The 72,089-nt window shown below is 36.7% G+C and overlaps 1 protein-coding gene and 1 pseudogene across 2 annotated transcripts; both read left to right on the top strand.

Annotated features, from left to right (window-relative positions):
* The first annotated feature begins 31,923 nt into the window (after nt 1-31,923).
* LOC118356788 (endogenous retrovirus group K member 7 Env polyprotein-like) lies at nt 31,924-36,799 on the top strand. 2 transcript variants are annotated; one of them, XM_035726474.1, is made up of 2 exons: nt 31,924-32,393; nt 35,058-36,799. In XM_035726474.1, exon 2 carries the CDS (start codon nt 35,645-35,647, stop codon nt 36,428-36,430), a length of 786 nt encoding a protein of 261 aa, XP_035582367.1. In that variant the 5' UTR covers nt 31,924-32,393; nt 35,058-35,644; the 3' UTR covers nt 36,431-36,799. Both variants share the same exon structure in this region, with proteins under 2 accessions (XP_035582367.1, XP_035582368.1).
* Nucleotides 36,800-50,647: 13,848 nt separating this feature from the next.
* On the top strand, nt 50,648-52,687 carry LOC113920545 (annotated as a pseudogene).
* Nucleotides 52,688-72,089: the final 19,402 nt, after the last annotated feature.

Raw genomic sequence — 72,089 nt, 5'->3', positions numbered from 1 at the left:
TAAACTTCTATTTGTTGTTTCACCAACTTTAAATACTGTACCACAGCTTCCCACAATGTTAGATGAGGATATTCATATCTACTTACTTCCTCCTTTCTTTTACTCTTTATGATAATGGCATTTATATTGTTTCATACCTACATTGAAGACTTGGAGATTATTTTTCAATCAATTATCTCTTAAAGTTGAAAAAATAATAGTATTTTCAAAAGTAGAACCATATGCAAAATAGAGTGCTAGGATTATATTTCATTCTCCATGGGTACAATATTCTGACTGCCATGTCACTTGAAAGAGACAATTCAAAGAATCCAAACTAAGTGGAATTTCTTTCCTTCACTTCTATTGTTCAAAATCATGCCATAGTTTACTTTGAAATGTATTTTGACACATATTTCTTACATATTTTATAGCTTTCTTAGCTGTTTTAATCATTTTACTTCCTTCTTGTTGAGAATAGAAACATATTTTCATCTGTTTTTATTTTCATCATTTTTTCCCTAGTGGCTCTGCAGTCATTGTATATTGCTTGGAATCCACCCTATTGCCTTTTCTTCTTTGAGTCTAGTGGCTTCCTACTTTTATTTGAATCAGTTGCTTATTAGATATTCTATATAACTGTCATATGCTGGGAAACATGTTCACTGAGTTGCTCAGTGATGTTCATTATTTCTTGTATCCTATGATTTCCTTCCTCTTCCCCCTTGTTCTTTTCAGAAAGGATATATGGGAGGTAATGTACTGAGCCCTTTGATAGCTAAAAAGGCTTCTGTGTGTCCTTTCACTGAAAATTTGGGTATAATGGTCTAGGTTTGAAGTAATTTTCTCTTAGAACTTAAATGTCATTATTTCATTGTCTTACGGCATTTAGTGTTGATGAGACAACCAATGCCCATCTGTTTCTCATTTTCTATGTTTTGCATTGTGGAAATTTTAATACCCTTTCCTTAATATTATGAAATTTCATGGCAATTTGTCTAGGGAGAGTTGTTTGTTTTTTCATTCCTTCTTCTTGGGTCTCTGTAGACTTAAAATGTGAAGGACTCTTGCTTCTTTTCAGCCCTGGAAAATTTGCTCTTATTTATTCTTCAATTTCCCCTATTTTTTTCCCTCTGTATCTGGAACACATACTGGTCAGAAGTTGTAATTCCTGGATTAGGTTCTTTTATCTTTTATGTCTCAGCCTTTCAGTTCCATATTTTGGGAGATTACTGGACTTTAATTTCAAATTTCTATTACATTTAAAAATTATTTTCAAAATCATGTTTACTTAGGTGTTCTTTCTTATTGTTTCTATTTCACAGCACCCTGTTGCTATTTAATGAATGGGATATGTTTTTTCTCTAAGTAACTTTGTCAAGGTATAATTTACATACTGTAAAATTCACCTAATTTAAGTGTATAATTCAATGATTTTTAGCAAATTTATAGAGTTGTACAATCACCACCACAATCCAGCTTTAGAACATTACCATCACCCCAAAAGGATCCCTTCTGCCCATTTATAGGCAATCTCTGTTCTTATCCTCATTGCCAGTTAATCTGCTTTCTGTCTCTAAAGATTTGCGTTTTTATAGACATTTCATATAATGGAATCATACAATATGTAGTCTTTTGCATTAGGTTTCTTTCACTAGCATGTTTTTGAGGTTAATTCATTTTGTGGCAAGTATTCTTTTCCCCCTTTTATAACATTAATTTTGGGGGCAGCTGGGTGGCTCAGTCAGTTAAGCATCTGCCTTCGGCTCAGGTCATGATCCCAGCATTCTGGGATCGAGCCCCACATGGGGCTCCCTGCTCAGCGGGGAGACTTCTTCTCCCTCTCCCTCTGTTCTTTTAAGAAAATTTTTTTATTAACATATAATGTATTACTTGTTTCAGGGGTACAGGTCTGTGATTCATCAGTCTTAGACAATTCACAGCACTCACCATAGTACATACCCTCCCCAATGTCCATCACCAAGCCACCCCATCCTTCCCACACCCCTCCACTCCAGCATAGATGTCTATCAACAAATGAATGGATAAAGAAGAGGTGGTATGTATACACACACACACACACACACACACACAGAATATTATGCAGCCATCAAAAAAATGAAATCTTGCCATTTGCAACGACGTGGATGGAACTAGAGGGTATTATGCTAAGTGAAATAAGTCAACCAGAGAAAGATAAGTATCATATGATCTCACTGATATGAGGAATTTGAGAAACAAGACAGAGGATCATAAGGGAAGGGAGGGGAAAAATGAAACGAGACGAAACCAGAGAGGGAGACAAACCATAAGAGACTCTTAATCTGTGGCAAGTATTAGTAGTTGATTCCTTTTCATTCCTGAATAGTACTCTACTGGATGGATATATACTATATTTTGTTTAATCATTCATCAGTTGATGGACATTTGGTTTGCTCTCAGTTTTTGGCTCTTATGAATAATAATACTGTATGAACATTTTCATTTGAGGCTTTGAGTGGATGTAGGTTTTCATTTGTCTTAACTAGATATTTAGGAGTGAAATTGCTGAGTCCCACGAAAAGTTTAACATTTTAAGAAAATGTTAAACTGTTTACCAAATGACTTCCTACTCCTTGTTTATGGGCAGGGACATTGAGAGGGGTGAGCTGAAAGTTTCCCTTAGGGGACCATTCAAGTATCTGAAGTGTCAGTTATTAGTAGGTCTATTTTCTTGGTCAATTTCCCCTGAAAGTAGACCTTTAATTTCCTGCCTGAAAGTGGGCCTGGGTTAGGGAACTGAGGGCTCTCCTGTTTAATATATAAACTTTGCTTTTCCTCTTACTGTCACATAGTATATCTGCACTCACTGGGTCTAATGTCCCCAAGGTTATTGTACCTCTGGTTCAGTATCTTCAGAGAGTAAATCTCTAGTTTTCTGCCAGACTTAGGAAAGGTAGTTACGTACCTATGGGGGAGAAAGAAGAGGAAATGGGGTCTAACTGCTTCTGATGCAGATTTATGATCAAGTCTCCACTTTTAGCTCCTTCTGAACCCCCATTTCCAGAGATGATTGGTGCTTCTATTTCCTCTGTACCTGGGATTCTATGAAATAATCAAGACTTCCATCTTTCTCCCAAACACTGCAAGACTCTTGACTGTTTTAGCTCAGATACTGTCTCATATTACTGATGTTCTGATTTTAATTCTATCTTGTTTGTAATGTCCATTCATCAGTATTATGATTATTTTTAGAGGCAATATTTATTTAGAATTATCTGTAAACTGACTATGTTGACCACTGCTTCTTGCATTCTAGTCTTTCTGTTTTCTTTTCTTTCTTTTTCTATTTCTTATTTAAAAATTTCCCCTTTTTGAAAAGTGTTTAAGCTGACAGGGCCCACTCGACCTTATAGTGCAACTATTTTTAAAATCACTTTTGGAAAATATTTTCCCCTTCAGGAACATTCCAGACACAATAAATTTCACTTTCTTTTTTTACATCTTATATTACTGTGTTGGATTTCTCCCTCCATCACCAAAGATGAATGTGTAACTGCCATACTTCATTTGGTAGTTGATTAAAAAATAAGTGTAAATTTTAGGAAGTAAAAAAGGGGGAGAGAGGAAGAGAGGAGGAGGAGGAGAAAAGGAGGGAGGACGAAAGTGAGGGAGGGATAGAAGAAAGGAAGAAAGGAAGGAAGGGGGAAAATATCATTTTAGGATGTAATTAAGTTTCTTTATAAATCTCATTCTCGTACTGTATTCAAGAAATCTTAGGGGGATGTCTGGGTGGCTCAGTCAATTGAGCATCTGATTCTTGATTCCCAATCTTAGGGTAGTGGGATTGAGCCCTGTACTGGGCTCTGCACTCAGAGCAAAGTCTGCTTGATTCTCTCTCTGCCTCTGCTCCTCCCCACCATAAATAAATAAGTAAATAAGTAAATAAGTAAGTAAGTAAGTAAGTAAATAAATAAATAAATAAATTCTTTAAAAAAAGGAGAGATCCTAGGAAAATTTCCAGTTCCCTAAGGTAAATAGAGGGACACAAGAGATTTTCTTGAAAGATCTGAAGGACAGAAAGGAAAGGGACATCTCTAGAGTACTATTCCTATGGTTATTTCATAAATAACTATTTAAATTTCTTTTTTTTAAATTTTTTATTGTTATGTTAATAACTATTTAAATTTCTTATCCTCTCTTTTGTTTCACTCCAGCTATTCTTGAATAATGGAAGAATAGGTACATAGAATAACTGTTTAACAACTTCTTAGACCTAACACAAAAGAAGTTCTTTATTAATGCATTCAACTGAATTCTAACTGAATAATTCAAATTCATTTATCTCAACAAACGTTTACTGACTGGTGATATAGTTGCTCCTCAAGGAGAAACACCTTGACCAAAAAAATAGGTTCTGTAGTTTTTAAAAATAGGAGATAGATACTCTAAGAATTTTTGTGTGTGTGTGTGCTATAGTCAAAAGAGATGTGCCCTTGAATGGGCTCTGTGCGTGCTTCAATACAGTAGGCATAAAGAAAAATACCTCAAAAAAACCTCTGAAATTTGGGAAAGACTGTAAGATCCAAGAGTCATGGCCAAGCTGCTGGCAGCCAAAAGTGAATTAAGATGAACAGATTAACAGTAACAGATGAACTTCTGCTTTAGAGGTTATTTTCAGCAGTACTCTCTTTTATCTTAAGTGACCGAGGCATGGAAAAAATGTAGAATAAATATTTCAACCCCAAAGGGTGCCTGTGTTCTAGCTTCACAACATCTAGGATGAATAACACTGGTCAGGATACATGCATCTCTGAGCCTCAGTTTCCGTATTTGTTAACAAAACAAAGTATGACTTTGCTATGAACATGAGCTTTGAGGTCAGACATAGTTAAAGTCGGCTCTGCCATATACTAGTGCTTTAAATATGGACACATTACTTAACCTAAGCATTTTTAAATGTTTGTTTTTATTTTTGTTCTCAAGCTGTAAAATGAGAATTACAAAAATATATACCTCATAGAGTTGTGAGATTGGAATAATTTACTTCACTTAAAGCACTTAGTTTTAATGCCTGGACAGAGTAAGTGCCCATAAATGTTATTGTTAGTATTATTACTTCAATTTTTAGTGTGTTGGCATAATGTCTAAAGATTGGCTGTGATGATGACGATGATGGTGATAAACAATCATCAGAAGTAACTGATTAAAAAAGCCTGCGTAATTATTGAGGCTATTTTCCCTTACCCATTTATAAAATGTTGGAATCAAATGGTCCTAACCAAGTATCCTCAAGGCTGTATACCTCATGCACTTAAAGAAAAGAGGGAATTTGTAATGGGCCTTCCTAGAGCTAGTCCTATAAAACCTAGTTTTTACTTCTTGAACATATAGAAGACTTGATTTTCTAACTACCTTGCAGTTAGGTGGGGCTATGTGACTTGTTTTACCCAATGACAGGTGAATAGAAATGAGATGTTACTATGGTTAGAGGTGGTAAAAAGCCTCTGGAGATTCTCTTCCTCATGTTGAAAGGGTAGAACCAGAGGATTGGATTACTGAATCACTACATATATAACACCTGATCTGGAGAGTCATCCAGAGCCATAGTGGCTTTTGCATGAGAGAAAAACTTGTTTGTGTAAGGCACTGAGATAATGGGGTTGTTATAACTGCCCAGTCTAAGTGATCCTCATTGCTATACTGTTAAGGCCTTCATTCTGCAGACCTTAAATTCAGAGTTAAGTAGTTATATAAGATGGAGATCAACCAATTACTGGTACAGCTTGGACTAAAATCCTGTTTTCATAAAATTCATAAATTCATTTTACATAGAAGGAAATTCTATGATATTGTTCTAGTGATATTCTAGACTCCACACCTAATTTTCAGGACTAGTGTAAAGAACAGAGACAAGGTAAGTAAGATGCCTAAGACAAGCTCTGTCCCATAATGGGTAATTAAAAAAATAACTAATGTTTAGGTTCTCTATTTTTTGAAACCAATTACTATTGCTCTATACCCCTGCTTGTGCCAAACATGCTGATTAATGACCTTCAATTCTGAATCACTATTAAACGAGGGATTGATAATGTATCTCAATTTGGGAGCAATTACATTTTTATAGCTTAGGCTGCTGGTACAGAATCTATACGTCACTCCATTTTCATCCATTTAATTAAAACGCCTACCCATTTTTCAAACAATGACAGGAAATTCATTCATATTTTCTGCATCTAGAAACTTTGAGAATTTAAAAAAGCTGAAGTCAAACCCCTGGGAACTACTTTGTCATCATCCTTTCTTGGTCCTAATTCCTGTATCCGTACATCTCCTCTAATCTTCCCTATCCTTACCTGTGTCCTTTATGTTGTTCCCCTTGTCTTTTGAAAGAAGTATTATCACATCATTGTAAATTCTTTTTTGTCATACCTAAGACAACATCTGGCTCCAGCATAATTCAAGGACATCAGGAGGCATTAAAACTATTAGTACAAATACAGTACCTTCAGTTTAGAACGGGCCTTAGAAGTCATCCAACTCAGAGTCCTAAATTGTCATCCAAACAAATGCCTCAAAATTGCTTAAGGTGCTTCTTAAAAATGCTGATTCTTAACTGCATCCTTAACTTACTGAATTGTAATTCCCACGATTACAATGGAGTATAGTAAGTTTTAATTTTTTAAAACATCGTTTTCTTACATCTCTCTACCTCTCTCATGTTATTTATCCAACCAGGTTATTTCAATCCCTGCAGTCCAGTTTGTGAACTACTGATCAAACTTCAGTTCCGATCTCCTTCTGAAATCACCTCCACAAACCCCTCTGGCAGATTTACATATTGTCTATTATACATATTGTCCCCAATTTGATGGTATCACCCACTATGTTAACTATCTGCTCCCCTATCCACAGCTCTGTATCATCTATAGAGATAATAAAGGAGTGTTTTGTTTTGTTTCTAAAATGTTGAACACAATCTCTGACAGGATAAAGAATGAATGAATGAATACACACACACACACACACACACCATGGATATCTCCTCAGGTTGTCATTATTAATGCCTACTGAGTAAATAATACTTTTTCTACAAACATATTTTCCACTTTTGATAGGCATTAAATTCTACTTTTAAAATTGATAGTAGCAATGTTTTAAAATTAATGGTCAGTGCTAAGGCATTTTGAAAATTTTTATTCCATTTTTTTAAGAATGGAAGATTTTCTAGGGCAGTTGTTCCATAGAAATTCAACAGAAGCAAGTTGACTAACGTGGAAGTATGTATTGGAGGCTTATTCATACTAGCACCAAACTGGAAACAAATCAAATGTTATCAAAAGGAGAATGAATAAAAAAATTGTGGTATATTTGAATACCAGAAAAGTACTTAGCCATAAAAATGAACAAACTAATGATACATGCAATGACATGAATGAATCTCAAATGCATTATGTTGAGGGACAGAGCCTGATTCCATTTGTATAACTTGAAAGAAGTAGCAAAATAATTTCTGGTGATAGAAGTCAAAAGGTTTTTAGCATAAGGAAGATTGATTGCATGGAAGGAGGTACAAAGGAATTTCCTTATATAATGGAAACGTTCTGTATGTTGATTTTGGGTGATAGTTACATGAATATGAATACTTCTTAAAACTCATTGAAAGGAACACTAAAGATCTATGGATTGTTTGTAAACTACACCTCAACAACAGCCACAACTACAGTGGAACATGCAAATTTGGAAAAACCTGCATCAGAGATAGAAATGAAAAATAACGACACTGACATATCTCACAACCTTTATGGAATTTTTGTCCCAATATATAATTTGAATGAGACAACATATAGTTCATAAAGCCCTTATACACCATTCTCTTCTCTAGAAAGAAATTTTGCATAGGGTGGGGTGGGGGTACTGGTAGGCCTCTACTGTTACTTGGTTACTACTAGAAATATTGGTGAGAACAGACTGTAAAGCCTTCATAGATTTAACATTTGCCTTGCTAAGTCAAGCAACTCTAGCGGTAGAGGAGTTCAGTTCATGTATGGATACCATATTGTGCAGACATTCAGAAAGACTGAGTCATGGGGAGGCAAGGTAGAAGCAAGAGAAAATATCTTGACTATAGCTATCTGTACCTCTTTACCCCCAGAAAGTGATTAGGCCTCAAGTTTCTTCTATGAAGACCTGCATGGGTCTCAATTAACCTTTTACTGGCTTTAGCTCAATAATTTCATACATATGGGTCAATAGTACACTGATTACACTGATGGTCTCAAATAATATTTCTCTCTATATATACATTCTTGTCCTGTAACTCTGTCATCCTTTTCCACTCTGACATTGAGCTTAGCCATCTGATTTGCTCTGATTAATGAGGGGGTAGAAAATTTGATGCAAGTAGAGATTTGATAAGGTGTTTTCTTGTTTCTACTTGCCATCTTGGACCCCTTATCCTGACATGAGAACAGTCTCAGGCTACCTTGCTGGAAAATGAGAGGTTATTTGATGATGGATGAGGTACCCTAGCTAATAGCCAGTCAACTTCCAGGATCAGAGCCATGAAGCTGCCCTGAAGTTGCCTGCAGAAGCATGAGGGACACCAATAAAAACCAGAGAAAACTGTCCAGTAGAGTCCAACCTAAATTGTTGTTCCATAGAATGATGAACTTAATATGGTTATTGTTTTAAGTCAATATATTTGGAGTGGCCTGTTATACAGCGATTGCTAGCTGATACCCAATACCGAGTAAGCCTTCACTTCTGTAAGGAAGAGAAAAATCATGGTGTCACTGAAGAGATGCTGTGGTTCAAAGGAATCACAAGGTCTACCTCCCTTTGAAATATATTTAACAAAAGATAGAAATCTTAGAAAACATTTGAGTTACATTTTTCAACATGATTTGAGAGAATTTTTCATCAATAAAGTTGAAACAAACAGTCATAATTAAAGGATAATCCACAATTTGGAAGGATAAAGCAAATACAATTAACAAATTAAAAACTGATTTAAGACATGAATAAGAGATTTGATATTGAAACTATTAAGCTTTTTTTTTTTAAGATTTGATTGGTTGATTGATCAGAGAGAGCACTAGCAGGGGGAGCAACAGGCAGAGGGAGAAGCAGGCTCGCCCACTGAGCAAGTAGCCCATTGCAGGACTTGATCAGTGGCTCAGTCAGTTAAGCTTCTGCCTTTGGCTCAGGTGATGATCTCAGGATGGAGCCTGGCATTGGGCTCCCTGCTCAGCAGAGAATTCGCTTCTCCTTCTCCCTCTGCCCCAAAGAATTCCAAAAGATGAAATACAAGACAGAAACAATACTCAAATAAATAGAAGCATGCTTTACGGATCTAAATAAATAAAATCATAATCTAAATTTTGAGACTATACTTCTTGTTATGAGAAAAAAATAATGATAAAAAGACATTCTGGTGGAATTTTCAAGGATTAAAGATCCTAAAAGCAATTAGGAGAACACGTGCAGGTTACCTACAAAGAGAAGCAAGTCAAGTTGGCCTCAGAGTGCTCTTCAAAAACAATAAATGCTAGAAATAATGGCACAACACCCAAAGTTTCCAGTAGAAAAAGACTGCGACCAAAGTTTACATGTGAGAACCACAGAACACTGTCCTTGAATGTTCTATGGCAGAAACTACAATTTTAAACAATGATTTAAAGAGCATGAAAATGAAAAACAAAAGTGGCTGGAAAGGATTAGCAGGAAAATTTGAACTCAGTTGAAGATATAGAGGTAGATATGGCAATTGTTTTCTTTTATCTCTTCCCCTCCAGTTTTGTTTAGATATAATTTACATATATCATTGTGTAACTTTCTGACATACAAAGTGATAACTCAATATACATATATATATATCACAAAATGATTACCACAATCAGGTTAGTTAAAACATTGGTCACCTCATATAGTTACGTTTTGTGCGTGTGCATAGTAAGAACTTCTAAGATTTACTCTCAGCAACTTTCAAGTATGCAATACTGTATAGCTAGCTTTATTCATCATGCTGCAGATGAAATTCCCAGAACTCATTTATCTTACAACTGGACTTTTGTCATTCTTGACCACTTTTACCCATTTCTTCTCTCTCCACGTATCTCCCCTGGCAACCACCAACCTCCTCTCTGTTTCTATGAATTCAGGCTTTTTAGGAACATGTTTAAGTGAAGTCATGAAGTATCTGTCTCTCCCTGTCTAGCTTATTTCACTCAGCATAATGCCCTTAAAGTTCATCCATGTTATAGCAAATAGTAGGATTTCCTTGTTTTTCATGACTGGATATTTAGTTATGAACGTTATATGATATATAATATATATCTCACATTGTCTTCATTCAACTGTCCATCTTAGGTCGTTTTCACATCTTGGCTAATATAAATATGCTATAATAAACATGGGGGTGCAGATAAATATCTAGAAGTGGAATTGCTGGTTCAATTTTTAATTTTTTGAGGAAACTCCATATTGTTTTCCAGAGTGGCTGCACCAATTTACATTCCTACCAACAGTGTACAGGGTTCCCTTTTTTCCACATTCGTGCCAGTGCTTATCTCTTTTCTTTTTGAAAATAGCCATTCTTTTTTTATTATTATTATGTTTGTTAGCCAACATATAGTACATCATTAGTTTTTGATGTAATGTTCAATGATTCATTAGTTGTGTATAACACCCAGTGCTCATCACAACACGTGCCCTCCTTAATACCCATCACCCGGTTATCACATCCTCCCCTGCCCTCCATTCTGTAACCCTCAGTTTGTTTCCTGGAGTCCAGAGTCTCTCATGGTTTGTCTCTCTCTCTGATTTCTTCCCAGTTTTCCTTCCCTTCCCCTGTGGTCCTCCGTGCTATTCCTCATGTTCCACATATGAGTGAAACCATATGATAATTGTCTTTCTCTGCTTGACTTATTTCACTTAGCATAATCCCCTCCAGTTCCATCCATGTTGATGTAAATGGTAGGTATTCATCCTTTCTGATGGCTGAGTAATATTCCATTGTATATATGAACCACATCATCTTTATCCATTCATCTGTTGAAGGACATCTTGGCTCCTTCCGCAGTTTGGCTATTGTGGACACTGCTGCTATGAACATTGGGGTAAACGTGCCCCTTCTTTTCACCACATCTGTATCTTTGGGGTAAATACCCAATAGTGCAGTTGCTGGGTTATAGGGTAGCTCTATTTTTAACATCTTGAGGAACCTCCATAATATATTTTCCAGAGTGGCTGCACCAGCTTGCATTCCCATCAACAGTGTAAGAGGGGTCCCCTTTCTCCACATCTTTACCAACATTTGTTGCTTCTTGTTTTGTTAATTTTTGTGATTCTAACTGGTATAAGGTGGTATCTCACTGTGGTTTTGATTTGTATTTCCCTGATGGCTAGTGATATGGAACATTTTTTCATGTGTCTATTAGTCACTAGGATGTCTTCTTTGGAGAAATGTCTGTTCATGTCTTCTGCCCATTTCTTGACTGGATTATTTGTTTTTTGGGTGTTGAGTTTGATAAGTTCTTTATAGATCTTGGATACCAGCCCTTTATCTGTACCGTCATTTGCAAATATCTTCTCCCATTCCATGGGTTGCCTCTTAGTTTTGTGGACTGTTTCCTTTGCTGTGCAGAAGCTTTTTATCTTGATGAAGTCCCAAAAGTTCATTTTTGCTTTTGTTTCCCTTGCCTTTAGAGATGTGTCTTGGAAGAAGTTGCTATGCCTGATGTTGAAGAGGCTACTGCTTATGTTTTTCTCTAGAATTTTAATGGATTCCTGTCTCACATTTAGGTCTTTCATCCATTTTGAGTATCTTTGTGTGTGGTGTAAGAAAACGGTCCAGTTTCATTCTTCTGCACGTGGCTGTCCAATTTTCCCAGCACCATTTATTGAAGAGACTGTCTTTTTTTCCATTGGATATTCTTTTCTGATTTGTTGAGGATTAGTTGACCATAGAGTTGAGGGTCCACTTCTGGGGTCTCTAGTCTGTTCCACTGATCTATGTGTCTGTTTTTGTGCCAATACCCTGCAGTCTTGATGATCACAGCTTTGTAATATGGCTTGAAGTCAGACATCATGATGCCCCCAGGTTTGGTTTTCTTTTTTCAACATTCCCCTGGCAATTTGGGGTCTTTTCTGGTTTCATACAGATATTAGGATTGTTTGTTCCAGCTCTGTGAAAAATGTCAATGGTATTTTGATAGGGATTGCATTGAAAGTGTAGATTGCTCTGGGCAGCACAGACATTTCAACAATGTTTATTCTTCCAATCCATGAGCATGGAATGTTTTTCCATCTCTTTGTGTCTTCCTCAATTTCTTTCATAAGTGTTCTGTAGTTTCTAGAGTATAGATCCTTTACCTCTTTGGTTAGGTTTATTACTAGAGAATCTTATGGTTTTTGGTGCTACTGTAAATGGAATTGATTCCTTAATTTCTCTTTCTTCAGTTACACTGTTAGTGTATAGAAATGCAACTGATTTCTGTGCATTGATTTTGTATCCTGCCACATTGCTGAATTGCTGTATAAGTTATAGTAATTTTGGGGTAGAGTCTTTTGGGTTTTCCACGTAAAAGCATTAGTGACAATATAGAATCTCTAAGAGCAGAAATGAGATCTAATCAGGCCAGACTAAAAAATGCTATGAATGAGATGCAATCTAAACTGGATACTCTAACAGCCAGGGTAAATGAGGCAGAAGAGAGAATTAGTGATCTAGAAGATAAGCTGATGGAAAGGAAGGAAATTGAGGAAAACAGAGACAGGCTGCTAGTTACACATGAAAAAAGGACTGGAGAGATTAATGATGCCATGAAACATTCCAGTTTCAGAATTATTAGGATCCCTGAGGGGATGGAGAGAGGGAGAGAGAGAGAGGGAGAGGGAGAGGGAGAGGGAGAGAGAGAGAGAGAGAGAGAAAGGGCTAAGAGGTATATGTGAGCAAATCATACCTGAGAACTTCCCTAATCTGGGGAAGGAAACAAACATTCAAGTCCAAGAGGAAGAAAGGACCCCTCCCATAATCAATAAAAATAGATCAACACCCCGACCCATATACTAGTGAAGCTTGCAAATTTTATAGCCAAAGAAACTATCCTGAGAATAGCCAGGGAGAGGAGGTTCCTTACATATGGAGGGAGGAACATCAGAATAACATCAGACCTGTCCACAGAAACCTGGAAGACAAAAAGGGCTGGCAAGACATATTCAGGGTACTAAATGAAAAAAAACATGCAGCCAAGAATACTTTATCCAGCAAGGCTGTCATTCAGAATGGATGGAGAGATAGAGAGCTTTCAGAACAGGTGGAAACTGAAAAAGGAGTGACCACCAAGACAGCCCTGAAAGAAATATTAAGGGGGATTCTGTAAGCAAAGAGAGACCCCAAGAGTAATATAGACCAGAAAGTAACAGAGACAACCTATAGAAACAGGGACTTTACAGGCAATACAATGGCACCAAATTCATATCTTTCAATAGCTTTTCTAAATGTAAATGGGCGGAATGCTCCCATCAAAAGACACGGGGTTTCAGATTGGATTAAAAAAGCAGGACCCCTCCATATGCTATCTACAAGAGACCCATTTTGAACCTAAAGACATCTCCAGATTGAAAGTGAGGGAATGGAGAACAATTTACCATGCTAATGGACCTCAAAAGAAAGCTGGGTTAGCAATCCTCATATCAGACAAATTAGATTTTAAACCAAAGACTGTAGTAAGAGATGTAGAGGGACACTATATCATACTTAAAGGGTCCATCCAACAAGAAGATCTATCAACTGTCAATATCTATGCCCCCAACATGGGAGCAGCCAATTGTATGAACCAATTAATAAGCAAAATAAAGAAACATATTGATAATAATATATTGATACTAGAAGACCTCAACACTCACTCACAGCAATGGATAGATTATCTAAGCAGAATATCAACAAAGAAACAAGAGCTTTGAATGACACATTGGACCAGGTGGGCTTTGTAGATATATACAGAACATTCCATCCTAATGCAATAGAATACTCATTCTTCTCGAGTACACATGGAACTTTCTCCAGAATAGACCACATAGTGGGTCACAAATCAGGTCTCAGCCAATACCAAAAGATAATAGCCATTCTAACGAGTGTGAGGTGGTATCTCACTGTGATTTTGACTTGCATTTCTCTGATGATTAATCATGTTAAATGCCTTTTCATGTACTTGTTGGCTATCTGTATGTCTTCTTTGGGAAAATATCTATTCAGTTCCTCTTTTCATTTTTAATTACATTATTTCCTTTTTTTGCTCTTGAGTTGTATGAGTTATTTACATATTTTGGGTATTAACCCCTTATCAGATATATGGTTTGTGAATATTTTCTACCATTCTGTAGGTTGCCCTTTCAATTTATCGATCATTTCTTTTTCTCTGCAAAAGCTCTTTAGTTTAACACAGTTCCACTTGCTTATTTTACCTTTTGTTGACTGTGCTCTTGGTGTTTTATCCAAGAAATCACTGCCAAGACCAGTAGTGAGGATTTTTTTTTCCCTCTTTTCTTCTGGTTTAATACTTTCAGGTCTATATTTAAGTGTTTAGTCCATTTTGATTTAATTTTTGTGAGTGGTGTAAGATAGGGGCCCAGTTTCATTCTTTTGCATGTGGATATCCACTTTACCAACACCGTTTACTGAAAAGACTATCCTTTCTCCATTTTGTGGCACCTCTGTCAAAAATGAGTTGACTCTATATATTTGGGTCTATGTTTGGGCTTTCTATTCTGTTCCACAGTCTATGCGCCTGTTTTATGTCAGTATTATACTGTTTTATTACTATAGCTTTGTAATATAGTTTGAATAAGGAGTGTGATGCCTTCAGCATTATTCCTCCTTCTCAGGATTGCTTTAGCTATTCAGGATCTTTTGCAGTTCCATACAAATTTTAGGATACTTTTTTCTATTTCTGTGAAAAATGCCAGTGGAATTTTGATACGGATTGCATTGTATCTGTAGGTCATTTTGGGTAGTATAAACATTTTCACAATATTAATTCTCCCAATCCAAGAACACAGGATATCTTTCATTTATTTGTGTCTTTCATGAAGGTCTCATAGTTTTCAGTATACAGGTCTTTCACCACCTTGGTCAAATTTATTCCCAAGTATTTTATTTTTTGGAAGAAACTGCAAATGGGATTGCTTTCCTAATTTCTCTTTCAGATAGTTCATTGTAGTTTATAGAAACACATTAGCAATCGACTCATAAGATTATGGAAGCTGAGTAGTCCCAAAACCTGCAATTAGCAAACTGGACACCCAGCAGAGTTGATGGTATAATTCCAGTCCAGATCTGCAGGCCTGAGAATCAGGAGAGCCAACAGAGTAAGTTCTAGTCAGAGTCTAAAGGCAAGAGAAAACCTATGTCCCAGCATGAAAACAGTAAGGCAGAGTAAGAAATTCTCTTACTCAGCCTGTTGTTCTATCCAGGCTTTTAGTGGATTGGATGAGGCCCACCTACATTGGGCAAAGTGATTTGCTTTGCTCAGTCTACCAATTCAAATGTTAATTTCATCCAGAAACACCCCCACAGATACAACCAGAATAACAGTAAACCAAATATCTGGGTACCTCACGGCCCAGTCAAACTGACATAAAAAATTAACCATCACATAATTTTTCTCTTCAAGCTTGAAATCTAGTTCAGTACACAAATAGCTTTCTTGATAAAATTCATACTTAAAGATAAACTAAAAGATGCCCATGTTCCAAATGCATGCCAAAAATAATGTTAAGCAAAACATTCTATACAGCATATCTGGAAAAGAAAAGCAGTATCAAATCAAGGAAAAAGAATTCTAGCTAATAAGGATACAGTTGTATATCTACATACAAGATAAATGATCTCAAATCAATAGCTGTTCAACTAGTAACTAATTAAAAGCTATATTTAAAAAGGGGTAATTTTCACAAAACACCACCAAACACTAAATTTCTAAGAATAACTTAACAAGAACTCAACAGACCTTAATGTTACTGAAAGATGCTTAAGAACATATAAATAAAGACATACCATATTCTTGAGTGAGGAATTCTAATCACAAACCTAATAAAATCAGACATCTTAATTCCACAGTCCACAAAGAAGGGTAAACAAAGAAAAGCTATGAAATTTTGAAGGAGTAAAAGGACATTTTTCCTAAAAGATATCAACCAGAGTATAAAGCTACACGCAATATATGCTGCATGTTGGCTAATTCAATTGTTTTTGTCATGTCTTCTTTTACTTATAGAGGCTATAAAAGCAAAACAAGAAAACAAAAACAAATCTTATAATTTTCTAGACTCTCTTGCAGCTAAAGATGACCCCAAAGCACAGTCATTGCCTCTTTTTTTTTCTTTCTTCATGCAATTGAGTAGGGACTGTGGTTAGAGTAGCTAGCCATTGTTAAGCTTGTTGAAGCAAGAAGAGAGAATAATTCTGAGCTCCTGATGGTATCTTGAGCAGCTGAATCATTCGTAGGCTATCAATCCCTTGATTTCTTGTTGAGTGAGTAAAATAATGTCTTTTTTATAGTAGAGATTTTTATTACAGTTGATAATGTTCAAAACTGATATGCTATAATAATTAAAATCATCTACCACTGACATCAGAAAGGACATATAGACCTATAGGGCAGAACTAAAATCTAGAAACATATCTTGTTGTATATAAGTATGTATTATAACCTAAAATAATAATAAGTGAAATATCACAAATTACTAAGGGGGATGAATTACATGAATAATTTCCTTTCAGTAAAAATAGATCTTTGTATAACATACATCAAGTTCCAGTTAGATCAAGAGACACATATAAACTATAACACTATCACAAAAGTACATTTTTAAAACAAATACATTTTAAAAACAAAATACATTTAAAACTTTTTTATCTGCTCTCAAAATGGAGAAAGAACTTCCCAAATAAAAAATTAGTGAAAGGAATCCTAGTGAAAAAAAATGGATCTATTTGACTTCTTGAAATTATACATTTCGTATGCACATACAAACATAAGTTTAAAAGTCAAACAAGATATTAAGAAAACATTTGCTTGAAATGTGATAAGAAAATGCTACTCTTCTTAATATATAAGAGTGTTTACACATTAAAAAACAAAAACAGTAAGAAAAAATGAACAGGGGTTATTCCCAGGACAATTCACAGAAGGAGAAATGCAAATAACCAATAAGCCTAAAGCTTGCTCAGTTCCACTAATCACCAAAGACATCTGAGATAAAACAAAATAATGAGGTGCTTTGGGTTTAGGTTATCAAAAAATGTGCCATAAAAATAATCAAAAATCAGAATCAAAATATATGCACAGATATGTTCAACTGATTGCCACCTAAGTTATTTTTATTGGAGTAATACAAGTAGTATATTTAACATAAATATGAATTACAAATTATTGCTTTTAATGCCTTAAAATTATTCTAGGTGAATATTTCAAACCAAAATTATTTTACATGCAGAATATTGTCTGTCATACACTTGGTTGGTCACACACTAGCAATGGTATGACAGTCTATAGACATTGATCTTGGTCTTAAAATTTTCAAAGCTAGGGGCACCTGGGTGGCTCAGTCGTTAAGTGTCTGCCTTCAGCTCAGGTCATGATCCCAGGGTCCTGGGATCGAGCCCTGCATCGGGCTCCCTGCTCAGCAGGAAGCCTGCCTCTCCCTCTCCCACTCCCCCTGCTTGTGTTCCCTCTCTCACTGTGTCTCTCTCTGTCAAATAAATAAAATTTAAAAAAATTTTTTTTTTCAAAGCTAGGAGAGGTGGCATGACTAATTCAAGCATGGTGAAGGATTTTTACTCAGGCCTGAATATCTGTGTGTCAAAAGCCCTGCTGACGACCAAGAGGGACTATGTATTCTAGTTAAAGAAAGAAAAACATGGACAATCTTTAACCAAATGGGAAATGTAGAAAGATCCTCATATTTTTCAACATATCTCAAAATTATATTTTTATTTCTATAAGGGATAAAGAAGTAATAATCACAGGCATGGATTGTGTATGAAAAGCAGCATGTCACTATATTGTCAGTGATAGCTATTGATGGCTCAAAGCAATTTATAACCATATTTAGACTAAATAATATAGAAGGCTTAGAAGAATGCATCATGTATTACAGAAAAAACAACCAGGTTCAAATTTTGTACTCTTTTAAATGTGTACATTATTCTTCTTCCAGTAAAAATGTTATTAAATCAAGAATATGTCTTAAGATAAAAGTGTCCAAAACAAGGAAATATGATACACACAGAGATAGGTTCCTAGAAGGACATACAATAAAATGTTAAATATAATTCTCTAAATTATGGAATAATTCTCTAAATTATGGAATAATTTTCTACTACTTTGTGCTGCTTTTTTTCTACTTTGTTCTCCATCCCAATGTTTCATAATGAATTTTTTTCTTTTATAAAACCAGGGCAAAGAAAAATATTTTTTAATTGATTAAAGTCATCTACAAACCATTCAACTTAGTCTAAGTATAGGAAAATTCCCAACTGACCTATAATGTAGTTATTACTGGGCCTTATTTATTTTTTAAAAAGCTATTTATTTATTGGAGAGAGAATGGGCAAGTGCATGCGTGCATGAGTGGTGGTGGGGGGGTGGGGAAGGGGTGGGAGAGAAATCCTCAAGCAGACTCCCTGCTGAGTGCAGAGTCCAGTGCAGGGCAGGATCCCAGGACATCCGAAATCAAGAGCTGGACACTCAATCAACTGAGCCACCCAGGGCCCCTTGGCTTTATTTATTTTTTTAATACTGAGTCTTTATCTTTGGTTTCTGTTTGTTGTTTTATAAATAGTAACTACCCAACTCAGATCAATTGCTTTACCTTTTTTGCAATTTCTATTCTTTACTGTAATCTTGTTATGTTGCCATTGATCCAACCTGCTCCAAAATATTATTTCTGCTTTAACCAAACTATCTTTTATCCTCTTTAAATCACAGCCCACGCTATTAGTTTTTCCAGAAGGGTTTCCCTCATTAGGGTCATCCCTCCTTTAATTTATTTCTCCCTTCTTCATTTATACCAATGGGGATGATATAGAGATAAATACATAATAGGTTATATATATACAATGTCACCATGCATCATTGGTGTAGTAGTACAGTCCCCATGCAATGTGGGGGCTCAATTCTCATTACCTAACTTGCTGGGTCTGAGTTTAACTGGTATGAGGTGGAACCTGGGCATCAGTATTCTGTAAAGCATTTTAGGGATTCTGTTGTATCCAGAGATGAGAACCACTGAACTGATTAATCTCTATCAAAGTAGCCTCCATAGTTTACAGCAACCCTTATCACATTTTAGTGTATGTAGAAATCACTGGAGATATTAATATGCAGATTCTGACTCAGTCAAGCTAGAATGAGGCATGAGATTCTGCATTGCTAATAATATTCCCGGTGATGCTGACGATACTGATACACAGACATTTTGCAAGGATGTAGACCATACTACAGAGATGTAAAAAAATTATATGAGACAAAGTGAAAATGGCCTGTAAAAGTTCTGGACAATGTCTAGAATATGGAACCATTATTATTCATGGCAAATATTGTTGGATAATAGCTTATTTAGTCACTGGCTGGGTCATTCAAAAATATTGATTGAGAATCTACCTGTGCTAGACACTATGCCAACTCATATCTAATATAATTATTTGGAAGATCTAAGTATTTATAATTGAGAGTGTATCAATAATGTGCTCTCAAATTCAAATTATCAATTGTGACATGCATAGATTTGTCTATTATTTGTCTTTACTTATGTTTACCAAAGGTTCTTCACACTGGTTTCCAAGGGAGTTTAATGTAAGAGTGATATGGAATATTTCATGTTAATCCAGTATCAGAAGTTAGTAAGTTTATAGAGCACAGTGTGGTCATTGATGTACTTCAGCTCCATGACATACCTCAGCTTAAACTTTCCAATTAGAAATTTATGTCCTTGTGTCTTAGTTAAGTTCTCTCAGAGAAAAATGTGGCTGATCCCACTATTTTTTTGAGCCAGGCTGCACATGTCATAGGTGTTGGCTCACCCCATGGAGAGGCTCACTTTGGGTCAGATGTCTATCTCTTCCAATAGTCAATCAGCTATGATCATGGAGAGTGGGGCCAACCTGCTCACTCAATGGGCCCATGGGTGGAGGAGAGATGGCAAGATTGCTAAAAACTGTACTTTCATAAGAAAGAGTTGCTTCAATTCTTTCAGTTAGACACAAAGGAAAAAAACGAGAATTACTGAAATTTTATTTATAGTTATACTTTGTACCAAAAAAAGTGGTGACTCAAAAGCATTCAGTTTCCTAAGAGATTTATCAAAAACTTTAGAACTAAGTAAGTGATTGCCCAAAGCCTTCAGGAGTTCCAAAGTTCCTGCTATTAGTAGCATTTTAATTAATTCCAAAGCTTTGAATAAAAATTAAATAGGATAAATATACCCAATCAGAAAGTCTCCAACATATGAATCTGCTTAAATATAAAAAAAGAGAAGTCTTATTCTTATTTGATAAATTCTCTGAACTCAGTTTTAATATATGACACAACTGAGAAAAGACCAACTTAAATATTTTCTTCTTAGTAAGAAGATTTTAATAAAGATGCATGCAATAAGCATTTTAAAAAGAAATCGATGCAATTTTAAAGTCAATTAAGAAGCCCTTATAACTTGGGAAGATCTACTTCTTAGCCAAAAGTACCATATAATATATCTTAAAGACCTTGGAAAAAGTCAGGAAAAAGCAAATTAAAGGGAGATATATGGAAATGTAAAAAGATGTGTTAGAATCATAGGGTAATAGAATCTCAGTTTTGGGAGAGATCTATTGTTTTCATTTTCTCTACATCTTAACTAAATGGTCACACAGCTCCTTCCTTCCTCCCTCCCTCCCTTCCTTTCTTTTACTTTCCCTCCTTCTTCCCCCCGCCTCCTTCCTTCCCCCCTTCCTCTTTTTCTTTCTTTTTAAAACTATCAAAGAGCACTTATTATACTCTATGGAATAACAAAGTTGTATTATACATGTACAACAACCATAACATTTTGGGGTATTTTTCTTCCAAAATGGTTTTAAGAAATCAAAACTCAAACACAAAATAGGTTTTCACCTTGGCCATACATTTATTCATTGTGCCCTTTATTTTGCTTATTTATTTTTAAAATGCAGTATTTAAGAGTTGAATCACTAAATTCTACACCTGAAACCAGTATTATGCTGTATGTTAACTGGAATTTAAATAAAAACTTGAAAAAATGCAGTAACAATTAGATATGAACAAGGAATACCTTGATAAACATTTGGAATTAGCATTTCCTTTCCTCTCACAGAATACAAATGCAATGATTAAAAATAAACATTCTTGTGTCTATTTTTTTATTGCTTTATTATCAATATGTGATACCCACAGCTTAGGTAGTGGTGGTCATACATATCTTCCAAGCTGCACATAGCTATTTTATTTGGCTTCTGAAAGAAAATTAAGTCTTACTTTCTGCATAATCATAGTCACAAAGTTAATTTCTAGAAGTTCCTGAGATAGTGGTGTTTACAAAATCCACCCCCACAGTATTGCTAAAGCTTATAAAAACTAAAGAATCAAAGTCATGTGTTGGAATACATTTATCTGAACCCTGATCTTTGGAATGTACCTTAGTCTAACTGTGAACCCTGAAGTCTCAGGTACAAAGTATGGACTTCTTAGAAACAGTAACTGTGAATCGTTGGGAACCGTGAAGCTCCAACCCATGTAAGTTTCTGTTTACTCTGCCTGATAATTGGTGGATGCAGAGAGGTGGCCTATTTGGTAGAGTCTTTGGTTCCCACATTGCATTGAGGCTAGTTCTACAGAAAAAGGTACATCTGATATAAGGTCACCCTACCCACTCCCTCTATTGAGTCTGAAGGCAGTGCTTTCTCTCCCCTCTCTTTCTGAAGAGAACTTCTGAGGATGGAGATTATTAAAGAAAATTTGACACAGCTTTTTCTTAAGGACCCAGGAATACAGGAAAACCACTTTGGCAGTAGAGGATGAATTGCATTAGAAGATGCAAAGTGCAGAGACAAGCTAGGAGTTGAAGGAATTCACTGTAGCAGTCAGGCATCAGGCTAGGGCAGGAGTTGGGCAATGGGATGAAAGGAAGAAAGGAGAAGTACATATGGCAGACATGAAAAAGTGAAAAATAATTGAGTTTGGCAACTGCCTGCAGCTAGAGTTTCTGGAGAAGGACTGATTCTGAATTTACCATATGAATGATTGGGAGACAAAAATAGCTTTATCTTGGCTCTTTCTGGTTGGAGGAATAACGAGTTATTTTCACAATATGCTGGGTCTGAGCTGGTGAGACATCCATGTGATAATGCCCACTGGTTATCTTTCTATTTTCAATTTCAGGACCATTGGTTTACTTCTGCGATTTTAAGTATGACTCACAGAAGTCCTTATTTTTAGAAAGGGAGAACGTTTAAGTGGTCATTTATAGGATTTAACAATCTAACATTATATGCTTAGAAGTGATAGAAAAATCACCAAAAATATCATTGACAAGAAAAATAAATCAGAGCCAATAACTTCACTTTAACATCCTTTATGTCTCTAGTCAAGTGTTTAATCAGAATTGATTTGCTGTGCTTCAGTGGCTCAAAGCAACTATTCACCTACTACTAGTAAATACACAGAAACACAAATCTTACTGATGGTGAGTTAACAGAGTCATGTCTACAGGTAAGAAAGAGAATACTAATACAGGTCAATACAGTTTTCTTAAGGCCAAAGAGCCTGCAAAAGTAAATTATTTACATAAAATTAAGGTAAAGTTTTAAAAGAAAATAATCTTTAAAATTTAAGCTGAGTAGCCTTAATTCTTAGAGGTATAATTATTAACAAATAATGAATAATTTTTATTTCAAAATGAATTATAGTTTATAAAGCAATTTAGTATCTATTTAGTATCTATGTGAACTGCATCTCAAGTCCGTGAAGGAGGCAGGGATTATTATATCCTCATGAGGGCTTAAAAATGGGATCTTCTATTTAGAGTTTCTGATTTCTGACTTCAATATTCTTTTCATTAAAACTTTCTGCATGGCAAAAAAATTTTAAATATATATTTGTGGGAGATAATACATCTTTCCTAACTTCTTTTAATCATTAAGAAAAAGCCTGTCTTTTGAATGACTTAAACTTTTTCATTCACAATTTTAATGCTTTACCAATTAAAGTCCACTTAGGAAAACAGAAACTGTACAAGTTATTTTAACAAAGATAATTTAATATAGGGGATTAGAGATCAAAAGTAATACAGAAATAACTGCAGGAAGCAACAACTATCCTGGGACTAGGAGAATAAAGGGAAGTTGGAAGTTGGACTGGCATGCATGAAAATACTAAACGGCTGCTATGAACTGAATTGTGTCTCCCCCCCCCCCAAATTTATATGTTGAAGGCCTAACCCCCAATGAGATGGTATTTGGAGGTGGAGCCTTTGGAGATAATTAGGGTTAGATGGTCATGAGGGTAGGGTCCTTAAAATGAGATTAGCATCCTTATAAGAAAGGCATCAGATAGCTGTCTTTCTTTCTTTTTTTCTTAAAGTATAATTAACATGTAGTATTATATTAGTTTCAAGTGTACATTACAGTGATTCAACAATTCTATACATTACTCAGTGCTCATCATGATAAGTGTGCTCTTAATCCCTTTTAACTATTTCACCCAGCCCCCACCCACAAAAAACTCTTTTTCTCTGCCATGTGAGGATATGGCAAGAAGGTAGCTATCTATAAGCCGGGAAGAGAGCTCTGACCAGCACCTGGACCATGTTGGCACACTGATCTTGGGCTTCCAGCTTCCAGAATTGTGAGAATAAATTTCTGTTGTTTAAGCAACCCAGTCTAAGCTACTTTGGTATGGCAACCTGAACGTTCTAAGACAATGGCTAAGGGGATATTGGCATGACATTGGCAATGTCTGTGAGGTATTTGGAGAGAACAATTTATTAGTTTGTTTTAGTTTGTTTTATCAAATGCCACTAAAAGTTAACTTCATCTTTCCGGGGGTTTGAGCTATTCTGAAAAACAGTCGTGCAGAATCCAGTGATATTCAGATAAGTCAGTGGCATGCAAAGGCTGGGCTACTGGGATCAGGGCTCCCTGGTACAGGCAGTAGGGAGACAATTGATTGTATATAACTAAAAATCAATAATAAAAATGATTAAAAGTCTGTCTGCTTTTATTATCATAATGCACTGGCAATTCTAAACAATGTCACTGACAAAATATTCTTCCTTCATGAGCCAACTCCTCTTCCCCCCACTGCCATTGACTGTGTATGCTGCTGAAATAAACTGTTACAGCTTCCAGGAAAATATATTTAGAGGTAATATCATTTTAAAAGACATTTTTCCCCACTGCTCTGGATTCTGCAAATGAATGAATGAAGAACAGCTGCACCTTAACATATTAAATCATTTACATGAGTAGCCCTGATATCAAATGTAGCCATACTGAAGAAAACTACTACGATTGTGTTCAGGTGACCATTCAGCATGAGCAGAGTTGTAGCTGACCAAACAAGAGAACACTTTCTACATCTTCTGTGATAGTCACTAGTCCTTGTGCCAGATGAAGCCCTTATCTACTCTATTGCTGGAGAGAAATGGATACACACAAATGCCCATTAATTGTAATTAATTAATTGTAATTATCCACTAATGTCCCTCAAAGATCCTTGCTATTGGAGTGACTGTTCCACATAGTTGTTCAGAAACCCAGGTTATTATTCAGAGCTTCCATTTTATTGTTTCACAAAATCCAAGGATACTGATCTCATCAGTCTCAGGGAATTAGGGTACTTCTCTGTTCCTGGGATGTGAAGGGCAAGTGATTTTTTCTTTTTAAAGCAAGTAACATGGAAGTAGCATATATCACTTTCTTTCATATGCTAAAACTTAAAATGTTCTCTAGGGGAACTGAATATAGTATAGTATCACAACACTGGCTTAAAAGAGATTACACACATCTTCTGGGATCTAGCAAGTAAAAGGACACAAATATCATTTCTATGAAGACTTATCTACTCTTTATATCCTAAGTGCCAAGGATGAAAAAACTACCTGCTTAAACAATTCATCAGTGAGAAACCAGCCCTACAGAACTTACTCACTTGCTACATTTAACAGCAAGTGAAGCTGGGAAATATGGTCTACAGGTAGATGACCATGGGCCCAGTTTAAATTGAATTACTATGGGGAAAAAGATCAAATTTTGGGGAACAGGTAGCAGTATGCCACAAACAATATGCATTATCTCTCAGCTAAAATGATTTAAAAAAAGACTCAGTCCATAGTAAAAATAGCAGGTTTTAGTCCCAGCTTCTAGAGATTGCAAAATTGACAGATTAGTAAATATATATTCATGCAGACAAAATGAGGTCAAAATGTTCTGATAAAATCAGAACTCTGTATGTGCATTTTATTTCAGCACAACCTTTTTCTTGCCAAATAGAGAAAACCTCATTTGTTCTTCCAGGTGTAAGAATAATGCAAACAATTAAAATATAGCAACTTGCTTAACACTTAGAAAACCTTTATCTAAACAACATAAACATAATTCATTTAAACATTTACATTTCCTTGGAGGCTTTTTTTAAACCTATTTTATGTATGTATGTATGTATGTATTTGTTTATTTAGAGCATGAGCAGGGGGAGGGCCAGAGGGAGAAGGAGAGAGAGAATCCCAAGCAGACTTTGTGCAGAGCACGGAGCCCAACGCAGGGCTTGATCTCACAACACTGAGATCATGACCCTAGCTGAAATCAAGAGTTGGATGCCTAACTGACTGAGCCACCCAGGTGCTCCTCCTTGGAGGCTTTTAACCCAAGGTCTACACAGATAAAAAAAAATTTTTTTAGATGGGACAACACTATATAAACAACCAAGAACAAGTCTTCCTGTCTTAATGCTACTCAGTCAAATGTACAATGATTCACAGAATTACTGAGAAGCCACTATCTACAGTGATAGCCAGTATTTCCCTCATTAAGGTCAAATCAGTAATCAATAACTCAACCTCACTTGTCTACTTTATCTTCTATTTAGGAACACAGTTCACTATTAGCCATGATACTGAATATATTGTAAGATACAAGTTGTCAGAATTTTCTGTGGGGTAATTCCTATTATTTTGGCATCACTCTGTTTTCACTATATTACTGCCCAGAAGTGAAGCTGGTATTACAATTGTCTGCATATGCTAGTTCATGGAAGAATAAAGAACTTATTTTTTCTTAATAAGAGATTATTTAAAGATAGGATTACAATATTTACTTCTATTTGAAAATGTTGATACAATATTTACATTAATGCAACAAGAGCATGAACTATGAACCTTATTACTTAATAGAAGTTTTCTTACTACATTGCAGGGGTCCAGTTGACTACTATATAATAAGGGATCAGTATGTTAAAGCATGGGTAGAAGAAGCAAAATCTGTGTATTACATAACATTGGAAATAAAATGATTTATTTTGTATAAATGTCAAAAAAAAGACTGATTTTTTCTCATTAAAATATTTGGCTGCTTCTAGGGTAAAAATTAACTTCTAAGTCTTAGACTTACAGAGTCATAACTGTTGGAGGAAATTTTAGAGGGCATCTAGTTAAATATTTCCCTAAGGCACATGATACTTCTTTATCATCCCTGACCAATTACCCTTCATTTATCTCTATTTGAATGCTTCTGGTGAGGCATATCCAATTGCATTTCATCATTCCATTGACAGACAGCTCTAAACTGTCTCTTGAAATGTCTTTCTTATTCTCAATGGCCTTCTATGAAACAGCAGAGCATAAATCTCTCCCCACTTTTATGTGATTACATATTAAATATTTAGGAGTATTATGCTCATTCTGAGGCTTTTCCAGGCTAAATATTCCCAAATGTTTCAGTATTCCTTGATTGAAATGGTTTCCTGTCCCATTACTATCCTGATGACTTTCCTCTGGACTCACTTCTGTTTTTCAACGTCCTTCAGAAAATTGATACAAATGTGTTATGGCTATTCCAGAGAACAGAGTACAGTAAATAACCTTTAATGAACTAGGTATTAAGCATTTGTTGGTGAAAGGAATATGACATTAACTTTTTCATTAGCTGTGTCACATTATATAGTCTTATTTGATGGCATAGGGAAGGTTTCTCATTCCCAAACATGGCTTTTCAAGGGGTCTGTACTTCAGTCATTAGAAATATTGTTTATTCTTTCAGTCAATGAGATTTCAATTTATTTGTGTTAAGGGTTTTAATTTTTTTCCTTCAAAATGTTTCTAGAGTCCTCTAGTGAAGTATAAGTCAGTTGGTGTAGGTAATATCTTAAACTTTTGAGATACCAACAATACCATTCCCATGAAGACACTAAGAAAGAACTGTGAAGATACCAAAGAATAAATTTTGCCTACCACACAACTTTCCTGGCTCTTAAGGTATTATATTGTACTTACTGATCTTTATGTAATGTTTGCACTTGTGTAAGTTACTTTGTATCTCAAACACCTAAAACTACAAAGGGTCTAAAGCTAACTGGAAAGAGCAGGGCATAGTAAAAACTATATAATCTTTGATTTCACATCTGAAATACAGACCTGCCTCTACTAATATGAATTTCCCTCTTTTTTAAAATTTAAGGTTGGGTTCTTACACACAGCATGTAGTTGGGTTTTACTTTTTGTCCCATTTGACAATCCTTGCCTTTTAATTGAAATGTTTATACCAAAGCTGTCAGAAAGAAATGTTCGCTACATATGTATTTTTAAATGTTCTAATATCCACATTAAAAAAGTAAAAAGAGGGGATATTCATTTAAGTGTTTTGTTTATTTAACCCAATACATACAAAATGTTATTTCAATACATGCAAAATATTAATTCAATAAGTAATAAGTACTTATTTCAATAAGTAATAAATACAATTTATTAACTACATATTTAATATTTTTTGTTTGTACTAAGTCCTCAAAGTCCAGCAATTCATTCCAGCTACATAGCAAATGCTCAATAACCACACGTAGATAGTAGCTACCATATTGGATAATACAGTCTTAAGCAATTTACATTTAATTATCATTATGTTAGATTTATCATTTTGTTAGTTGTTTTATTTAATTTAAACTTCTTTTTGTTCCTCTTCTTCCCTTTTGCTGACTTACTTTTTCTTAGTTGAGTGTTTGCTGTTGTTGTTGTTTGTGAATCCATTTATCTCCACCATTGGCTTATTAGTTATACCTCTTTGTTTTATTTTAAAATTATTGTTCAAGTGTTAATAATATACAGCCTTCACTTAACCACTATCTTCAAATAACATTATAAATTTTTTTCTGTACAGTTTAAGATGACTTTTCCCCTGCCTTGGCACTATTGTTTTTGTACATTTTAATCTATCTCTCTATATATTATAGGCTTATTATAATACATTGCTATTAGTTTTCTTTAATGGTACATTACCTTTGAAAAAATAATAACAAATGAGAAAGATATTTACTCATGATATGTATCAGCTCTAATCATCCTTACTCTTCTGTGTAGTCCAAATTTCCATATAGTTATTGTCTTTTGTCTTAAAAATTGTTTTTAAAAACATTTCTTGTAGTTCATTCTTCTGATCATAAATCCTCTCACTTTTGCTTGTCAAACAAGTCTTTGTTTCCTCCTTTTTGCTAGCTGTAGAGTTACAGCTTGATATTTTTTCTTTATATTTCAACATTTTGAACATGTTGTTCCATTGTCTTCTGGCTTGCCTATCCTCTGAAGAAAAGTCTTCTGTCATTCTTTTTTTCTTTTTTTTATTCTTATCTTTATGTATGTAATGTTTTCTTTGGCTGCCTTTAAGGTTTTCTTTTTATCATGGATTTTTAGCGACTGGATTATAATGAGCCCTGCTGTGCTTTTCTTTGTGTTTCTTTTGCTTGGGATCCACTGAGTTTATTGTATTTATAGGTGTAGAATATTCATCAATTTTGGAAAATGTTCAGATATTATTTCTTTAATTTTCTATCTCCCCCAAATAGATTACTTTTATTTCTGTTAGTAACTACTCATGCTAAAGTAGCTGAATGGACCCCTAAAAGTATGCAGGAGACTGACTTAAACTGCTACTTAACACTGTGTAAAAGAAGTAATTTAGGAAGAAAGAAATAAGGTCTTTTAGTTGCTTTTTTTTATATTGAAGAATTTGGGCTATGCCTTTAACTTATATAGAGAATAGGAACATGATTTTTTGGACTTTATTCCTCCATAGAAATAAAATAATAAAAGGGAATCAATATTATGCAATTTTCAGACTTTTTATATTATTGACCTTGTATTATCATGGTATCTTTATGGTATCATTTGAGCTTATTATGTGACTGGGAAAAAATTGAGTTGAAAAGTAAAAGTGAATGCATTTCAGTCTAGATTATGGAATAAACTTGGAGTTACTCCAATTGAGGACAAAAGTTGAACTGCCTGCCAGTGTTAAGGGAGATATATAAAACTAAAGTGGTTGGTATTGGGGAAACCATACTAACAAAGGTGTTAGCATAACTGTACCAATAAATGACTGATCTTGCTCTTGCAAGGATAGTCAGAATCCCTATTAACTTTATTTTTGTTCAAATTTTTATTTAAATTCTAGTTAGTTAACATATAGTGTAATATTGGTTTCAAGAGTAGAATTTAGAAATTCACCATTTACATATAACATCCAGTGCTTAAGCTCAATGACTCCATAAAGCATAATAACATTTGTATCATAGGAGTCCCAGAAGAAAAAGGGGGGGGGGGGGAAGGGGCAGAAGGCTTATCTGAGGAAAATGTAGCTGAAAACTTCCCTAATCTGGGGAAAGAGACAGACATCCAAATTCCAGGAGGTACAGAGAACTCCCATGAAAATCAACAAAAGCTAGTCAATACCAAGACATATTGTAGTAAAATTTGCAAAATACAGATAAGGAAAGAATCCTGAAAGCAGTGAAGGAAAAGAAATCCCTAACATACAAGGGAAGACAAATCTGGTTAGCAGATCTTTCCACAGAAACCTAACAGGCCAGAGGAGAGTGGCATGATATATTCAATGTGCTGAATGGGAAAAAATACACAGCCAAGAATACTTTTTATCCAGCAAGGGTGTCATTTAGAATAGAAGGAGAGATAAAGAGTTTCCAAGACAAATAAAAACTAAAGGAGTTCATGACCACTAAACCAGCCCTACAGGAAATATTAAAGGGGACTCTTTGAGTGGGAAAGGAAGACCAAAAGCAACAAATACTAGAAAGGAACAGAGAAAATCTCCAGAAACGACTTTATGGGTAATACAAAGGCACTAAATTCATATCTACCCTATTAACTTTACTTGATTGGTAAACAAAAAGGTTTATTTTTATTTATTTTTTAAGTTTATTTTTTTAGTAATCTCTACACCCAATATGAGGCCTGAACTCATGACCCCAAGATCAAGAGTCACATGTTCTTCTGACTGAGCTAAGTAGGCACCTCAAACAAACAGGTTTAAAAGACAAAAACGCTGGATCCATATGTTCAAAGCAAAGTTAATAGCTATTCTTCTCAAACTCTTCCAAAAAAAAAAAATGGAAGAGAAAGGAGAACTTGCAAATTCATTTTATGTGTCCAGCATTATGCTGATACAAAACCAGGCAAAGACTCTGCAAAAAAAAGAAAGAAAAAAAAGAAAATTATAAGCCTGAGGAACTATATTCCTGAGGAACATAAATGTAAAACTCCTCCACAAAATATTAGCAAACCTAATTCAACAATGAAAATAAAAGGATCAATCACTACAATTAAGTGGGTTTTTTCCCAGGGATGCAAGGGTGGTCCAATATCCATAAATCAATGAATGTCACATATCGCATTTACAAAATGAAGGTTAAAAGCCATACCATCATCTCAATAAATGCAGAAAAAACATCTGACAAGTTCAATGTTGATAAAAACTCTCAACAAAATGGGTTTAGGAAGAGCAAAGTTCAACATAATAAAGGCTATATACAGCAAACCCACAACTAAGATGATCCTCACTGGTAAAAACTGAAAGCTTTTCCTCTAATATCAGGAACAAGACAAGAAACATAATACTAGAAGTCCTAGCTTCATCAGTCAGATAAGAAAAACAAGTAACAGGCATCCAAATTGGAAAGAAACTGTAAAACTCTCTATTTGCAAATGACATGATACTATATATAGAAAACCCACCAAAAAACTGATAGAACTAATAAATGAATTCAGTAAAGTTTCAGGATAAAAATTAATACACAGAAATGTGTTGTATTTCTATACAGTAATAATTAAGTAGCAAAAAATATAAATTAAGAAAATGATGCTATTTACAATTGCATCAAAAAGAATAAAATACCTAGGAATATATTTAATCAAGGAGGTGAGAGACCTATACTCTGAAAACTATAAGACATTGATAAAAGAAATTGAAGATGACACAAACAAATAGAAAAAAATACTTCATGCTCATGGACTGGAAGAACTAATGTTGTTAAAATATTCATACTAACTAAAGCAATCTACAGATTCAATGTAATCCCTACAAAAATTATCAATAGTATTTTCACAGAACTAGAATATATAGTACTAAAATTTGTATGGGACCACAAAAAAAAAAAAAAAAAAAACTGAATAGCCAAAGCAACCTTAGGAAAGGAGAAAAAAACTGGAAGTATCACAATCCCACATTTCAGATATACTACAAAGCCATAGTAATCAGAAGTGGCCTGATATATTCAAAGTGCTGAATTGGAAAAACCTGCAGCCAAGAATACTCTATCCAGCAAGGCTATTATTCAGAATAGAAGGAGAGAGAAGAGTTTCCCAGACAAACAAAAACTAAAGGAGTTCATTGAGATGGTATAGGCTTGTAGGCCCCTTGCAGGCCAGGGTCATTGAGGACTGCAGTGAGGTTAAGGACCGCCAGGCAGGCCTGGGCCAGGAAGAGAAAATGTTCTCTTCCCCTTATCTCATGTTGCAAGTTCTGAATGCCTGGATCAGCAGGAAGTGGCTCTTGCCTAGATTAGAGGTGTTCCTTCGTAAGACAAGAACATGCTGTCTCCAGAGGAAGGGTGGCTAAGAGAATTCTTTAATGTATCTTTCTTCAAGGATGTTAGTTTAATCCCATTATGTACTGAAAGTACACATTGTTATGTTTATCTGATTGCTGCAAGTATATAGCCGTGTGGGAAATAAACGACAGCATGCAGTTGCAAGTGCTGCCTTTGCTCTGCATCCCCTGTGTCCTGGTTCTTTCTCAACCCTTACCCAGGGACCCCAACGCACTAGACGTTGACAATTGGCGCCCGAACAGGGACCCTGAAGGACGTTCAGGAAGGGTGAGTAACTTGAGTAAGTACAGGGTTATGGGACAAGGAACTTCTACTCCTTATGTTCGAATGCTGAAGCATTCACTTGCTGTCTATGGCATCACTGTTAAGGTTTTTCAGCGGGTTATGGCTATGGCGGAGGGATCTAAGAAGTCCTCTAAAAAGCCCTCCGCTCCGCCTCTGCCATCCGCACCAGTTTTCTCTCCCAAAAATCCTTTCCTTTCTGCTGCTTTAGCTGAGCTTGATGCGCTAGGAGATAGCGATGATGAAAGTGAGGCTGGTAATTCTGTCTTTGCTTTTCCTGTCATTAGGCCTCCCCCGGTCCAGGGAGTAGCACAAGCACCATATTATGAAGGTATCGGAATAGAGGACATTGGTCGCTTGAAAAAGGCAGTGTCTCTATATGGACCACAGTCGCATTATGTTAAGGAGCTAGTTAATGGATTAGCTCGACATTATAATAACTTCTCTCCTGAAGATTGGAGGGTCCTTTGTAGAGCCCTTCTGAAAGAGCCTGAGTATCTGCAGTGGCAGATGTGGTTTTCTGAGCTTTGTATGGATCGTGCTCGTCAGAACGCTCTAAATCCCAATCCTCGGATACAGGCCATAACTTACCAAATGTTGGCAGGTATAGGTCAATATTCTGATATTGCTGCTCAGGTTAATACCCCTGAAGAAATTCATGAGCAATTGCGGGAGATAGGTTTAGAGGCTTGGGAACGTATCCGGCCAACAGGGGAGCACTATGGATCATGGACTAAAGTTATTCAAAAGACTAATGAGCCTTATGTTGAGTTCTTGTCACGATTAAAACTAACTTTGGAAAGAACTGTTATTGCAGAAGAGGCTAGACAACAACTGTTGAAGTTGCTAGCATATGAGAATGCTAACGAGGATTGTAAGAGAGTTATATTACCCATTAAGGATACAGGAGACATTAATACCTTCATGAAGGCCTGTAAGGATGTAACATCAGAAAGTCGAAAGATGCAGTTGTTTGCTGAAACCATGGCCACTACTTGGCATTCCCTACAATCTAAGCAGCTAGATAACATGAAGTGTTTTGGTTGTGGTCAATTAGGACACCTAAAAAGAAATTGTAGAGGAAAAAAATCAAATCTGCTTTCTTGACCCGGATTGATCCCTCATTACCTTTAAAATTATACATCCTTAATACATGGCAATATCCCACGGCTATACTAGGTCAAAATGAGTTGCCCATTGAATGGATCTATACTAAACATCATTTTTCAAAAAATATTATGCCATATGGTATTCAAATAGCATATTTGATAGAACAAGCTCGAGATAGGGCTATAACCATAACTGGTTGTGATATTATGGACATTATTATCCCCTTGTCCAAGGATCAATTTTCATTTTTGTTACAAAATATGGAAGAACTACAAATTGCTCTTGCGGGGTATGTTGGTCAAATTGATTATCATTTTCCCAAAGGAAAGTTATGGGACTGTCTTCGTAAACAAGAGTTTGTTATTCAAGATATCATCAGTAATCAACCCCTAATTGATGCACCCACAGTCTTTACTGACGGTTCAAAAACTAAAAGTGCTTACTGGACCCCTACTAAATATTGGGTTCAGTATACAGACTTTGATTCAGTTCAGCAAAATGAATTGTTCACCATTACTCAGGTGTTAAAGGATTTTCCCTCTGCTGTAAATATCATCGCTGATTCTGCTTACGCTGTAGGAGTCCTTAAAAATATATACACTGCTGTTGTGCATTCACATAAGTCCAACTTACTTGGCCTATTTTTACTCTTACAACCCTTATTAAGGAATCGGAATGCTCGTATTTATGTGACTCATATTCATTCCCATACTAATCTTCCTGGTTCATTGACACATGGTAATGCTCAGGTGGATGCCTTGGTGTCCTTTGCATCTGCGGAGGAGGAACATAATTTACTACACACCAATGCCGGAAGGTTACATGTTCAATATAAAATTCCATACTGTCAGGCAAAACATATCGTGAAGCAATGTCCAATCTGTAGACCTTTACATCTGCGCACTATAAAAGCTGGGGTAAATCCCCGAGGAACATATGCCAATGAACTTTGGCAAATGGATGTTACTCATGTGGCACAGTTTGGTCGATTATCTTATGTACATGTGGTAATAGATACATATTCTCAATTTATGTGGGCTACAGCACAAGTTGGTGAAACTGCACAACATGTAATTACGCATCTGTTAGAAACTTTTGCTGTGATGGGTTTGCCATCCATTATTAAGACGGACAATGGACCTGTGTATGGAAGTAAGAAATTCCAAGCCTTTTGTAAACAATATAGTATAATGCATAAAACAGGCATTGAGTACAACCCTCAAGGACAGGCTATTGTGGAACGTGCGCATAGTACCTTAAAGTTGCAAATTAAAAAATTAAAAAGGAGGAAAAAGGATCATATATTATCATTTACTCAATCTAATGCGCGTTCTATTTTGATACAGGCACTATTTACACTAAATTTCTTGAATCTTCCGCAGGGAGATATCCTTTCCCGAGCAGAAAAGCATTTCATAGAGGGAGAGGCTGCTCCTCCTCCGTTAAATGAATATATATGGTTTAAACCGGCTGCAGATGCAGAGTGGCAACCAGGGCTATTACTTTATAGAGGGAAGGGTTATGCTTATGTCTCCACAGAGGATGGACGGACCTGTTCCTGGCTCCCCGCGAGATGGATCCGGTCGAGGACCAATTCGAACGGCACCGTATCCCGCCAGACGACGGATGGGGAATCCGGACCAGGATGAGCTTCCGTTACAAGCCATGGCACACCTGAAAATTTATTTTTGGCTTGCACACCTGAAAATTTATTTTTGGCTATGTGTGCCTTACTTACTGTATCATCTTCAGCCGAGGCGACAAATGATACTGCCGCGGAGCCAATGGAATGAGTCAATGGTGAATTATCAATTGATGGCCTGGGGAGATGGCGGCATCGCAGACCCTCGTATATCACATCAGAAATTTCCTGATCATATTCAAACGCACTTATGGAAAATTGCAGCTGCGCTTAAGACTGTTCAAATGTACAATGGAGCTTTTTCTGGCACAGCAAATTCTGCATCAACTTATAACTTCACCATGTTTAAAGAAATGAATGTGACTGCATGTGTGCCTTTACCATATTTGTTTCTGATAGGGAATTTTAGCTTTGATAATGGAATTAACTGTATCAAATGCCGATTATACTCTTGTGTTAATAGTTCTATAGAATTTAATCTCTTATGATTTTGCAACAATGTTCTCATATTTGGGTTCCGGTAAATTTAGAACGACCGTGGGCGCAAAATCCCGTAGACGCCTTGGTTTTAGAATTTTTCAAGAAGGTGTTAAAACGCACGAAACGTCTTGTTGGCATTGTTGTGGCCATTATTTTAAGTCTAATCACAGTTACCACGTTAGCCGCGGTGTCAGGTATAGCATTACATACATCTTTACAAACTAAACATTTTGTGGAAAATTGGCACCGTGACTCTCGGGATCTTTGGCTTTCACAAACTATGATTGATACTCGCTTACAAACACAAATAGATGTCCTTAGACAGACTGTGAGTTGGTTAGGAAAGAAGGTCTTGACGCTAGAGAGGCAAATTTGGCTGCGTTGCGATTGGAATTCCACAACCTTTTGTGTTACCAATTTAAGATACAATGAGTCACAGCATGATTGGAGCATCATCCAAAGATACTTAGAAGGTAACTCGTCAGCGACTGACATGATTAATAATTTACATACAAATATTCAGGAAGTGTTTGGTAGACCCTTTGAGACTGAAGATGCTGCCACGTTGGCCGATTTATTCCTTAAACAACTTGAGGGACTGGATCCTAAAGGTATTATTCAGAGTTTGGGGCACACTGCAGGAGGAATGGGGTTCGTACTACTGGTTATTATCTTATGCTTCATGCTGTTACATCTCTGCTATTTAAAGCCATCACAGAATTCTGTGGCCACCCTCTGGAAGGCAGTTTTATTAAAACAAAAGAAAAAGGAGGGAATTGAGATGGCATAGGCTTGTAGGCCCCTTGCAGGCCAGGGTCATTGAGGACTGCAGTGAGGTTAAGGACCGCCAGGCAGGCCTGGGCCAGGAAGAGAAAATGTTCTCTTCCCCTTATCTCATGTTGCAAGTTCTGAATGCCTGGATCAGCAGGAAGTGGCTCTTGCCTAGATTAGAGGTGTTCCTTCGTAAGACAAGAACATGCTGTCTCCAGAGGAAGGGTGGCTGAGAGAATTCTTTAATGTATCTTTCTTCAAGGATGTTAGTTTAATCCCATTATGTACTGAAAGTACACATTGTTATGTTTATCTGATTGCTGCAAGTATATAGCCGTGTGGGAAATAAACGACAGCATGCAGTTGCAAGTGCTGCCTTTGCTCTGCATCCCCTGTGTCCTGGTTCTTTCGCAACCCTTACCCAGGGACCCCAACGCACTAGACGTTGACAGTTCATGACCACTAAACCACCCCTGCAAGAAATATTAAAGTGCACTCTGAAAGGAAAGGCCAAAAAGGACAGTATGAAGGAAGGAAACACAAAATCAGTAAAAATGAATATTTTGGAATAAAACAGTCAAGGAACTCACAAAGTAAAAGAATGTAAAATATGACACCATATACCTAAAATGTGGGGAGGAGAGGAGTAAAAAATGGTTTCCAAGTTAAATGAACATCAATTTAATATAGACTGCTATATGCAGAAGATGTTACATACAAACTTAATGGTAACTACAAATCAAAAACCACTGATAGATACGCAAATAAAGAGAAATATATCCAAATATATCACTAAAGGAAACCAGCAAACCATGAAAGACAGCAAGACAAGACAAGATCAGAGAAAATATTCAAAAACAACCACAAAACTAGTAATAAAATGGCAATAAATACACATCTATCAATAACTACTTTCAATGTAAATGGACTAAACAAACCAATCAAAAGACACAGGGTGACAGAATGGATAAAAAAAAAAAACAAGACTCATCTATACGCTGCTTACAAGAGACTCATTTTAGACCTAAAGACAACCTGCAGATTGAAAGGGAGGGGATGGAGAAACAGTCATCACACAAACGGATGTCAAAAGAAAGTTAGAGTAGCAATACTTAGACAAAACAGACTTTAAAACAAAGACTTTAAAACAAAGACTGTAAGATAAAGGGACAATGAAGGACCCTATATAATAATAAAGGGGACAATCCAACAAGAAGAAATAACAACTGTAAATATTTATGGACCCAACATGGGAGCACCCAAACACATAAAACAGTTAATAACAAACATAAAGGAACTAATCAATAATAATACAATAATAGTAGGGGATTTTAATACCCCACTTACATCATCTAAACAGAGTATCAATAAGGAAACAATGGCTTTGAATGACACACAGGACCAGATGGATTTAACAGACACATTCAGAACATTCCAACCTAAAATAGCAGACTACATATTCTTTTCAAGTGCATATGGAACATTCTCCAGAAGAGATCATATATTGGCCCACAAAACAATCCTTGACAAATTCAAGATCAAAGTGCTGCCATGCATCTTTTCTGACCACAATGTTATGAAACTAGAAGTCATCCACAAGGAAAAATCTGGAAAGACCACAAATATATGGAAGTTAAATAACATGCTGCTGAACGATGAGTGAGTCAACCAGGAAATAAAATAAGAAATAAAAAAGTACATGGAAACAAATAAAAATGAAAACACAACAGCCCAAAACCTTTGGGATTCAGCAAAAGTGGTTCTAAGAGGAAAGTTTATAGCAATATAGGCCAACCTCAAGAAGCAAGAAAAATCTCAAATAAACAACCTAAACTTATCCTAAAGGAATTAGAAAAAGAACAATAAACAAAACTTAAAACCAGCAGAAAGAAGGAAATAATAAAGATTAGAGCAGAAACAAATGATATAGAAACCAGAAGAATAATAGAACAGATCAATGAAACCAGAAACTATTTCTTTGAAAAAAAGCAATAAAGTTGATAAACCTCTAGCCAGACTTACCAAGAACAAAAGAGAATGGACCCGAATGAATAAAATCACAAATGAGAGAGGAGAAATAAAAAATACCACATAAATATAAACAATTTTAAGAGAATATTATAAAAAACTATATGGCTAACAAATTGGACAACTTAGAAGAAATGGATAAATTCCTAGAAACATATAACCTACTAAAATTGAAACAGGAAGAAACAAAATTTGAACAGACCAATAACCAGCAAAGAAATTGAATCAGTAATCAAAATCTCCCAATAAACAAAAGTCTAGGACCAGATGGCTTCACAGGCAAATTCTACCAAACATTTAAAAGTTAATAGTTCTTCTTGAACTCAAACTACTCCAAAAAATAGAAAAGGAAGGAAAACTTCCAATTTCATTCTATGATACCAGCATTCCCTTGACACCAAAACCAGATAAAGATACTATAAGAAAAAGAGAACTACGTCCAATATCTCTGATGAACACAGATGCAAAAATCCTCAACAAAATGAATTTGCAAAAAACTAGCAAAATGAATCCAATAGTACATTTAAAAAATCATTCACCATGACCAAGTGGGATTTATTCCTGGGTTGCAATATCCACAAATCAACCAATGTGATATATCACATAAATAAGAAAAAGGAGAACCATATGATCTTTTCAATAGACTCAGAAAAAGCATTTGACAAAGTACAACATCCATTCATGATAAAAGCCATCAACAAAGTAGGTAGAGGGAACATACCTCAACATAATAAAGTCCATATATGAAAATCCCACAGCTAACATCATCCTTAATGGGGAAAAACCTAGAGCCTTTCCCCTAAGGTTAAGAACAATACAAGGATGTCTACTATCACTTTTATTCAACATAGTACTAGAAGTCTGAGCCATGGCAAACAAATAAGAAGAAATAAAAGGCATCCAAATCAGTATGGAAGAAGTAAAACTTCCACTATTTACAAATGACATATAGAAAACCTGAAAGATTCCACCAAAAAAGCTGCTAGAACTGATAAATTCATTAAAGTTGCAGGCAATAAAATCAGTGACAGAAATTTGTTGTATTTCTATACACCAGTAATTAAACAGCAGAAAGAGAAATTAAGAAAACAACCCCATTTATAATTGCACCAGAAATAATGAGATGCCTGGAAATAAACCTAGCCAAAGAGGTGAATGACCTGTACTCTGAAAACTATAGAACACTGATGAAGGGGAATTGAAGAAGACACAAAGAAATGTAAAGACATTCCATGCTCATGGATTGCAAGAACAAATATAGTTAAAATTTCTATACTACCCAAAAATTCTACATATTTAATACAATCCTTATCAAAATACCAACAGCATTTCTCACAGAACTAGAGCAGATAGTCCTAAGATTTGAAATGAACCACAAAAGACCCCGAATAGCCAAAGCATTCTGGAAAAAGAAAACAAAGCTGGAAACATCACAATTCTGGACTTCAAGTTATATTACAAAGCTGTCATAATCAAAACAGTATGGTACTGGCACAAAAAATAGACCAATGGAACAGAACAGAAAACCCAGAAATAAACCCACAATTATATGGTCAAGTAATCTTTGACAAAGCAGGAAAGAATATCCAATGGGAAAAATACAGTCTCTTCAACAAATGGTGCTGGGAAAACTGGACAGCCATATGCAAAAGAATGAAACTGGACCCCTTTTTTATACCATCCACAAAAATAAATTTAAAATGGATGAAAGACCTCAATGTGAGTCAGGAAACCATCCAAATCCTAGAGGAGAACACAGACAGTAACTTCTCTGACATCAGCCATAGTAACTTCTTTTCTAGATAGGTCTCCCAAGACAAGGGAAACAAAAGCAAAAATGAACGATAGGGACTACATCAAAATAAAAAGCTTCTTCACAGTGAAGGAAATAATTAACAAAACCAAAAAGTAACCTAGGGAATGGGAGAAGATATTTGCAAATGACATATCTGATAAAGGGTTAGTATCCAAAATCTATAAAGAACATATAAAACTGAACACCCCAAAAGCAAATAATCCAATTTAAAAATGGGCAGAAAACACGAACAGACATGTCTCCAAAGAAGACATACAGATGACCAACAGACACATGAGAAGATGCTCATTATCACTTATCATCAGGGAAATGCAAATCAAAGCTACATGAGGTATCATCTCACACCTGTCAGAACGGCAGAGACCCACTCTCATCCTTGCCCACAAAGGCAGAGTAAGGAACCCAGACTTCCATCCTTGCCATGCTGTAATGAGATGCCCCAAAACACCCTCACTGTGGGGTGCCATCAGAGAAAGCTAAGTATGAAGCTGGGATTTTCATCTCCAGTATATGGTATGAAGGCCCCCCTCAGCCCCAGAGTGTGTGGAAAACACTGTGGGGAGGCTGGAATTCCATTTTCACACAGAAGTAAAGAAGCTCCTCCTCTCCTACACACAGGGATAATGTTAGGGGAGGCCTAGTAGAGAGTGAGGATTTTCACCAAAACCCATTCCTCTGTGATGTAAGTGGAGGCCAAGTGGGGAGCAGAAATGAGACTCTTAACCTCATTGAGAGTGACATCAGTGAAGACTCTTCAGGGAGTACAAGTTCCCACCCTTTGTCAGCAGTAATTAGAAGATTCTCACCTCTTTGTGTCAACAGAAGTCAAGTAGGGAACCTAGACTTCTACCCCACCTGGCAGTAATGCAGCAGGATCGCCTTTCCCCTCTTTTCTTGCCAGAATTTTACAGAGAGAGCCAGCTAAAATGGAAGGTTTAAAAATACCTAAAATATCATAATATTAAAATATCCAGATTTCAGTGGAAACATCACTAGTCTGTCATACAAAGAATCAGGAAATCTAAACTTGAATTAGGAAAACAAAAAACAAAAACACCCAACTAATACATGCAAACAAGATGACAGGAATTTTAGAATTATCTTCCAAAGATTTCTAAAGCTGTTATTATAGAAATGTTTCCATGAGCAATTGTGAATATTCTTGAAACAAATGAAAAAAAAATAGTCTTATGAAAGAAATAAAAGATACTAAATATAACCAAATAAAAATTTTAAAACTGAAAAATATAAGTAAAGCAAAAAACGCAGTGGATGGGCTCAAAAGCAGAATAAAGGGAAAGAAAGAATCAGTGAACATAAAGGTAGAACAATATTAGAAATATCAGAAATTACCCAATGTTAACAACAGAAATAAAATACATTAAAAAGAAAAAAAAAAGAAAAGATGAATTGAGCTTCACCTGTTGGATTATAGCACAAGATCAAACATTTTTTTTTTTTTTTTTTTTTTTTTGTGAGAGGAGTCCCAGAAGAAGCAAAAAAAGAGGGAGAAATTAAAAAAAAGTATTCAAAGAAACACCGGATGAAAATTTCCCAAATTGGCAGAACACATAAAACTACAGATTCAAGAAACTGAGCAAATCCAAAACAGGACATACCCAAAGAATCATAGGTCAAAATACATCACAGTTAATCTTGAAGAAATGACTTCTACTTTTATAGAAGAACTATTTGAATGACTGCAAGTTCTTGTTAACCATCATGGGGAACAGAAGGAAGTGATACAACATTTCTCAAATGCTGAGAGAAGAGTGGCTAAAGGAAGTTCTCTAAACAGAAAGGAAATGATGATAGAAGGACTCTTACCATACCAGAAAGGATGAAAGAATAATAGAAAGAGTAAATATATGGGTAATTTTCCTACTGAGTTTTCTAAATGATATTTGATGGTTAAAACCAAAATTACAGTAATGTCTGGGTGGTTTTAAATGTATGTAGAGGAAATACTTGAGACACATTATATAAATGGGAACAGTTAAAGGGATGTAAAAACAGATAGGGATCTAACTGCATTCTAACTGGTAAATGTCAACACTAGCAGACCATTGTTTTAAAGGTACCCAGGATTTGTTTTAATCAGGTATGGTAAGACACATACATAGGCATGGACATGAATGTCATGAAAGAAGTTTTTATACTTACAGATCCCTAGAAACAGGAGGCTTGGCACATCATGCAGGGCCACATGGGAAATACCCATCATTGGTCAAGAGGCAGAGAAAATGAGGGGAAAATGTGAGCAAGAGCCTTTATCATGGCTTCTGTGGGAAAAGCAAGGTGAAGAAGAATAAGTTTGGAGTGTAGAAGTATAAGAGTTAGATAAAAGAGGTGATGGGAGGTTTGGCTCTGGATTGATTCATTTGCATATGAAAGGCACATGTGCAGGTGAATCATTTGCTTTCTTTAGGAATTAGCAAGCCCTGGAGAGGGCAGTCCATCCAGGAACAGCAAGGCCCCAAGATGTCAAAGCATCAAACACAGAAACTAGGAAACTAGAAAATATGGGTATTATGCAATACATATGTTAGTATATATAACTGAATAACATGAGCAAGAAATAAAAAAAAGGTACAAATAGATTTACTCAAAATCATTATAAGATATCAAAATATCAAAATATTTTCAAGTTACCGAAAGGAAGACAGAGAGTAGAAAACAGAGAAATAAAAAATGGAGGGACTAAAAAGAAACAAAATAGAATGGGAAGAAACTTCTAGTTTTGGCTCCAACATGCAAATTGCTTAGAAGTCATCATATCCAGGCTTACAAACAAACAAACAAAAGTCAGCAAACTGAAAATCAACAAGTTTGCAAAGAACTGACACCTTGAAATCTGGAGAGACAGGTCAATCTAGAGTCACAGATAGGATTTGCTCAATAGGAGATAGGTCCCTATGGAAGCAGAGACAGTACTCTTGATAGACAAAGACTTTGAGGCAACTGTTTTAAATGTATTCAAATAACTAAAGGAAGCCACAAAGAGCTAATGGAATCCGGGGGAGCAATGTACAAATAAATAGAAATTATCAATGAAGAGACAGAAATTATAAATAGGAACCAACCAAAAATTCTTGAGCTGAAAAGTATAATTACTGATATGAAAAACTCACTAGAGGGTTTCAACAACAGATATGAGCAGGCAGAAAAAAGAATCAGCAGACTTGAAGATAAGTCAGTTTAAATCTCCCAGTCTAGGAGAATTCTGGTCCAAGATGGCTACTTACCTGAACTCATCTCCTCCACGGATACACCAAATCTACACCTATTTACAGAGAAATTCCTCCTGAAGAACTGAGGGCTGACTGAACAGATTCTGCACAAAATATAAAGGCAAGAAAAATGGACACTACAACAAAGAGAATGCCAGCCCCCGCCCAGTGCAGTGAACTGCAGTGAGGAGGGACAGTACTGAGGAACCCTAAGCAGATTTGTCTGCCCTGGAGCATAGAAAAATAAAAGCCTCAGTTCAAAAGAGCAACTAGAATACAAAGGAACTAGCCCTAGAACCTTGCCAAACGGTGGAGGAGCTCCTGGAACTCTCTCTGGGTCAGAAGGGCTGGCAAGTACCATGATTTTTGTTCACTCTCCATCTTGATGGCTTGGACTTGAGCAGAATCTGAGCACCCTAACTGGCATACCACATCAGTGAGTCCTAGGACTCTAGAACACACCAGCCCCAGACATCCCACCAAGGCAGTCCCAGGGTGGTATACACTAAGAAACCCATGGTCAGCACTCACTATAGCTCCAGCTACCATGCTACACTGAGACAAACACAAAGCGCCCTGGAACATACTAGTTCCTGTACCACTTTGGCTTCCAAATGGCTTGCTGGAGCACCCCTAGGTGAAGAGTGCCTCAGGACTTCCCAGCTGATTCCTGCTTCGGCTGTTAGCCACATCCCACCAGGGCGTCCCCTGCACAGAGCACCATGGGAACCTCTGGCCCATGCCTTCCTTGGCTCTAGACACCCCACCAGGAGACTCCCTGTACCGAGCATCTTGGGACATTCCAGCTTGCTCCTTCCTCGGCTTCAGCTGTCCTGTCGTTCTCCCCTCTGTGTGGAGAGCCCCAGGACATTCCAACCTGCAAGAACTTCAGCTTTAGCTGTCCTTCCAGGGCATCCTCTGTGCAAAGAGCCCTGGAATTACCCCAGGTTATGCCCACTTCAGCTACAACTGTCCTGCCAGGGTGATCCCTGCTCAGAACACCCCAGGATCCCCCAGCCTGTGCCCTGCCTTGCCTCCAGCCACCTGCAAGGACACCATCTGTGTAGAGAGTCCGAGAATATCCCAGATTATACCCACTTCAGCTTTAGCACTTTAGCTTCAGTGGTCCTTCAGGGTACCCTCTGCACATACAGCCCTGAAAACCCCTAGCTTATACTTACTTTGGCTAGCCTGCCAGGACATCCTCTGCATGAAGAACCACAGGATTGCCCTGGCCAATGCACACTTCAGCTCCAGCCATCCCACCAGGGCAGCTCCAGGTCAGAGTGCCCCATAACCCATGCCACCCACAATTCCAGCTAGCCAGAGAAAGTAACCAGGCACACACAGCCTACACAAGAAATGACCATACACAAGACCATTGTTTCAAGTCTAGAAGTGGACTATTACTCAGCCATCAAAAAGAATGAAATCTTTCCATTTGCAATGATGTGGATGGAATTAGAGTGTATTATGCTAAGTGAAATAAGTCTGTCAGAGAAAGTCAAATACCATATGATTTCACTCATATGTGGAATTTAAGGACAAAACAGATGACATAGGAGAAGCAAAGGAAAAATAAAATAAAATAAAGACAGAGAGGGAGGCAAACCACTTTTCTATAGTTAAGAAACTCTTAACTATAGAAAACAAACTGAGGGTTTCTGGAGGGGAGGTGGGTGGGATGATGGGCTAAATGGGTGATGGGCATTAAGGAAGGAGGGCACGTCTTGTGATGAGCACTGGGTGTTATATGTAAGTGATGAATCACTAAATTCTACCCCTGAACCCAACTCTACACTATATGTTAACTAACTTGAATTTAAATAAAATCCTGGAAGAAAAAAAAAAGAAAAACAAAAAAAGAAAAAAACCTACAACCATGATTACTTTACCAGGCAAGGTTATCATTCAGAATTGAAGAAGAGATAAAAAGTTTATCAAACAAACAAAAGTTAAAGGAATCACGGACCTGTACCTCAGAAACAAATAATACATTATATGTTAAAAAAAAAAAAAGAAGATAGCAGGAAGGGAAAAATGAAGGGGGGGAATCAGAGGGGGACACGAACCATGAGAGACTATGGACTCTGAGAAACAAACTGAGGGTTCTAGAGGGGAGGGGAGTGAAGGGATGGGTTAGCCTGGTGATGGGTATTAAAGAGAGCACATACTGAATGGAGCACTGGGTGTTATACGCAAACAATGAATCATGGAACACTACATCAAAAACTAATGATGTAGACCAACCATGAGAGACGATGGACTCTGAAAAACAAACTGAGGGTTTAGAGGGGAGGGGGGTGGAGGATGGGTTAGCCTGGTGATGGGTATTAAGGAGGGCACGTTCTGCGTGAAGCACTGGGTATTATGCACAAACAATGAATCATGGAATACTACATCAGAAACTAATGATGTAATGTATGGTGATTAACATAACAATAAAAAAATTAAAAAAATTAAAAAACAAACAAACAAAAACTAATGATGTAATGTATGGTAATTAACATAACATAATAAAAAAAAGTTAAAAGAATCCATTACTACTAAGCCAGCCTTACAAGAAATATTAAACAGACTTCTTTAGGTGGAAAGGAAAAGGCCATTATTAGACATAAAAAATTATTAACAAAAAGATGTAAACTATGATCATAATACATAAAATATGGAAGGGGAAGTACTGAGGGTTCTAGAGGGGAGGGGGTCGGGGGATGGGTTAGCCTGGTGATAGGTATTAAAGAGGACACATTCTGCACGGAGCACTGGGCGTTATACGCAAACAATGAATCATGGAACACTACATCAAAAACTAATGATGTAATGTATGGTGATTAACATAACATAATAATAAAAAAAACAGAAGTTCTTTTAGAATGTGTTCAAACTAAAATGATCATCAACTTAATATAGACTGCTATACTTAGGATGCTATATATGAGCCTCATGATAACCCCAAACCTAAAACCCATAACAGATACACAAAAAATAAAGAGAAAGCCAAACATAACACTACAGAAAATTACCAATTACAATGAAAAAGAGCAAGAGAAGAATAAACAGAGATGAACTACAAAAACAATCAGAAACAATGAACAAAATGGCAGTAAATAGTACCTATCAATAATTACTTTAAATGTAAATGGTCTAAGTTGCCCCAATCAAAAGACATAGGGTGACTGAATAGATTTACCAAAAAAAAAAAAAAAAAAAAAGCCTATCAGTATGCTGCCTACAAGAGGCTCACTTCAGACCTAAAGACACATACAGACTGAAAGTGAAGGGATGGAAAAAGATATTTTATGCAGATGGAAGTGAAAAAAAGCCAGCACAGCAGTATTTATATCAGAAAAAAGTACTTTAAAACAAAGACTGGGACAAGAGACCAAGAAGGGTATTACATAATGATAAAGGGATCAATCCAACAAGAGGATTGTAAATTACCATGAACCCAACATCAGAGTACCTAAATATATATAACAAATATTAACAAATATAAAGGAGAAAATGACGGTAATACTAGGGGACTTTAACACTCCACTTATATCAATGGATAGATTAGGCAGAAAATCAATAAGGAGTGTTTTTGCGTGACATACTTGACAGATGGACATGACAGATATATATATAGAACATTCCATACAAAAACAACAGAATATGCATTCTTTTCAAGTGCCCATAAAACATTCCCAAGGATAGATCACATGTTAGGTCACAAAACAAATCTCAATAAATTTAAGAAACCTGAAATATCAAGTATCTTTTCCAATGACAACAGTATGAAACCAGAAATCAATCATTAGAAAAAACCCCACAAACATATGAAGGTTAAACAACATGCTACTAAATAACCAATGGGTAAACAAAGATATCAAAGAAGAAATTAAAAAATACATTGAGACAAATGAAAATGAAAATATAACACTCTAAAATATTTAGGATACAGCAAAAGCAGTTCTAAAAGGGAAACTTAGAGCAATACAGGCCTACCTCAAGAAACAAGAAAAATCTCAAATAAACATCTAATCTTGTATCTAAAGGAACTAGAAAAAGAAGAAAAAACAAAATCCAAGGCGAGTACAAGGAAATAATAAAGATATAAATGAAATAATTGAAATAGAGAGTAAAAACAATAGAAAAGACCAATGAAACTAAGAGCTGGTTCTTTGAAAAAATAAAGAAAATTAATAACCTTTAGCCAGACTCATTAAGATTAAAAAAAGAGAGGACCCAAATAAATAAAACCAGAAACAAAAAAAGAAGTAACAGTTGACACCACAGAAACATAAAAGATTATGAGAATACTATGAAAAACTATATGCCAACATATTAGAAAACCAAGAAAAAATGGATAAATTCCTATAAACATATAATCTTCCAAAACTGAATCCAGAAGAAATGGAAAATCTGAACAGTTACTAGTAATGAAATTGAATTGGTAATCAAAAAACTCCAAACACACAAAAGACTAGAACCAGATGTATTCACAGGTGAATTCTACCAAACATTTAAGGAAGAGTTAATATCTATTCTCCTCAAGCTATTCCAAAAAATAGAAGAGGAAGGAATGCTTCTAAATATATTCTATTACATTACCTTGAAACCAAAACCAGACAAAGACACTACAAAAAAAGAAAACTACAGGCCAATATCCCTGATGAACATAGATACAAAATCCTCAACAAAATATTAGCAAACCACATTCAATAAAACATTAATAGGATCATTCATCACGACCAAGAGGAATTTATTCTGGGGAAGCAAGGATGGTTCAATATTTAAAATCAATGTGACACATAACGTTAACAAAACAAATAATAAAAGTCATACGATCATCTCAATAGATGCAGAAAAATCATTTGACAAAATTCAATTAATGTTTATAATAAAAACTCTCAACAACATGAGTTTAGAGGGAACATCATACTTCAACATAATGAAGATCAATACATGAAAAACTAAGAGCTAACATCATAGTTGTAAAAAACTGAGAGCTTCTCCTCTAGGTTCAGGAGCAAGACAAATATGTCAGTTCTTGCCACTTTTATTCAATATAGTACTGGAAGTCCTAGCCACAGCAATTAGATAAGAAAAAGAAATAGAAGACATCCATATTGGTAAGAATGAAGTTAAATTGTCACTATTTGCAGATGACATGAGACTATACATAGAAAATCCTAACGACTCCATCAAAAGACTATCAGATATAATAAGTGAATTCATTAGAGTTCCAGGATACAAAATTAATACACAGAAATTTGTTGTGTTTCTACACACTAACAACAAAGTAATAGAAGGAGAAATTAAGAATACAATTCAACTGTACCAAAAAGAATAAAATACCTAGGAATAAACTTAACCAAGAGGTGAAAGATCTGCATTCTGAAAACTACAAAACACTGATGCAAGAAATTGAAGAAGACACAAACAGATGGAAAGGTAATTCCATGCTCATGAACTGGAAGAATTAAAATTGTTAAAATTTCCATACTACCCATTGCAAACCCTATCAAAATACCAACAACATTTTTCATAGAAATAGAACAAACAATATTAAAATTGGTGTGGAACCACAAATGACCTGAATAGTCAAAGTAATCTTGAGAAAGAAGAACAAAACTGGAGGTATCACAATTCCAGATTTCAAGATATACTACAAAGCTGGAGTAATCAAAACAGTATGGTATGTGCACAAAAACAGGCACATAGATAAATGGAACAGAATAGAGAGCTCAGAAATAAACCCATGCACATATGGTCAGTTAATCGTGACAAAGGAGGCAAGGCATAGACAATGGTGAAAAGACAGTCTCCTCAATAAATGGTATTGGGAAAACAGAACAACTACATGCAAAAGAATGAAACTGGACCACTTCCTCACACCATACAAAACAACAAACTCAAAATGAATTAAAGACCTACACGTGAGACCTGAAACCATAAAAATTCTAGAAAACATAAGCAGTAATTTTTTTATCATCAACTGCAGAAACATTTTTCTCAGGCAAGGGAAATAGAAAAAAGAATATTGGGACTGTATCAAAATAAAAACTTTTGCACAGTGAAGAAAACCATCAACAAAATGAAGAGGCAATCCACTGAATGGGAAAAGATATTTGCAAGTGTTATATCTGATAAAGGGTTAATGTCCAAAATATAAAGAGAACTTATACATGAACATCAAAAAGACTCCCAAACAATCCAAGTAAAAAATGGGCAGAATACATAAATAGATATTTTCCCAAAGACAACAAACAGATGACCAACAGATATATGAAAAGATGCTTAACATCACTAATCATCAGGGAAATGCAAATAAAAGTCAAAATGAGATATCACTTTACACCTAATAGAATGGCTAAAATCAAAAAGACAAGAAATAACAAGCATGGGTAAGAATGTGGAGAAAAAGGAACACTTATGCTCTGTTGGTGGGAATGTAAATTGATGCAGCCACCGTGGAAACAAGATGGAGTTTCCTCAAAAAACATAAAAATAGAAATGCTCTATGATCCAATAATTCCGCCCAAAGAAAACAAAAACAACAATTTGGAAAGATAAAAGCACCTCAGTGCTTATTGCATCATTATTTATAATAGCTAAGACATAATAACAACCCAAGTGTCCATTGATAGATGAAGATAAAGAAGAGGTGGTATATATATATATATATATATATATATATATATATATATATATATACACACATATACATACACACACACACACACTTATACACACACATAGTGGAATACTACTCAGCCATGAAAAAGAATGAGATCTTGCCATTTACAACAATGTGGATGGACCCAGAGGGTATTATGCTAAGTGAAATAATCCAGACAGTAAACAAAAAGTACTATATCATTTCACTTACATGTGAAATCTAAAAAATGAAACAAATGAATAAACAAAAACCAAACTTCATTATTTCAAGTTTTCATAACAAGGTGGTGATGTTTAGGCACCTGGAAAATCAAATTACAGAGAACATATGGTGGAGAACTAAGATACTACATAAATTACATCTCCCATGGCATGAAATGATGGTTTCCATAAAATAGTACAAGGAAATCACAAATTTACCTGGATTTCGGTGCCGGGGCCTCAGCTGGCGTGGTGCGGGCCTGTGGGAGTGGAGGCGCATCCCCGTCGGGTAGCAGCCATGAGCACCCCAGCCGTGCCCCAGGACCTACAGCTGCCCCGAGCCAGAGGGCTCAGCCCGCGTTCAGAGAACAAAGAAGACAAAAACTCAGGGAACATATGTTAAAAAGAAAAACTTTTTTTGCATACAAACAGGAAAATCACATACCCAGTAGAGACCAGAAAGTGATGAACTCTGAGGGCCAAGTCCATGAAGAGACAAAAGTTCTGAAATTTAAAACAAAAATGGCTGGTAAAGAAAATGTCAGTAGACCTCCTGGGAACAAAAATCATATAACAATGGGAAAAAATTGTATTCCTTTAAGACCTTCTAATGAATTAACCAGTTCAACAATAGCAGTTGACACACATAATTTTGAGGATAATAATCAAATGGCACACTCTGTACCAATTAAAGATGACCCTCAAAGTCAACACATGACATTAAGCCAAGTGTTTCATCTTAAAAACAACAATAAAAAGAAACAAATATCCATAGAAAAACCAAAGCAAGATGCTAACATGTCCAAGAAGCTTGTGCTTGGGTCTTACCATGGCCAAATTGTTGTCTAAGATTAATTCATTTAGAAAGCCCCTACCAGTCAGAGATGAGAGTTTTGCAACAACAAAGAAGCCTTCAGCTGCTATCCCTAAAGACCCAGAGCCTCCACCCACGGACACTCGAAGTGCAACAGTGCGAAGTGATAGAGCCCCAAATGCGGTGACCACCACTAAACTTGGGAGCACTGCATCTCAGGACAGACAGCTGGTGTGGCCTCCTATCAGAAGTCACCGCGACAGTGCTCAGGACGCTGTGAAACGGGGCATCAGGTGAGCCACTGCCAATGTTACAATCCGGAAAGGGCCTCGGGAGAAAGAATTACTGCAATCAAACATGGTTTCATCTAGTGCCAAAACCAGTTCTCAGGATGTAGAGAGAAAGAAGACACTGTCAAGAAGCCTGACCTCTGAAACTGTAGCCAGGCCTGCTTCGTCTTCTAACACCAAACTGATACAGAAATCAAAAAGCATTGACCCTCACAGACACACTATAGCAAAAGCAACTCTTGATAGATCGGCTCAGCCCAAAGAAACAGCGGAAGAGAGAAAAGCTCGTCTGAGTGAGTGGAAAGCTGGTAAGAGAAAAGTGCTGAAAAGGCCTCCTAGCTCAGTGGTTACCCAGCCTGAGCCTGAAGGGCAAAACGAAAACTCAGTTGGGTCCTTTTGGACGACCATGGTAGAAGAAGATGAACAAAGATTATTTACTGAAAAAGTAAACAAGACATTTTCGGAATGCCTAAACCTGATTAATGAGGGGTGCCCAAAAGAAGAAATATTGGTCATACTGAATGACCTGATTAAAAATATTCCAGATGCCAAAAAACTTGTTAAATATTGGATATGCCTTGCATGTATTGAACCGCTCACAAGTCCTATTGAAAATATTATCACAATTTATGAGAAAGCTATTCTGGCAGGGGCTCAGCCTATTGAAGAGATGCGACATGCAATTGCAGAGATTCTAACAATGAAGAGTCAAGAAAAAGTGAAATATGGAGAAAATATTGAGGCTTGTGCAACTAAGGAATACATCCAAGAAGTCAACAGTGAAGATACAGGTGTTAATCTAGAGTCAGGAAGACCAGAAATGGAAAAGAAACCTAGAAATGTGGTATTTCAAGATGGTGAAAAAGAAGAAGATGACAAAACGAAAGATCCAACCAATGATGTTAAAACCCGCAGTACAGAAACCAGGGGCATTTGCTTAATTAAATATAATGTGTCTACTACACCATACCTACAAAGTGTAAAAAAGAAGATCCAGTCTGACAACACAGATACTACATTTAAAGAGCTAAAGTTTCTAACACCAGTTAGACGTTCTCGACGTATTCAAGAGAAGACTTCTAAATTGCCAGATATGTTAAAAGACCATTATCCATGCGTGTCATCACTGAAGCAGTTAACAGAGTTAGGAGGTGAAACCGATGCTTTTGTATGCCGTCCGACTGCAGCACTATGCCCCATGTACTCAGAGGCTGGAACAGCACAGGACAAATAAAGTGATGATAAGGAACGGGGCTTCTGTTGTTCCTGGGGGCTTTGGTTTGCTTGTTGTAGCTTGGTATGTCTCTTAGGAGTTGGCCAAGTACCTAAGTATTCATGGCAGTGAGCTCTTCTACTGATGTTCACGTTATAGCAGGAATGTCTTCTGTGCAGCAGAACGCTAATCCTACCTTGTCAATCTCAGCAGAGGGAGTTCCTAAGAAAGGTAAATTTTGTCAAGTAGTTTACTATGTTCCTTGAATATAAACAGGTTTGATCATCATGTTGGCTTGTTCACTTTTAATAGTCTTAAATTGTTAGTCATTAAATATAAGTAACGCGGCAGACAGAATACTGACTTTTTTTGCCTTTTCTTAATTTTGGATCAGTAGGAAAGTCAATAATTGTAATGTGATGACCCCTTTCAAAAGTGAAGACATGGAAGTTTTAGCTTGCTTTTCCACTCAATTCTTGTTACCCGGGCTGCTGTGGTCTCTTGTGCTTTGGCTCTTCACTATCACTTTCCATCAATGCTAGTGAGTCTGTGGTCTCTGTTGGCTTCTTTTTTATTGTAGCTGAGGTCACCACAAACAATAATTAACTAAATGCCCCATTTCTAAGAGGAAATACTTTGTAGTAAAAAAGAAAAGGTGCCAAATGCAGTGGGTATTTGAAACTTTAAATCTGAGTTTCTTTCTTTAGTTCCTTTTGTAACTTGGCTATCTAAAATGTTAAAACTTTAACTTTCCTCATTTCATTTGATATAGTTGTAGACTATTAGAATGGAATTAGAGAAGGAATATATAATGTCATTCTAATTTAGGTAGTATTTCTAGAATAACTAATATAAAATATAACTAATATAAAATATAATAAAAACTTTACTGTTAAGTCATGTTCCTTGAAACATGATAGTTATATACAGTAAACAGTTTCTTCTCCCCACACATTAAATATCACCCCCAAAAATTGTTTTATAAGTCTCTGAACTAATACCTAAATACATCCTTTACCAATTCTATAGTTTCAAAGATTCAATAGTTTTAAAATTGTGTGTAATATAAGTGTGCTTGAAAATCACAGTCTTATGTTCACTCATTCCATTTGTATAATAGCACCTATCTTTGTTCTGTTGTCTTATGCTCTAGAGAGGAGTTTTATTCTTTTATAAACTGTGTTCCTAATATTTATAAATAAATATATCTGTGTATAAAAAAAATTTACCTGGATTTCTTCAACCACAAATGAATATGTTGCTGAAAGCTTAAACACACACACACACACACACACACACACACACAAAACAACTCCCAGTGTGAGGAGCAGAAAAAGAATGAAGAAAAAGAAACAGAACCTAAGAGACCTGTGGGACACCATGACTTATACTGCCATAAGCATAATAGGAACTCTAGAAGAGAGAAGAGAGGGGCAGAAAGAACATTTGAAGAAATATTGACTGAAAATAAAATGTAGCAATCTACATATTTAAGAACCTGGACAAATTACAGAAGGACAAATGTAAAGACTGCCACAGTGAGACACATTATAATCCAACTGTTGAAAGACAAAGACAATGACCATTCCAAACCATCTGACAGACTTGTCACAGGCAAGCAGTCCTCAATGCAGCAAATTTCTCATCAGAAACCATGGAGGCCAGAAAGGAATGAGACGACATTGTTGAAGTGCTGAAAGAAAACAAAAAACAAAAAACAAAAAAACTCCAAACTAAGAATCCTCTGTCAAAACTGTCCTTTAAAAGTGAAGGAGAAACTAAGACATTCTTGGGGGTGCCTGGGTGGCTCAGCCATTAAGCGTCTGCCTTCGGCTCAGGTCATGATCCAAGGGTCCTGGGATCGAGTCCTGCATTGGGCTCCCTGCTCAGCAGGAAGCCTGCTTCTCCCTCTCCCACTCCCCCTGCTTGTGTTCCCTCTCTCGCTGTGTCTGTCAAATAAATAAATAAAATCTTAAAAAAAGAGAAAGAAACTAAGACATTCTTGGACAAACAAAAGCTGAGGAAGTTCATTGCTACTAGATTGGCTCTACAAGAAATGGTAAGGGAAATCCTTCAGTAAAATGAAAGGAACTTGAAGCCTTACAAAGAAATGAAGAACTCCAGTAAAGGTAACTACATAATTAAATATAAAAGCTAGCATTCTTGTATTTTCATTTTGTAACTCCTCTTTTTATTTCCCATATGATTTTAAAAATGTAAAACCAATCATTATAAAAGTGGAACCTGAGAATCTGCATTTCTATCAAGTTCCCAGGGGATACTGATGCTGCTGGACCAGGGACCACACTTTGAGAACAGCTATTCTATAGGATGCTTCTTTGGCAGAATGGAGGTGGTTCTAGTTCAGATTAGTGATTTGCCCTTCAACTTTGGAACCTGATATCTGTGTATTATAGTCATCCCAGGGGTGCTTGGGTGGCTCAGTTGGTTAAGTATCTGCCTTTGGCTCATGTTGTGATCCCAGAGTGCTGGGATCGAGCCCCACATCAGGCTCCCTGCTCAGTGGGGAGACTGCTTCTCCCTTCCCCTCTGCCTGCTCCCCCTTCTTGTGCTCTCTCTCTGTGTGTCAAATAAATCTTAAAAAAAAAGAAAATCATCCTAGACATCCATCTAGATGCAAATCTGGCAAAAACAAAACAAAACAAAACAAAAAAACCCAACACATTTCGCCTTCAACTTACGATCAGCCACCCCACAGCTCTTATTTCCTGTTCCCAAATATGATTGAAAATTAAAATAGTTAAATTATGACTTGTTAATACTCCTTAACTGCATATGGCAGGGCAGTACTCTTTGTTTTCACCACAAACAGTTCTTTTACCCCCTTGTAAATCCTTGAAATGGGACTCCCACCCAATCTCTTTACCAATATGCCCCTAAAATATAAGCACTTGAGGAGCATTTGATACAAAGGAAGGAAAGCTTTCCTGCTTTTCTGCTATCCCTTTCCTGTAAAACCAGTTGCCTCTCTTCTTCCTCAGTGACATTGACAGGGGCCACTGTGTTACCCTGTGATAATTTATTTCAGGTTTCCTAGTCACCATACTTTTGCTAACTCCACCACTCACTCTGACACATTGCCCCCCACTCTCATTAGTTCTTCCTCTCTTTCCTGAGAAATAGATAAGTAGTATCAAAAAGATTTACTGACCTAAACTCTGTATGTTGCAACTCCCTCTTCTGGAAATTATAGAGGTGCTGCTTGCTTGAGAATTTTATTAAAGGAGAATATTCCTTTTGTTGAGTGGATGCTTGTATTATGAACAGAATGACTACAGAGTAACTTCAGTTTAAAACCCAATGAAAACATAAATACCTTTTATTGAAGAACACTCAACTGTTTCCCATTTATTTGCTGGCCTGGTCATCAGCAAATGCATACAGTCACTAACTACACACTGACTCCAAAACCCAGAGTTTGTTAAAGCTGCCTTCTCTTTCCATTTTTATTTCTATTCCTACGTTTAGGGAAAGAACTTTCACACGCACAGACAAGGATGTGGATGCGGAACACAATTTGACATATTATGGCTCTCCTGGGACCATTAATATTCTATCCCCTCCTTTTCCGTGATAGCCTCCAAAGGGTTTCCTTTGGCCATGACAACAGAATTGCCAATTTCAGTTCTCTGCCTTCAGAATTTCTTCCAGTCTCCATGGGCCAATGGCCTTTGATTTTCTACTCTTGGAGGTTTCTGTCAGACAAGGCTGTTGGGTGATGCATTTCTATAGTGGGAAGAGAGGAAATCCATCTTGACTTCAGAAGAGCCCTTAATGAGTTTCAAATCCAAGTTGAAGTTGTTCATTTTTCCTTGGCAAAATTCCACGTTACTGGGAGGCAGGTATAGGAGGAAGCAGCCTGGGCCTCCCATTTTTGTTGTTTGTTCTGTTTCCCAGAGATCTAGTTTCATGTTTTGAAAACTTTAACAGTAAAATCAAATTTACCAGGAAAGACAACACCCTGAAAACAAGAGCCAGGGGAAAGCAGATAGCTTTCTTTGCGATGGGGTTTTACCAAATTTTCCTGATTATGTTTGATTTTGACTTTAAAAGCCACCAGAGATTGCTGTGTTTATTTTCCATGTTTCCATTTCTAACACACGACTCTCATTTGGGTGAAAAAATCAGAATCATTTCTTGCTCCTTGGAGCAAACTCCTCTTCTACTACTACGGAAGTGAGATAAAACAAGCCTGTTTTATCTCACTTCCGTAGTAGCCTGATCACATTCACAATCAAAACCGAGAACATGCATGGAATAATGCTATTTTGTATAAGCTTGTATTCCTCAATTTTTTTAACTCTTTACTGAAGTATAATACACATAGAAAAAGGCATAAAATATAAACCTGCAACTTAATGAATTATCACACAGGGAACACCTGTGTGCTCACCAAGAACTCGAGCACAGCCAATCATTCTCATATCCCTCCCACTTGCCATCCCTCCCCTCCTTCCCAAAGGTAATCACTAGCCTGACCTCTGCTTATATAACTCAGTTTTACCTGTTTTTGAACTATATATACATTGAATCTTATAATAAGTGTTTTGTGTCTGATTTCTTTCACTCAATAGCATATTTGTGAGATATACCCATGTCGTGTGTTGTAGTAATTCATTAATTTTCATTACTGCATACAATTTTGTTGATAATTATGCATGCTTTACTTATCCGACCTAATGTTGAATGATAATTAGGGTTGTTTCCTGTTCAAGGCTCACACTAGTAATACTACTGCGACATTCTTATATATGTTCTTGGTGCACACATGTGTGCATTTCTGCAGGATATATACCACAGTGGAATGGCTGGGTTACAGAGAATCTGTGCATACAGCTTTATTAAATAATACAAAATATTTCCAAAATGGCCACAACCAATTTATACCCCCACCAGTAGGGTATGAGGTTTGAGGGTTCCTATTATTCTACATCTTTGTCAACAACTTAGTATTTTTGCCCCCAGATGAAGGGGTCCTTCCCCTTAATGCCAAACTAACATCTATTGAGGTTCCATTTTGTATAACTACAGGAAGATCAGACTTTTTATGAGTTATCCCCAATAATTTCAGAGACTCTCCAGAGATTGTTTACATGTCTTATAGATCTTTCATGGTTGTCAACTTGGCCAACATCTACCTTCTTTTAGACCATTCCTTCACCTCCTGCACGTCACCTCTTGCCATCATATGTCCCTCACGGCCCCTTTGAGGAAATACAGGGAAAGACACTATTCCAGTGGGGGAATTTGGTGAGGACCTTGCAAGGAAGAGAGGTTTAGAGAATAAGGAATGAGTGATGGATTCTAAAAGTGGTGATACTTGTCCATATTAAAAAGTAACTGGAGGATAGGTGAGTGGAACCAATTTTAGGTAGACCCTAGAGGTTTAAGAATCTTCCAGTTGATTTACTGGGAACCTCTGCCTTACACCTTGATATTTAGTTCCTGTGACCCCACTAGACTCTCCTAGTTCTCCTGGTTGGGGGTGGGCATTCCTCTTGTCAATGTTGCCATTAAATTTAGGCAAGAGGGACACCAGTCCTGGGCCTAGTACTCTGTTCTGAACTTCCTCAGGCTATACTTCATCCCATAGGGCAAGGAGGGCTCAGAGTCAAGGAAACAAAAACTCCTTCTATAATATGCCCCAGGTACACAGCACCTCAGAATCACTTGTCCAAACAGATTAAAGCCCACTTTCAAAGAATGTGTGTGCTTCATCACTGGGCCTATCTTTCTGAGGCAGACACTACCTGGCTGTAGAACCATAGGCCCAGATGGCTGAGGAATGGCTGACTACAAGGGTGTGGATGGCATCTGGATATGAAAGCTGAGTTGACCCCAGGCATGTGTCCAAGTCCTTTAACCCTTCTGAATTGAGCTGGGGGTAAGGGGAGAGAGGGCAAAAGCTGGGGAGCCAAGAGCTGGACCAACTCTCTGTCTGTGCCGTCATATGGTAGTATAGAACTCTGAAGAGTTTGAGAATGTTGAATTCAAATCTGGCCTTCCAAGTTTTTAGGAAGGTATATTTGTCAAGGCAGGAGGATAAAACATCTTTCATTTAATAGTTTTTTCAAGGGATTTATTACAACTTTTAAGTATTTAGACACATGTGAGGGCTTACATTTGTACCCTGGTTCTGGGCCCTATAAATATTAGTGAGGTCTTGCTTCTTATTTCAACCTCTACACCTCTGTTGCCTACTCCAGCTTCATTCAGGCTTCTGGCTCTGGAATCTTCCACTTAATGCCTAGCTGATATTAATTAATTCCTGGTAACATTCTCAAGCCCCTCTACTATTGATTTGTCTTCTCAACTCTTTCTAAAGCATATGGTGGCTGAGATGGTCACCCTGCACCTCAAGCTTCAAGGGTTCTAACATGTGTTTTGATTAATACTGAAGAATGTCTTTTCCTTTTTTTCCCCTCCATCTAATCACTAAGAAAAATTTTCAGGCTTTCTAATTAGTCAAAGAAACATCTGTAAGATGAAGCATTGTAAGATGAAGAGCTACCCATCTCTCTAATGACCTGGATGGATCAAGAGAAAACAAATCCCATTATCAAGAGTCTTTCCCAAATAACACATCACAATAAATACTTCAAAGTTAAGTTTTCATTACTTGGTGTATCTGAAAGTTGGAGAAAATCCCTGGGTTGATTTGCAGGAAGACTGAAGCTTAAGGGAAAATGTTGAACATCATATAAAAGAAATTTTGGCTCAACAAGCTAATCTCACTGCAAATAAGTAATTGCACTAGTTCTGGGCACCTAAAATAATAGAAAATACAGAAGAAAGAATCAGCAAAATGACTTGGCATATATATTAATTTTCCCCTTTAAAATTATGAAGGATTGTTGGATTATTTACATATTAAGATAAAACTATTTTCATGCTAATGGCAGGATTCATTTTCATGAGAGAAGTGTTAAGCACCTTTGACTTTCTCCACTTGTGGAAGAGAAAGGTGATCTGAATAGGTTAGGGAAAAAAAAGTGGAGAGGTGGTCTGGGATTTTTTAAGTTCCAGGAGCAGTCTGAGAAGGAAGAAAGAAATGGAAAAATGGAAAACAAGCTGGAGGGTGGACAGAGGACTGAGGATGAAAGTCAGCCAGCAAGAACTCCTCTGAGGTGGGAATGGTGAGAATGTAGGCAATGGCTTAGAGGTATCTCAGACTAAGATTCAACTGCAAATTTTCTCCTATCCTTTGCAATACTCTTCTCCTGTTTTCCCTCTACAAATTTTTGAATGAAATATTTCTACAGAGAACTGTTTTGTATAAGGCGTAATTGGGGGAATCAAGAATGAAAAGCTATGCTTATTTATATTAATATAAGATGAAAGCAAATATCAATCATAACAGAGAAACACAAATGAAATGGAAAATTCTACAGAGGCAAGAAATAAGGTATGACTCAGAGAAACATAATCTCCTTTAGAATCCCTGGAAACACTGCTGGCAATGCTCTGTTTCCCATCATTTGTGGGACAAGTGCCAAGCTATCTGAATATAAATGATGAAGGGAAGGTGGTTCTGCAAGGCTGGAGGATTTGGGGACAGCGCATGATGGTGCCTGTGCCATCCTTACAAATTCAGGCTGTCTTTAATTTGGAGAAAGATTTTTATAGCAACAGTACATATAGAAATAATTAGAAATTTATTGAATTATTGATAGAATGTAAAGTTTCAAAACTAATAGGCTCACTGAGTAAAGGAAATGATGTATTTATATGGGCATTAGTCAACAGGTGTTATACATTTTCTCTGCTCTCAGCATTGCACCTCTGCTGTGAGAAACACAAAAGACATGTCAGAGACAGTTCCTGCTCTATAGAGGGTAACTAATGACCTCACTGATATGAGGAATTCTTAATCTCAGGAAACAAACTGAGGGTTGCTGGAGTGGTGGGGGGTGGGAGGGATGGGGTGGCGGGGTGATAGACATTGGGGAGGGTATGTGCTATGGTGAGTGCCGTGAATTGTGCAAGACTGTTGAATCACAGATCTGTACCTCTGAAACAAATAATACAAATTATGTTAAAAAAAAAAAGAAGATAGCAGGAGGGGAAGAATGAAGGGGGGACATCGGAGGGGGAGATGAACCATGAGAGACGATGGACTCTGAAAAACAAACTGAGGGTTCTAGAGGGGAGGGGGGTGGGGGGATGGGTTAAGCCTGGTGATGGGTATTAAAGAGGGCACGTTCTGCATGGAGCACCGGGTGTTATACACAAACAATGGATCATGGAACACTACATCAAAAACTAATGATGTAATGTATGGTTATTAAAATAACAATAAGAATTTAAAAAAAAGAAGGTAATGAATGACAAAGTCACAGGAAGCATTAAGAGGATAGGGTGCTCAAGCGTGGGCTGTAAAGGTCATGGGAGTTCAGAGAAAGAAAAGATCCGCTGAGACACAAGCATCCAGAGAGAATGAGCTGTGGCTGAGGGAGGGCTAGGCCCAAAAAAAGGGCTGGAGGACGGTGTGACCTTCCAGGTTGAGGAAACAGCACACACACGGGCACAGATACAGGAATTCGGTATGGCAAGGAGCACCATATTCACTACAAAATGAATGAGTTGACCTGAGTAGATGGTTGTTCCCCAAGGGGAGAGTTCTGAGCTGCTGCTATTTGTGGAGACAGGGAAGATAATGGAGAACTCTGAAAGACCAAGCTGGGGACAATGTATATCATTGAGCCACATGAAGGAAACTGAATAAATGTAATTTTATTTAAGTAAACTCTATGCCCAACGTGGGGCTCAAACTCACAACCCCGAGATCAAGAGTCACAGGCTCTTCGAACTTGAGCCAGCCAGGCACCCCAACAATGGCATTTTAGAAATATTTGCCTGAAAGCAGGCAACAGGATGGCTATATAAATGAGAAACTGGAGGCAGGAAGAAATAATGGCCCCAATTGGGCATGAGTAATGTGTGACCAGACAAAATTGTGGGATCACAGTGTAGTCAAAGGATCTTAAGATTTTTTCCACATTTTAAGCTCCAGCTCAATTTAGCATTATACCTTTGAAAGCCTTCCCCACATAAAAATACACGATTTAATAGATCCTGCTCTAGTTTAAGCTGTTTTCAGTCTGACACAAGTCTCCATCCCACTTTGTAACAGAAAGCCCTTTAAAGAAATTCACTTCCCATTTTGGTAACTTTCAGGCTCATGCATTCTTGTAAGCTTGAGAGAACCAACCTATTTCCTACAGGACTTGTGCATTATATTACCTTTCATAGGAAAAGTGAAGATTACAATTCATTATTATTTTGTGGTTTCTACAGTCAGAGTGTATGAGATGATGACAATGTGTGATGTCGGGTGTCTTGATGCAAACAGGCTCTTGTTGGTGCCCAGGATGGTGACAGCTGTGGTGGGTTTGCAGTGTTATGGGAAGCTTGATGAATGAATACAAAACGTACAACTGGTATTGTCTAAGTGATTGTGACATAATTTACGCCCCAACTGTGAAACTGCAATAAACCAATAAATTTGGGCCAAAGGCAAGGAAATCCCAGATGTCGGACCATTCTGCAAACCAAACACACAGGCCTCAGTGAATTTATGATCTCTCTGTCTCTGACTCCTATCTCCCATTTTGGAGATTAGTTCCTCTCTTTAATTCTATCCCACAAAATGTGCAAGCTCAAACTACCTCAGACCTTCTTCATCATTAATCCTCAGATTAATTTCAGCATTTGAAAATGCTAAGATGCCAGAACTTTAAAAAAATACGACTTTGCTGTCTGTTTTATTAATCACTGGTACCTTTGTCTCCAGAGATAAGTGCAACATTAATCAGAAATTCAGGGAAGCATTTTCCATGTTGATTTAAGTGGGTTTCTGGGGTCACTTACAAAAAAACATAAAATATTCACTCATTATTCTGTATATATTAAGTTGCTAAAAGGTTATTTCTCATTTTATGATCTTATAATTCAAGCTATAGTTTTAGTCCTTAATTAAAGTAGGATTAGGAAACACAGCAGCTTCTCATTTATAGGAAAAATAGGCTTTACTTATATTTACATGAAATTGTTTTAAAAATGCAAATAGTAGAAGGTAAAGTTGAAAATGTATCCAGTGCACCACAGTCTCATAGAACAAATATTTAACAAATAAGTGAATGAAAGAAAAATTTCATGGAGATATTAGCTGTAGACTTCTGTTTTAAGTTTAGCAAAGCTAAGCCTCAGGATGCTAGTTTTTTTTCTCTTCAGCTGCCAAATGTAACTTGGGTATCACTGGTGATTTATCTAAAGCAGCAGGGTATCCAACAGGTATAGTTGTTGGAATAAAGATAATTTAAGGAGTACAAGTGCACTAATAAAATAGTTAAGTATAAGCATTCATCACCAGAAGAGTTTCTGTTTCTGTTTCGTTTCTAATGAAGAGTACAGAGGGAGGATTGTTTATCTCTAGGCATCAGTTTAATTAAAAGTTAATGGGAAGAGTTTTAGGATCTGCCTAGAAGAAATTTGGTGACTTTTCATTTTATCCAACTTCAGTTCCGGCACCATCTTTCTCATGAGCCTCACTGAGTCCTCATTGGAAGGGTGTTCTATCCTGTCTTACTGTTTATAAAACCAAGCAGCTCAGAGAGTTGCCAGCCATCAGTGGTAAGTGCCTCATCCCGTGGTTTTGTGCAAGACACTGAGACCGTGCTTCTGCAGACTTTGAGTCATTGTTCACATCAATTAGGATTTCAGAGTATCACTATCAGAGATGTTTCCCACGTGTTTGTGTTCCTGGAAATACCTATCATGACACCAGTAGTTAGTACTAAATAAATGCTTATGGAGTGAAGGGGTCATTGCAGGTTTTTATGTCTATTTGGCTTTGGGTCTTTTTTTTTTCCTCTACACACAGAAGGAAGGGACTGCAATAAGTGATTAGAATAATTTGATACTTAAAAAACTCAAAGGTTGAAGCAATGACACATAAAATTGTCTACTGGGTAAACCTTCAACACCAAAGTTATCTCTGGTTATGGTGTAGGATTGTTAGAAGTTTTGAGGGATGTCTAATCTTTGCCAAAGGCCCAAGTGATGCACAACTAGCTGCTTTCTCTCGCTGTGTGATTTTAATCTTAACTTGTTTGCCTACCTATGGGAAAAGAACAAGCCATGTTACAGTTTGTTTACAAGCCAAGAAGACTAGACATACTTTCATTCTATCTTCATTAGTTTTTTATTCTGCTGTATTTTATGCTTTGAAAAAATGTAAAGACATAAAATATAAAGCAGGAGAGGCAAAATAACATAGCAGATAAGAGCTGGAAAACTTAGGCCCAAATATGGCTCTGCTGCATGACCTTGGGTAAATTACTTAATTTCCCTATAGCCTGAGTTTCTCATTTGAAAAGGGGGATGATGATAATATTACTTAATTCAGAGGATATTGTGAGGATTGAATGAGATATATAAAATATCTAGACAGGATAGTGCACATAATAAATTATATATAAGTACCAGCCATTTGGTATTGAGCCTTATAGTAAGTGTAGATGCTGGGGAGAATAACTCACTTACCAAAAACTGCAACAACTTTATGAATATGAGCATATTGTATACCAGAACATTATACAGGAGAGGTAAATTCCAACAACACTCACAAAAGAAAAAGTATTTTACAAATCTATACTTATTTAACTTTACTATTCTAAAATCAGAGACATTGGTGGCATGTTAATTGGGAAAAAATTCCAGGGAGAGTTCCAATAGACAATGACTTAGAACAGTGATTTTCTTTTCTTTTCTTCCTTTTTTTTTTTTTTTAAAGACTTTATTTATTTATTTGTCAGAGAGAGAGAGAGAGAGAGAGAGAGAGAGAGCCTGAGCGGGGGATGGGGTGGGGGAAGGAGCAGCAGGCAGAGGGAGAAGTAGGCTCCCCACTGAGCAAGGAGCCCAATGCAGAACTTGATCCCAGGATGCTGGGATCATGACCTAAGCTGAAGGCAGATGCTTAACCGACTGAGTCACCCAGGCGTCCCAAAACAGTGATTTTCAACCCTGGTTCACATTAGAATCTCTTGGGGAAGCCTGTTAGCTTCATATTGGGGGCCCAGGCTTCTACATTTTTGAGGAAATCTCTACGTGACTCTAATGTAAAATGAAGACAGAAAGACAGAGAATGAAAGGGGAGCCAAGATCTGGGTCTGGGGTGAAAATGGGAGTTGGATAAACTGTTCAGGCATTTGGAATCACAGTGAATTTCCCTCAGCATTACCAAGCCACAAAATTAGAATAGTCCATTCAAGTCAGATCAACCCATAAACTTGTTACTGTATATTTCTGTTTGGGGTTCACATTTAAAAGTATTTTCAAATCTATAATCTTTTGGTTTGACACAGGGTGAGAGGTTTCTATAAAGGAAGGGAAAGCCCTAAGCAGAAACTCTTTCCTCATGATACATCTTACTTTCAAGACCATTAACATGTCCCATTTTCTTATGGTTAGATGCTATGTACGCGCACACACACGCACATTTTCTGAGTCTTTTGGCAGTAGATGCTTCAAAGCGCTGAGAAAAAAAATCAATCAAAATAAACCTGAAATTTAGTCCATTCCCAGCACCTGCCCCTCTCTCTTGTTAACCCACATTGGTAAGATGAGGCAGAGACAAAACAAGGAAAAGGTTTAATGTGGTGAGCGAGCATATTCAAACTCTGCAAGTCTGAAAGCCTGAACTGGATTTCTGGACCTTTACAAGTGATGCTGATGAGATTAAAACAACTTGTCTCATTTACTGGGATCAGGCCCCCATCCAAAAGACAGAGTTTTCCTAAAAACTTGATCAAAATTAAAGTTGCTTCATAAGGAGAGATTTTGAAAACAGTGGAGAAAACCTGACACCAGGCATATTCAATTTCCATTTATTTGAAAGAGTGGGTCAGTTGGCTAACTGAACATAACAAAAAAGAAAAGAAAAGAAATGGTGGGTCAGAATTTGGAAAGATGTGAAAGTGGAGATGTATCTTTTGAAATTTGGTTTTACCCAAGTCCCAGAATGGAGCTATTTCATTCCCAGTACTCAGTGTTCCCCATTTTAGCTCAATTGTACACATCTGTAACCAATTAACCCAGTACAGCAGTCCCCCCTTATCCACAGGGGTACATTCTAAGACCCATCCCAGTAGATGCCTGAAAAAGTGGATTAGGACCAAACCCTAGATATACTCTGTTTTTTCCTATGTATACCTACTTGTGATGAAATTTAATTTATAAATGAGGTACAGTAAGAGATTAACAACTAATAATAAAATAGACAATTGTAATATACTGTAATAACAGTTATGTGAATATGGTCTCTCTCTCTCTCTCTCTCTCAAAATATCTAACTGTGCTGTACTCACCCTTCTTGGGAAGTTATAAGATGATAAAACGCCTACGTGATGGGAGGAAGTGAGGTGAATGATGTGGGCATTGTAACATAGCATTAAGGCTACTACTGACCTTCCCCTCCCCCGAAAGATTTATTTATTTATTTATTTGAGAGAGAGAGAGAGAGAGAACACACATGAGTTGGGGGGAGGGGCAGAGGGAGAGAGAGAAAGAATCCTTAAGCAGATTCCCTGCTGAGCACAGAGCCCAACTATGCGGGGCTCGATCCCAGGATGCTGAGATCATTACTTGAGCTGAAATCAAAAGCTGGCAGCTTAACGAACTGAGCCACCCACGTGCCCCTGCTACTGACCTTCTGAGGAGATGTCAGCAAGAGGATTTTCTGCTTCTAGACTGCAATTGACCATGGTAACTGAAACTATGGAGACAAAACCATGGATGAGGGAGGACTTCTGTATCATATTTTTAACAAGCTTTTGTTTCCTCTCCAATTGTGATACTATTACACTAGAAGTTACACTGGAAATTTAAATTATTATTTTAAGTTCATATGTGTCAGACTTTTCCTGGACTACTTATTTTATGACATTGATTTATGTCTTTATTTTGCATTAGTATCAAGTTCAGTAATCATATTTCTCAGATGTATTTTAATATCCAACAGGATGCCTTCCCTAACCTTCCTCTTCCTTTTCAATATATACCTGGCTAAGCGCAGATGTCCACTGACTGAATGGATGTGGTATATATGTATATATACAATGGGATATTACTCAGCCATCAAAAAGAATGCAATCTTGCCATTTGCAATGAGGTGGGTAGGACTAGAGTGTATTATGCTCAGTGAAATAAGTCATAGAAAGACAAATACCATATGATTTCACTCATATGTGGAATTTAAGAAACAAAACTGATGAACATAAGGGAAGGGAGGAAAAAAAAAAGAGGGAGGCAAACCATAAGAGACTCTTAACTATAGAGAACAAACTGAGGGTTGATGGATGGGAGGTGGCTGGGGGATGGGCTAAATGGATGATGGGGATTAAAGAGACCATTTGTGATGAGCACTGGGTGTTATATGTAAGTGATGAATCACTAAATTCTACTTCCAAAACCAATATAGTATACAATAACTCGAATTTAAATAAAAACTTGAAACAAAAAATAAATAAAGCTCATAAATATACACATACACACACACGGCTATTTTACCTATTTGTTAACTAGTATTACTTAAAATTGATCAATAATGCTTAAAAACCTTGTTAGGATGCCTCCCAAAATAGACTAATAAATTATTTTTTGAAACAATGAATGTTTTCATTGTTACATCTGCCAATCAGAGAACATGGTACACTTCCATAGTTTTCAGTTGCTCATGCCTCTCAGTAAAGTGTAGTTTTCTTATTGTTTAGGAGATTTCTGGCTGCTTGATGATTTTTGGTGCTATGATAAAAGTCATTTTCTAATTAGATATTGTTGGCATAAATGAGTTTTCTCTTTAGATAACCATATGATTTGAGAATAATTGAAAAGTATCTTCTTTCAATAAATTTAGCTCTTATTTCTGTTATGTGTCTTAGATTACCTAAAACTTCTGGTACATGCTGGATAATAAGACTCCAGCAGGCACCTTGGTTTTCTTCTGAGTTTTACTGGAACAATTGTTAGCATTTCCATTTTAACTTTGATGTTGTCTATGGTTTAAAGTAGATATTCTTTATGTTATCTTATGTAAAACTATCTGGGACAGCCAGTCTCCAAGATTCCCCTAATGGTTCTTGCCTTCTGGTATTCACACCTCTGCATAGTCTCCTCCCATTTTGAAGAAAACTGACCTATGTAACTAAGAGGGATATTATAGAAATGATGTCTTGTGACTTCTGGGTTCCCAAAAGGCTTTGAGGCTTCTGCCTGATAATTTTTCCTTGATCACTCACTCTGAGGGAAGCCAGCTGCTGTGTAGTGAGAACACTCAAGCAGTGCTAGAGTGGTGAGAAGCTGACGCCTCCTGTCAACAGCCAGCACTAACTTGTGAGGCATGAGAGTAAGCCACCACAGAAGCAGATACTCTGGCCCCAATCTAGCCTTCAGATGACTGCAGCCCTGGCTGATATCTGGACTGTGACCTCATGAAAAACCCTGAGCCAGAGTCATCCAACTTAGCCACACCTGAATTCCTGACCTGCAAAAACTTTGTGAGATAATAAATGTTTATTGTTTTAAACTGTTAATTTTGGGGTAAATTTGTTTTGCAGCAATAGATAGCTCACATACTTCCAAAATTAAATTTAAAAGAATTTCTTTCAATCAGTAATGGTAACAATGATATTAAATGCCTTTTCAATATCTACTGTGACAGTTCATTTTTTTCTTCTTATTTGATCTATCAAAGTTGATGTTTCATTTCATTAGCTTGCCTAATATTAATCCATTCTTTTCTTCCCTTATAAGACCTTCTTAATTATGGCAGATTATTATTTTCTAGTGATTTATTTGGAATTTTCTTTATGAATTTTAACAAATGAGATTGGCCTATACCTTTCTATTTTTTTTAATTTTATTTTATTATGTTAGTCACCATACAGTACATCATTAGTTTTTGATGTAGTGATCCATGATTCATTGTTTTCATATAACACCCAGGGCTCCATGCAGTACGTGCCCTCCTTAATAACTATCACTGGGTTAACCCATCCCCCCACCCTCCTCCCCTCTAAAACCCTGTTTGTTTCTCGGAGTCCATAGTCTCTCATGGTTCGTCTCTCCCTCCAATTTCCCCCCCTTCATTTTTCCCTTCCTTCTCCTAATGTCCTCTGTGCTATTCCTGATGTTCCACAAGTAAGTGAAACCATATGATAATTGACTTTCTCTGCTTGACTTATTTCACTTAGCATCATCTCCTCCAGTCCCATCCATGTTGATGCAAAAGTTGGGTATTCATCCTTTCTGATGGCTGAGTAATATTCCATTGTCTATATGGACCACATCTTTATCCATTCGTCTGTTGAAGAGCATCTTGGCTCTTTCCACAGTTTGGCTATTGCAGACATTGCTGCTATGAACAGTGGGGTGCATATGGCCCTTCTTTTCACTACATCTGTGTCTTTGGGGTAAATACCCAGGAGTGCAATTGCTGGGTCATAGGGTAGCTCTATTTTTAATTTTTAGGAATCTCCACACTGTTTTCCAAAGTGGCTGTACCCACTTGCATTCCCAACAGTGTAAGAGGGGTTCCCCTTTCCCCACAACCTCTGCAACATTTGTTGTTTCTTGCCTTGTCAATTTTTGCCATTCTAACTGGTATAAGGTGGCATCACAATGTGGTTTTGATTTGAATTTCCCTGATGGCTAATGATGATGAACATTTTTTCATGTCTCTGTTAGCCATTTGTATGTCTTCTTTGGAGGAGTGTCTGTTCATGTGTTCTGCCCATTTTTTGACTTGATTATTTGTTTTTTTGGGTGTTGAGTCTGAGAAGTTCTTTATAGATCTTGGATACCAGCCCTTTATCTGTAGTGTCATTTGCAAATATCTTCTCCCATTCTGTGGGTTGCCTCTTTGTTTTGTTGACTATTTCCTTTGCCGTGCAGAAGCTTTTTATCTTGATGAAGTCCCAAAAGTTCATTTTTGCTTTTGTTTCACGAGCCTTTGGAGCTGTATCTTGAAAGAAGTTGCTTGAAAGAAGTGGCGATGTCCAAGAGGTTACTGCCTATGTTCTCCTCTAGGATTTTGATGGATTCCTGTCTCACATTGAGGTCTTTCATCCATTTTGAGTTTATCTTAGTGTATGGTGTATGAGAATGGTCGAGTTTCATTCTTCTGTATATAGCTGTCCAATTTTCCCAGCACCATTTATTGAAGAGACTGTCTTTTTTCCATTGCCTATTTTTTCCTGCTTTGTCCAAGATTATTTGACCATAGAGTTGAGGGTCCATATCTGGGCCTTCTATTCTGTTCCATTGGTCTATATGTCTGTTTTTCGCCAGTACCATGCTGTCTTGGTGATCACTGCTTTGTAATATAGCTTGAAATCAGGCAACATGATGCCCCCAGCTTTGTTTTTCTTTTTCAACATTTCCTTGGCGATTCGGGGTCTTTTCTGATTCCATACAAATTTTAGGACTGTTTGTTCCAGCACTTTGAAAAATGTCATTGGAATTTTGATCGGGATGGCGTTGAAGGTATAGATTGCTCTGGATATAACAGACATTTTAACAATGTTTGTTCTTCTGATCCATGAGCATGGAATGTTTTTCCATCTTTTTGTGTCTTCTTCAATTTCTTTCATGAGTGTTCTGTAGTTCCTAGAGTACAGATCCTTTACCTCTTTGGTTAGGTTTATTCTGAGGTATCTTCTGGTTTTTGGTGCTATTGTAAATGGAATCATTTCTCTAATTTCTCTTTCTACAGTTGCATTGTTAGTGTATAAGAAAGCAACTGATTTCTGTGCATTGATTTTATATCCTGCCACATAAGTGAATTGCTGTATGAGTTCTAGTAATTTGGGGGTGGAGTCTTTTGGATTTTCCACATAAAGTATCATGTCATCTGTGAAGAAAAAGAGTTTGACTTCTTTGCCAATTTGAATTCATTTTATTTCTTTTTGTTGTCTGATTGCTGTTGCTAGGACTTCTAGTACTATGTTGAACAATAGTGGCGAGAGTGGGAATCCTTGACATGTTCCAGATCTTAGGGGAAAGGCTCTCATCTTTTCCCCATTGAGGATGATATTCACTGTGGGTTTTTCATAGATGGATTTTATGAACTTGAGGAATGTTCCCTCTATCCCTATACTCTGAAGAGTTTTAATCAGGAAAGAATCCTATATTTTGTCAAATGCTTTTTCTGCATCAATTGAGAGGACCATATGGTTCTTCTCTCTCCTCTTTTTAATGTGTTCTATCACATTGATTGATTTGTGAATGTTGAACCACCCTTGCATCCTGGGGATAAATCCCACTTGGTCGTGATGGATGATCTTTTTAATGTATTGTTGGATCCTATTAGCTAGGATTTTGTTGAGGATTTTGGAATCCATATTCATCAGGGATATTGGTCTGAAATTCTCCTTTTTGATGGGGTCTTTGCCTAGTTTGGGGATTAAGGTAATGCTGGCCTCATAGAATGAGTCTGGCAGCTTTCCTCCTGTTTCTATTTTTTGAAACAGCTTCAGGAGAATAGGTATTATTTCTTCTTTGAATGTTTGGTAGAATTCCCCAGGGAATCCATCAGGCCCTGGACTCTTGTTTTTTGGGATGTTTTTGATCACTGCTTCAATCTTGTTACTGGTTATTGGCCTATTCAGGTTGTCAATTTCTTCCTGTATCAGTCTTGGGAGTTTATAGGTTTCCAGGAAGGCATCCATTTCTTCCAGGTTGCTCAATTTATTGGCATATAGTTGTTGATAATAATTTCTAATAATTGTTTCTATTTCCTTGGTGTTAGTCGTGATCTCTCCCCTTTCATTCATAATTTTATTAATTTGGGTCCTTTCTCTTTTCTTTTGGATAAGTCTGGCCAGTGGTTTATCGATCTTATTAATTCTTTCAAAGAACCAGCTTCTAGTTTCATTGATCTGATCTACTATGTTTCTAGTTTCTAATTCACTGATCTCTGCTCTAATCTTAATTATTTCTCTTCTAATGCATGGCTTAGGCATCACTTATTGCTTTTTCTCTAGTTCTTTAGGGTGTAAAGTTAGTTGGTGAATTCGGGATTTTTCTGTTTTGTTTTTTGAGTGAGACTTGGATGGCTGTGTATTTCCCCCTTAGGACCACCTTTGTAATATCCCACAGGTTTGGGACCAATGTGTTTTCATTCTCATTGGTTTCCATGAATTGTTTAAGTTCTTCTTTGATTTCCTGGTTGACCCAAACATTCTTGAGCAGAGTGGTCTTTAGTTTCCAAGTGTTTGAATTTCTGCCAAATTTTTTCTTGTGATTGAGTTCCAGTTTTAAAAGCATTACGGTCTGAGAATATGCAGGGAATAATCTCAATCTTTTGGTATCAGTTGAGAACTGATTTGTGACCCAGTATGTGGTC

The sequence above is a fragment of the Zalophus californianus genome, chromosome 3 (assembly GCF_009762305.2).
Source record: "Zalophus californianus isolate mZalCal1 chromosome 3, mZalCal1.pri.v2, whole genome shotgun sequence".
NCBI classification, from domain to species: Eukaryota; Metazoa; Chordata; class Mammalia; order Carnivora; family Otariidae; genus Zalophus; species Zalophus californianus.
The sequence above is the reverse complement of the archived record's forward strand: the minus strand, read 5'-3'. Positions and strand labels throughout refer to the sequence as shown.

What these genes read in the sequence shown, in the direction of transcription:
- LOC118356788 (XM_035726474.1), top strand. Translation starts at nt 35,645, where the DNA reads ATGATTTTGCAACAATGTTCTCATATTTGGGTTCCGGTAAATTTAGAA.